The 60,948-nt window shown below is 33.3% G+C and overlaps 2 protein-coding genes across 2 annotated transcripts; both read right to left on the bottom strand.

Moving 5' to 3' along the window:
- Positions 1–25,767: 25,767 nt before the first annotated feature.
- Positions 25,768–32,203, bottom strand: LOC139492293 (uncharacterized; the record flags this gene model as incomplete). Its single annotated transcript, XM_071280512.1, has 3 exons — positions 31,845–32,203; positions 31,304–31,415; positions 25,768–30,891 (listed from the first exon to the last, which is right to left on the bottom strand). A coding segment is annotated over exon 3 (3,096 nt), but the record flags the coding sequence as incomplete, so codon positions are not given.
- Positions 32,204–51,816: 19,613 nt separating this feature from the next.
- On the bottom strand, positions 51,817–60,298 carry LOC139492328 (uncharacterized). Its single transcript, XM_071280541.1, has 4 exons — positions 59,898–60,298; positions 54,820–54,963; positions 53,491–53,578; positions 51,817–52,329 (listed from the first exon to the last, which is right to left on the bottom strand). Exons 1-4 carry the CDS (start codon positions 60,292–60,294, stop codon positions 51,873–51,875), a joined length of 1,086 nt encoding a protein of 361 aa, XP_071136642.1. The 5' UTR covers positions 60,295–60,298; the 3' UTR covers positions 51,817–51,872.
- Positions 60,299–60,948: the final 650 nt, after the last annotated feature.

Genomic DNA, 60,948 nt, shown 5'->3' on the forward strand with positions numbered 1-60,948 from the left:
ATCACACCTCAGTTTCAGTTTAGAAATGCTTTGACCAAATGATTCTATTATTGGTTTGTACAGCTTAATATTATGTTACAGGTCAATTTTTGGATTTATGCTGGTGGAATAACATCTCAGACGGGTGTGTGCCATAAGAAATTAAGAATGTTCTTACAATTATTTGGACCATATCTACCTTGCCTTGCCATAAGCCAGGTTGGCCCGGCTATTGCAATCCCATGAAGTTCATCATCTGTTAACTTTCAAAAATTTGATTATAAGATGATGAACTCGGAACAAAGTCCGACCAAACGCAGTTATCTTTACAAGTATCTACTTGTATGGAACATTTAAAAAAATCAACATACCTCCCTCCCCCTTTTTCCACGCCACCCCCTCATCCCCCAACCCAAATGTTACATTATATATTATATTTATTGAACAATCTGAAGAAAAAATCCAGACAAGACTGAGAGTGAAGCAAAGAATGAACTCATATTCCAATTTGAAAATAAACAGCCTCTATTTATGTTTTTTTACATAAATTTCTATTTATGCAGTTTTTGAGGGGATGTTGCTATGGATATAATGTGATTCCGTGGTAACAATTGAAGTCAAAAACACTTGACGATAGTAATTTTAAGTTTTCGTTAGCTTTTATGTATTTTCTTATCGGTTATAAAACAATTCAGGACATTTGAGCTCTTAAACTGCAATATTCTGCAAATAAAAACTCCGTTTCCAAGGAAAAAATTGGTTGCTATGGTGATAAAACTAAAAACAATCCCAAGTATTTCTTTATTAAATTTGGTAAAGAAGTATCCAAACTTCATAACTACAGTGCTAACTATTCTGTACACATTTGCACTTTTCTGAAAAACACCATAGAAAATTTGATAATTTCGCAAAAATCCCAATTTCAGAAAAGTTGAAAATATACATATTTTGGCAAAATTTTTCAAAAAATTTACAAATTTGGTTGACGTGCAATCTTCACTAAAATGAAGCTTAAACCAAGTTGTATCAATGTTACATATAAACATTTATTAAATGAAAAATGCATGATTCTATTCATAATCAGGCTCTGAATTGTGGTGATTTAGCTGATTTTTGAAAGATTTTACCACACTTATCAACCAAAAAATAGTGTGTCCGTTACCATGGCAACCATTCATATTTTCCCAGTTAAAATTATTTTTTGAACAGTTTTCATTTATTGCTTCTACTAGGCCAATTATAGATAAAATCTGGAACCCCCCATGTATCACATGTATATGGTACTCTGCCAGCTGGTTCTTATAAAGAGCTGTACTTAAATGATAAACACATCTTCCATATTCTCTAAAGCCTCGGTGGCACCTTTCTGGATAGCTCGAACGGAAGCCTAACGGATAACTTTTTTTCAATCCGTTCATGTCCGTTAAACGTCCGTAATTATCCGTTAGACGTCCGTCCATATCCGTTGCATGTCCGTTAAGCGTACGTTTTATCCGTCGACGTCCGTTCTGTCCGGTGGAGAATTTTGAGCATGTTCAAAACTTTGAACGGACGTCCAACGGATAAAATGTCCGTTGAACGTCCGTTAGGAGTCCGTTTTGAACGGGACTCATCCGTTTGGTGTCCGTTTTGTATCCGCTACGTGTCCGTTATACATCCGTTGGAGGTCTGAAAGATAATTTCACCAACGGACTTCTACCGGACGTTTAACAGATAAAACGGACAATGAACGGATCTGAAACGGATAAATGCCAATTGAAAATTTTGCTTCAAGAAATGACAATTATTGGTATGTCAGATTTCTTAAGGTTCATGAATTCTTATTATACATAATCGGTCTTAGAGTAAGGGCACGTCTTCACAATCAAGCAGCTCTTATTCAGGCCAGACATTGTCCTTTGGCGGCTTTTTGAAGAACAAACCAAAACCATTTACACAGAAACATTTTGAATATTAATGCGATTTACAGGTTTTATTATTGTCGCCTTTAATTTTTCCATATATCTTGTTCATCCGTTTTATCCGGTACGCTTCCGTAAGGTGTCCGTTTTATGCAGTACTCGTCCGTTGGATGTACGTTCGACATCCGTTCTGTCCGGTACGTTTCCGTTTCTCGTACGTTGCATATCCGGTGTTACACGTCCGTTTTATTCGGTCAGTACATCAACGGACTCCCAACGGATAACAATTTTGTCAACAGACAACATTTATTTTCACCCGTTAGCCGTCCGTTCGTGCTATCCGGTAAGGTGTGACCGAGGCTTAACAAATTAAAGGTATATGTGATACACAATGGCTGTTTGTATTCGTAAATAAAATAAGTACTTACACAATTGAAACATATCAAGTAAACCAACGATTTGCCCTTGGTTGACATTACACTACATAGTTAGAGGCCAATGTTCGAATTTTAACAATGCATTATAATTCCATTTGACATTATCTTACAGATAACAATGTGGTTGTTAATCTCACTAATAATCACGCAACGGTCACTATTGTTAAGGGTGGTAAACGGAAGTAAACAGATAAGATGTTTTATAAATCCTATTATACTCCATGTTAAAAAGCTTTTTTCAGTTTGCATTGGTAAATTTTTATTGATATATTCTATAATACAAGTTAAACATGAGATTATTTCGTATTTTGACTTAAATAAAATGTATTTAGATTTTTCAACTGCTCTTATTTTCTTGCTTTATCACGATCATCCACAATGAAGTATTGGGTTACAAATTTAAACCTACATATTCTATTTATACAGCATTAACCATTATGCTCTTTCAAAATTAAAATATACATGTTTCTAATTTACAAAAAGCAAAATACGTCAAGGATTTTCATTTCGTATTTTATCAACAATAGCATCATAAGCTTGTTTTGAATTTGCATCGTCCTGTATTTTTACAGATGTGTTATGAATCAGATTCCGTAGCCCCTTGTCAACGACAGCATACACAACACTGCATTCGTCAAGTGGACTGAGATTCTTTGTTTCGTTGCTGGATTTTGAAGTTTCATTGTCAGTAATGGCTTCATTGTCATGGAATGTTTGCAATGTTTGTAAAGACCTGGTTTCTGCATTGATCTCCACAGTATTGTAGTGATTATTGATTTCAGAACGCCTTGATGTCATTTGCTGCCCTTCTGAATCAACAGTGGAATAATGAATGTCAATGTCCTGATGTTGTGTTGCTGATACATATAATACATTGTCTTTCAATCCATCATATTGTGGATCCTCATTTGCTGCATTTGAATCTGGTACAATGTTCCTTTGCGGTGCATCACGTCTCTTATTTGATCTTCTTCTTTACCAAATTAAATGAAAAAAGATAAAATCATACTGAAATATCTTCTATTTCATTTACAAATAGTCTATCAAGAAACTATTGTGTAAGAAACTATCTGATGATAAGACAAATGATGACATATTTATATTTACAGTCTTTTGACTCGTTTAGTCCATCTTCATATCCAGTTATTCATACTCTTTACCGAACAAACTAAATGACGGGATTTTTTTTTCAGCAGAGCTTTAAGATTGTGTCTCTCCTAAGATTAAAAAAATAGACTTGGCAAAAAATGGAAATATAATTTCAAAATAGACAGGGTACACACTATAGATACCTTGAGCGGCAACAGATGTACAAGAAAGGTACGGGTATCCTGATTCGCATTTTTGAGATATTGCATTACAATTTGACTTTTTTTGTTTGAGCATTTATTTAAGCAACTATGTCTTACCTTCTGGTGATAATTATAACTATAATGGCAATGCCAATCACGACAAGGACCCCAGCACATATTCCAATAGCAACAAACAGTTTGTCGTCATCTTAAAAGAGACATTATATAAATAGAAATGTATGGTCTATGTTCGCTTTACACATTTCATATCATATTAGAACAAGGTCGCCTGTTTCATGTGCGGGATAGAGAATTGCTAAAAACATTAAAATAAAATATTTATGCAGGTATTACTAAGGAAGAATTGCACGCACATAAATCAAAAGCAGTTCTCTTAAATGTAATGTAACTTACACGGATTTGGCTATACTGTTTAGACCTTTTGGATTATAGCTCTTCATCTTTTATATAAGCTTTGGATTTCAAATATTTTGGCCACGAGCATCACTGAAGAGACATGTATTGTCGAAATGCGCATCTGGTGCAAGAAAATTGGTACCGTTAATTTTATTACTACCACTGGGTCGATGCCTCTGCTGGTGGACTATTAGTCCCCGAGGGTATCACAACCCCAGTAGCCAGTACTTCGGTACTGGCATGAATATACGGATTTTTTGTGTTATTAAAATTTACTGTTACAAAATGATAGAAATTATTATAAATTAAGGAATGTATCTCCCTCATGCAAAGCTCTGGTTCCTTTCACGGATTTGGCTATACTTTTTGGACCTTTTGGATTATAGCTCTTCATCTTTTATATAAGCTTTGGATTTCAAATATTTTGGCCACGAGCATCACTGAAGAGACATGTATTGTCGAAATGCGCATCTGGTGCAAGAAAATTGGTACCGTTAATTTTATTAAGCATTACTGATATGGATAATTTACCAATTAGACAAACGTATGAATATAGGAATCCGCGTAAAATAACGTCGTTGGACAGAAGTGGGGCCAATTATCTTTTTATTCGTTTCAAAGGAAAATGTGAGAAAACATTACGTATCAGCTCAAATAGAAATAATAAATCATTTTAAACTTAAAAGTTAAGTATACTTTACCTTTTGTTTCTGGCTTGTTTTCAATGGGGCTTATTGATGACGATTCATGTTGGAATACTACAGACTCGTTGCAGACAATTTTTAGTCTTTGAGGTATTTTATCAGTTAGATCATCTATTAGTGATAATTAAACGTAAGGCATTTATTACTAATTATCGCTATTTTGTGCATTTTTCTTTTGATCTTTTTTTGTGATAATTTTTATATCATGCTACTCGCTTATGATGGAAAATTATCGCTAGAAACTTAGAAGGCACTTGGCGTTGCTAATTAAATTGACATGAAATTGACAACGTACTCAAAGGTAAAATAGCGATAGACAGATAAGCATTGGTCATCTTAATTCGATTGCTTTTCTCGCTTTCGCCGTACCAGATGAAGTGACAAAATCATCTAGTTGAGATGATCACGATAATCTATAATTTTCTACATTAAAGATACCCGCTCCTGATATAATACCATAACAAATACCACAACTAATTCTAGCTTTGATTTGTGCTAGATTGTTTGAATTTGTCAAATTAAAACTTATAGTTTGAATAGTGTGTTTAAAACCAATTGTTATATTGTGTGTAACGTCATATACATAATATATTGTTATATCTGTTTGATACCTTTATCAAACAAAAGTAGAGAAAAAGTTCTGAAGTGTAATAAATTATATTTTAATTAATTTTTCTCACACATGCAGTTGTTGTTTTTATTTCAGTCAATTGACTTGATATCGTACAGTTGCAATATTAGAATGTGTCATAATGGTCTCATTTCAGATACCTGCTTTATTATTTACCTGCAAGATTGATATTCGTTGCTTTATCTTTGCACTGACTTTGTCATTTGATTTTGCCATGTGATTATGGACTTTCCGATTAGATTATCCTCTGAGTTCAGTATTTTTGTGATTTTACTTTTTAAACATTCCATGAACAAAAACTATACAAACCTCGAATAATATGCATACAATATCCTCGTGTAAAGTTTCCTTGTATTATCCTCGATGTTAATCTAAGTACATCGTTTTTCACGATGGAAAATGGGCGACGATCTACGCCACTAGTACATTCAATTGGGTTATACTCAGATTCATCGTTTAACATTTCAATATCTATTGCAAGTCCACATGAGTATTTTTCCGGTGCTGCTGTTGACATATTGCTATATTTTTCTATAAATATTCCAGTTTGTACTACATGATTTTCTATCACAATATCGCAAGTACAATCACCACGATCGACCATCGCGCGAAGTACTACACTGTCAAGATACTCTGGTCCGTTCCCAAATTCTTCTTTGGCAATAGAAGACATACACATATCGACTACTGAAATGTGAATTGGAAAACATAACAATATTTTGATCCTTTAAAGTGATTCTCAAGTTAAAGTTCAAAAGTGAAAAGTTTATGGACGTCGGACGCCAAATGTAAAACATTCGATATGGAATCTTTATATAAAATGATAAACAGCTGAATAACTATTTGTTTTACAAGGAACAGTAACAAATAGTATAGTTGTGCTCATTTCAATATTCTAAAACAGTTTTCTAGTATACTATTGTAAACGAATTTCAAATAAAATGAGAACCATGCTATACAGAGTCATAAGAGACCATTGGAATAAGTATAGATATAAGAATACATTGTATAAGGTCAATTAAATAACTCTCCATTCAAGTCAAAATTTGCACGGCCGTCAATATGGGGCCTCGGCTCAGAACGAAAAGTTATAATCTGATATTAAACATTTGATAGCTCTTTCACAGGGAAACAATCAATAATTGTAAAATATAAGGGCTTACACCACAAGCACGGGGACATACTCTGTCCGCATCAACACAGCACGAGCATAAAAGTGATAGATTTAGCTAGCTATAACACCTAACGGATGTACAAAAAAATACTTCAACAAAACGTTCCCACCAACCATGACAAATCCTATCACAGGTTATTGGTATTCGAATTATATCTCCATATTCAATAGAGGTGTAAAGTACATACCTGGACTGCCCAACTTTACAGGGCACGGGTTCGGTATTTTATAATTCAAACCTGAAATTAAACACATAAAATGTACAGAAAGGATATATTTCTTAAAGGAAACCGCGTTTGTTGTCTCATGGTGGCGTTCTTATCTAGACTGCCGGTGGTCATGGTTTAGATCAACCGCCAGGTTAAAACAAAAACTATTATTGGATTCTTGCGGCTACGCCACAATGTATTCGGCATGAGGGATTTTGAACAAATACACGTCTATCTTGTACAAAGCATTGTGTTTAACAACATCCATTTACATGTTATAATTCTAACTATGCATTGAACTAGTCACAGAACGTTAAATAGCTTCGAATAACAATCATCAATCATCATATGTGAGCTATATCCTTGTATTATGAAAATAAAAAAGATAAGGAGCGTACGATAATATTGTATCAGAACACGAAAGGTAAAAATACAGTCCCAATAAACAGTCCTGACCGATCTCAGCTGGTATAATATTTAAAATATGACAACGGTAGAGCAATTGCAACAGAAAATGCGTATTTAAACATCCGAAAAATATAGTAATTTAATGATAAGAAAAATTAGTAATAATTTTTTACTAAGGTTAAGTAATAGAACGTGGCTGCGTATTTACACATCCCTGCCAACTGTAATTAAAACTAGTATAATTCACGAATTCCTGAAAAGTGTAAGAGTACAGTACGGACGCCGGAGTAACTGGACACAAGTGATGGCAGGAAGTTAGTGATGGTAGGGAAAATGAGTGACTCTTCTATGTTTTTTCATTAATGCACTCTGGGGAAACTGTCCTGAGCTTTCTTATCCAAAAACTTTTCCGAGCAAGTCTGTCGGCCTTTGACCAGTCCTCGTTGTGATCTATCAAGTTGATGGTAAGTTTTTTAAGATCAGCTTGGGCGTGCCCATGTGATCTTAAATGACGACTTACGGGGAGGTCGGGCATGCAGGTGTAGTCACTACGATGACCATTCATGCGTTTGTTGAATGGCTGTTCTGTCTCGCCAACATTCTGCATGCCACATCGACACTGAAGAATGTATAACACATTCTGGGTTTTGCAAGTTACATTACAAAATATTGTGTACACAGACCCAGTGGAGTGGCAAGTAAATGTTTGAGCATTCAGTATTTGTTGGCAAGTCAGACATCGTTTGTTACCACATGACTTTCACCATCCTGTAGTTGAACAGCTTTTCTTAGAGGAGATGGCAGCTTTCACAAATAAGTCTTTAAAACTCGCTGGTCTCCGAAAAGCTAAGACAGGAGGATCGGGAAAGATTTTGGATAATTTTTGGTGATTGGCAATACTTTGCCAATTGGCACGGATCAAACGTGAAAGGTTAGTAAAGGCGGGATTTTATGTTAAAACAAATGGAACTATTTTGCTGCGCCTCTTCTTTTTGTACTGTAACAGGTCATTGCGGCTGTTATTGTTAGCACGCGCAAACCCCTTATCTATGTCCCATTTCTTATAACCTCGTTTGATTAAAAATCCGCGAAGTTCCTGTAACCGCTGAGTGACAGCCTCCTCAGAGGAGTAAATCCGCTTTACTCTGAGAGCCTGACTGTACTGGATACTTTTTGTACAGTGTTTGGGGTCACAGCTTTGGAAAGAAAGGTACTGATGTTTATCTGTAGGTTTACAGTATAGATGTAGTTGTGTCTAAGAAAGATATCTTAGAGTCGGATATTTCATATGTAAATTTAATTGACTGGTGGACGTTGTTTGCATGTCTGATAAAAGCATCCAATTTTTGTTTGGATTCAATCCATTTCATGTCAAAATCATCGATGAAACGGAACCAAAACAGGTTTGAATAAAGATGTTGAAATAATGTGTTTCTCTAATTTGCCCATGAAAATATTGGCGTAAAACGGTGCCATTTCGTCCCCATCACTGTCCCGTTTATTGGAAGGTAATTCTCACCATTAATGGTAAAATTGTTGCATTTCAGGACCAGAGTAAGCAGCTGGACTAAACATTCGGTAGGTGGTTCTAAAGTGTTGCGCGAGTCCCATATTTCCCTTCACGATTGTATTCCGTCATCATGAGGTATGTTGGTATACAATGAGGTGACATCTAAAGTGACAAGGAGGGTTTCCGGAGGAAGAGGGTTCATGAATTCCATTTTGCGAAGATAATCTGTAGTGTCTTGAATGTGAGAAAGAAGATTTTCTACATGAGATCTTAAATGACAGTCTACAAATTCCGAACTTTTCTCAGTCGGGTGGCCGTCAGCGGATACAATGGGTCTACCAGGGTTGTTTACCTTGTGTATTTTAGGGAGAAGATACAATCGACCAGGCTTGGTGTTCTCTGGTTTTAAATAATCAATTGTATCCTCATCTATGTGACCGTCTTTGTGCATGGTTTGTAACGCAGTAATAAGTAAGATCTCATGTAGAAAATCTTCCTTCTCACATTCAGGAAGGATATCTGTTATCCGAAATATCTAACATATTGTTCGTTTTATTGTGTTTTTGGTGATGTTGTACCCTTTTAGACTTGTTATATATTATATTTTGTAGTGTACTGAATCATGTTTATATGATCCATCGCCCTGTAAGATTTATTGTTGACTTTTTATTCAGTCATTTAATATATGTCCATATGTCCATATATATATACATATATATAACTCGTCTAAACATCAACCCAACAATGTTAGATCTGTAGATTTGCTTTCGCAAATTTTTGGTTCTTCCCTCGCCGGGATTCGAACCCATGCTACTGTGATATTGTGACACCAAATCGCCTGCACTGCAGCCGTCCCGCTAGACCACACGACCACCTGGGCTCTATATATATATATAAGTACGTCTGAGTCAGTGACAACCCTACAACAGATTTATCCATCGGATCGCCATCAATGATGGTGATACATGGCTGTGTACATAATGTATATACAACTCGTCTAAACATCAACCCAACAATGTTAGATCTGTAAATTTGCTTTCGCAAATTTTTGGTTCTTCCCTCGCCGGGATTCGAACCCATGCTACTGTGATATCGTGACACCAAATCGCCTGCACTGCAGCCGTCCCGCTAGACCACATGACAACCTGGGCTCTCAAAAAAAGAGCTTTCGCTGGCCGTGTGTTACCTTTCCACGTCAGTTTTAATCTAGCGGCGTACTGCAGCACATGATATATAAGGCATGAAGATGTTATTGTTACAGATCTGCGAAAGCAAATTTACAGATCTAACACTGTTGGGTTGATGTTTAGACGAGTTGTATATACATTATGTACACAGCCATGTATCACCATCATTGATGGCGATCCGATGGATACATCTGTTGTAGGGTTGTCACTGACTCAGACGTACTTATAAATATAATTATTTTCTGTGACTGTATCTTACATTCATTTGTAGGATCCTTTACTATAGATAATTTAGCTGATCTGTAACAATAACATCTTCATGCCTTATATATCATGTACTGCAGTACGCCGCTAGATTAAAACTGACGTGGAAAGGTAACACACGGCCAGCGAAAGCTCTTTTTTTGAGAGCCCAGGTGGTCGTGTGGTCTAGCGGGACGGCTGCAGTGCAGGCGATTTGGTGTCACGATATCACAGTAGCATGGGTTCGAATCCGGCCGGCGAGGGAAGAACCAAAAAATTGCGAAAGCAAATTTACAGATCTAACATTGTTGGGTTGATGTTTAGACGAGTTGTATATATATATATACAACTCGTCTAAACATCTACCCATCGGATCGCCATCAATGATGGTGATACATGGCTGTGTACATAATGTATATACAACTCGTCTAAACATCAACCCAACAATGTTAGATCTGTAAATTTGCTTTCGCAAATTTTTGGTTCTTCCCTCGCCGGGATTCGAACCCATGCTACTGTGATATCGTGACACCAAATCGCCTGCACTGCAGCCGTCCCGCTAGACCATACGACCACCTGGGCTCTCAAAAAAAGAGCTTTCGCTGGCCGTGTGTTACCTTTCCTCGTCAGTTTTAATCTAGCGGCGTACTACAGTACATGATATATAAGGCATGAAGATGTTATTATTACAGATCAGCTAAATTATTTATAGTAAAGGATCCTACAAATTAATGTAATATACAGTCACAGAAAATAATTATTTATATATATATATATATATATTTTGATAAATAAAAAGTCCTTGGTACAGAAAATATAATTTAAAAGTAAAAAACACAAAAAATCACATCATAAATCGAACATTGTTTCTGTTAGCGCTTTCACCGCATCTCCAGCGGTTCATCAGACAGAATTGTTATCGTTAATAGTAACGACTTGTGACGTTACGTTATAGTAACGACTTGTGACGTTACGTTATAGTAACGACTTGTGACGTTACGTTACTATAACGTAACGTCACAAGTCGTTACTATAACGTAACGTCACAAGTCGTTACTATTAACGATAACAATTCTGTCTGATGAACCGCTGGAGATGCGGTGAAAGCGCTAACAGAAACAATGTTCGATTTATGATGTGATTTTTTGTGTTTTTTACTTTTAAATTATATATATATATATATATATATATATAACTCGTCTAAACATCAACCCAACAATGTTAGATCTGTAAATTTGCTTTCGCAAATATATATATATATATATAGATTGCCTAAAAATGTAATTTTAACACACTATTTAGTATGTAAATATAAGAATGTTTAAAATATTTACAAAATGATGAAAATAAACGCAATATTTTGCTAGACCAACTAGCTTTATCAAGCGTGCATCTATCCAGGTGAAATGTAGATGATAAGAAACTTTTGCAGCTCAACGTCTGTGTTGCACTTAACTGCCTTTAAAATAAGAAACTTTTTGCAGCTCAATGTCTATGAGCAATTGAATTTAGCTGCTTTGAAAATAAGAAAATTTTGCAGCTCAATGTATATGTTGTATTGGATTTAGCTACCTTAAAAATACATAATTGGTAGTTGAAGTTAGCAACGTCCATTGGCCAATATTACGGGATAAAAAGGACGATGCTTTGTTTAAAATTATTCTTTATCTTTCCTGTATCTTTTTTCGTCTTTTTCGTTAAGACCATCAGGTTCTAAAGTGTGGAGTTGGTGGATCCAAAAGTTCTCTCTTCTCCTTCTCGCCGTGGTGTCCCACTCATATGAATCATCTATGGAGAAAATAAACTTCCTCGATACTACGAGTTAGAACGGAACCATTATAACGGACCTCCATACCAAACAAACGGACAAACATCAATTCCTTTCTCCTAAAAGTTGCCATCCTAAACACTGCTCCCGTGGTATCCCATTCAGCCAGGCATTGCGAATCAAGAGAATATGCTCTACTGAAAATACGAAAAACTTCTTGAGTACAAAGATAAGAATAAAGCAGCTAACAGAACACCCCTTGTACTCACTTACCATCCTGATTTTAAAAATGTGTCATCCATTGTTCAGAAGCATTGGAAAATTATAGAAAATGATGTAAATCTAAAACAAGTATTTTCATCACCACCAGTCATGGCCTTCAGAAGACCTAAAAACATCCATGACAAATTAGTGACATCTGTATTAGCAAAGCAGCCTAATCCATCGCCCGGTTGCTACAAACAATGTGGTCGAAGGAATTTTTTGTGTTGTAAAGCTGCCAATACAAGCAGTTCTTTCATCAGCTCCGTTACTAAACAAAATTATACCATCTACTCTAATTCCAACTGTAAAACGGAGAACTCAATTTATATATTAACATGTGACACTTGTGGCATTCAGTATGTTGGAGAAACAATGGACAAATTTAATATTCGGCTCAATAACCATCGTTCATCGTATAAAACCAACAAAAACTGTCCTCTCACAAGACATCTTCGTTCAACGAAACATCCTTTTGATAATGTTACTTTCCAAATTATAGAAGTCAACACCGAGTGGGACACCACGGCGAGAAGGAGAAGAGAGAACTTTTGGATCCACCAACTCCACACTTTAGAACCTGATGGTCTTAACGAAAAAGACGAAAAAAGATACAGGAAAGATAAAAAATAATTTTAAACAAAGCATCGTCCTTTTTATCCCGTAATATTGGCCAATGGACGTTGCTAACTTCAACTACCAATTATGTATTTTTAAGGTAGCTAAATCCAATACAACATATACATTGAGCTGCAAAATTTTCTTATTTTCAAAGCAGCTAAATTCAATTGCTCATAGACATTGAGCTGCAAAAATTTTCTTATTTTAAAGGCAGTTAAGTGCAACACAGACGTTTAGTTGCAAAAGTTTCTTATCATCTACATTTCACCTGGATAGATGCACGCTTGATAAAGCTAGTTGGTCTAGCGAAATATTGCGTTTATTTTCATCATTTTGTAAATATTTTAAACATTCTTATATTTACATACTAAATAGTGTGTTAAAATTACATTGTTAGGCAATCTATAATTTTATTTGTGTAATTGAATTAATCTCTGTACTGATTAATCCACACTCCCTTAGATTTGTATGTCATGTGCTGCTATTTATAGGCACTTATATATATATATATATATATATATGCAACTCGTCTAAACATCAACCCAACAATATATATGTATATATTGTGTCATTTAATAATATTAAATAACTTTGAAACACTTTTAACATTATTTTTTTAATAAACTTTAATTTAAACAGTATCATGATAATATTATTACATTTGCGTCAATTCCATATTATCCGAAACGGTGCATATCGGGCCGACAGGAAACATTTTTTAACTGCTTCTGGTTATTATCAAATGCCTTTCCTTAGCTGCTGTGCGCATTATCATGATATAGGTCTGATAAGGGGTCTGATTTGAAAAATATGTAATGAAATATTCAATGCTGATATCACAATAAAGATTTAAACGGAAAAGTAAAAGATATCAAAGGGACATTCAAACTCAATATCGAAATTACAATAAAATCGCCATGGCTGAAAAATCAAAAGCTAACATGCAATAATACACAAAGCACAACATAGAAAACTAAAGCCTGAGCAACACAAACCCCACAAAAAAGGTAATCGCATGTGCTCCAGAAAGTAGACAGGTTTTAGTAGACAGGTTTTGTACACATGTGGCACTTTTCGTTTTGCGCATGATACATGTAGTACAAATCCGATAACACGTCTAAACTTTTGTTCTTAAAAGAAACCCTCTTTTTGGGAAATACAAGCACGGGATTATTGTATCAACTGGGAGATTAATTCTCAGTATTGATGCCTTGCTTGGAATTGTGCTACATAGAAATAAAAAGTTCACGATTTAACTATGACTTTACAACGTTGCCTTTTTTTTTTACTACAGCCGCGAATGCAAAACTCCTGTTGGACTATTTGTTCTTAGAGTAACATTTGCCCAGCATAGTGACATGGTAGAAACAAAACTATACATTGATCTTTCCATTCCCGGTTCATATATTTACACTTTTACTCAAACTAATATTGCAACTGCTTTCGTATATGAAGTAATGAAGCATGACGAGCATCGTTATCTAACCATGTGTTGTTCGATTGGAATCGTAAATATAATTTTTAGATAGTAGTTATATGTCAATAACACTTATATCCTGTCAAATGGTTTAAAATGCGCTACGTTTATATATGCATAGTGAAGGATTATTCTATCCCGATGTGGTGCAGGGAACTCTGCATAGACTTTTAGTGAATAATCACCTATCCCTACACAGTATGTAAAGACACTTTTGCATTAAATAAGCATTTGCATTCAACTTGAAAAAAAGGAAAATCCAACTAAACACTAAAAGACACTAGAAACAAAACATGCTGCTCTTTTTAATTCAACCACTGCAATACAATCAATGTAAAAACTGTAACGTCGATCTTTTCAGAATTGACATTATGTTTTCTTATTTTACCAGTTTTTGTCCTGTCTTTTGTTAGTACATGTAACACTTTTACCATTATAACCTGGATTGATGCGAAAGATAAGGATAAATGTTAAACAAGTTGCTTTCTTTAAAAAAAGAAATGCAATCGTAAACCCAAATGCTTGTTTGGCATTATATATATATTAGATAATTGTTTAATAAAGATGTATTGTCTTATATTACTTTTGTTGTGCATAAGAATTAGAAACTGACATTGCCTGTTTAGTGGTTTAAATAATGTAATACCGGCTTCACACATCAACGTATAGATCCGACGTACGTCGGCCGAGGTAAAAAAAATCATGCACGCTACCAAAACGCTAGTAATTTTGATGCATTCAACCTGTCAATCATATCTGTATCGTGTGCACAACGAGCTTAAAGCGTGTATTGGGTGTGCGTAAAGCGTACCTACGCGTTTCTCCTGGTCTTCCTACATTCCCAACTGCAGGTCTGTCTATATGTGAATGTTTGTCAATAAGTCTGTCACATTCACCCGTCAGTTTACATGTTTACCAGTCCGTCTATGTCCACTGGTTCGTCTACATGTTCACTAGCTTTGAAATAGCTTTCGGTAAGTGCGATTATTTCAGTGATTTGTGTCTATTGTTTTTATGTAAGTGATTATTGTGCACCGTACCCATAATTTTAGGGACGCGAATTGCAACTGATATTTTACAGTTTTTTCTTGCGATGTGTTGTCCTTAAGGTTTGGTTCATTTGGGAGGGTTGGGTTTATGGCCACCACATTGTTTATGTGCCAATGTCCATTCTAAAGCCAGAAACATGTAGTACAGTGGTTGTTGTTCATAATTCATGTCGGTCAAGTTGTTTTCGTAAATTATTTTGTTATCAATAAGGCTATTTAGTTTTGTTTGATTTTTGTTTTTAAATCTTAATGGTCGGGGCATTTAATAGCCGACTAAATATTAGGTTTTTTTTCATTTTTGGAGGCCGCTCGGTGGCCTTTAAAGACTTACTACCACGTCATTGTAACTCTGGTTGGTATTTGTATCATTAGTGCTGGACCATGGTCGATCCTATATGCACCTTTGAGGCAGGCGGGATATTTTTGTAGATCTTGTACAGCTCAAACTAATGTGAGTAGTTCCTGTACTTCTATGTCTAGTCCCATGTTGCATGGTTAGAGATGGTGTAATATCTTCTGTAGGTTTGATGAAGTTTCACCCGTATCGGACTTCTTTTCCTAAATGAAAGCTTTAAGGCGACGAGTATTTTTGTATGCAATGTCCCCTTAACGTGTCTAAAACTTATCTGTAGCGTTTTCAACGCTCGTGTAGCGTGTATATTATGTGCGTGCAGTTTACAGGTACATGTATATACGTTTGACAAACGCTTGAGCTGAATGATTTTTTTTATGTTCCATTAAAATTTTCCTGAAGTAAAAGCGTTCACCAAGCGTATACCTTTGCATTTCGACGTACTTCAAACTTATGGAACGCGTGTTTAAACGATTGCGTAAAGTTCCTCTGGTGAGCAACTAAGTTACGCATACGATGATACGGACTTTGTTAATTTTCTTTTTTGACTGATTATTTTACATTGTCATTTCGGGGCCTTTTATAGACGACTATGCGGTACGTGCTTTGCCTGTTGTTGAAGGCCGTACGGTGACCCATAGTTTGTATTTCTGTGTTATTTTGGTTTCTTGCAGATGGTTGTCTCATTGACACCAAACCCGATATCTTCTTTTTTTATATTTGATATCTTATCGCCGACCTGGTTAAGTCTGCTAAAAATGCATGCATGATTCATTTTTAGGTTATCAGTCGTAATTAAAGTGGCACATTTAATTCGTTGTTTCATTGCTTGAAGTATCATTTCTTACATCTGCATGGTCAAATGTGTATTTTTTTAAAATAAATTTTAGATTTAGATTTCAGTCACGGTTATTTTCCCCCCTTCATATTGAATATCTATACTTATCAGTCGCATTTTAATGACGAAAAGGATTCAGAGGTTATTAAAAAAAGTAAATAATGTTGCAATGTTTAAACAAAGAAAATAACTTTAAATTTGCAATATTAATGAAAATAAATACGGACATAACTTTCATAATTAATTTTAACGTTATTTTCAATAAACGATTTTTTTTTAAATCCTCGTTTTTACACCTATTTGAGGCACGTATTTATGATTATATTTCCATGTCCTTGGTCTATCCTAGACGTAAAATTTCAAAAAGTGCTAATACTTTTTTCAAAGATATTATTTTTAATTGTTCTCGTTCAAAATATTTTATTTTTTCATATTCAATATCTATTTAATTTTATTTTTAATAACCATTTTTTTTTTTTATTAAAGTTGCAATATTTAACCAAAAAAAATAACTGTAATTTAATCATATGCAAGAAAGACTTCCCTTTAATTTCAGTATAAAAAAATAAATAGCTTGCTTTTTACAACATGTACATCTTCACTAAACGTAAAATCTAAAATAAAATGCTACTAAAACTCTTTCTAAAGATTTTATTTTTAATTATTCTCGTTCAGAATATAAAGCGCATTGTTTACATGAAATCTTATCTCATATCTAAACACAGCTGGTTACATCGTTTGACTAATTAAAATACTACGCATGTAGGTTAATATTAGCAGCTTGTAATCGTGTGCAAGAAAATATTATATCATAATAAATTTCAGATCATACGTAAAATATCTCTATAGCAACTTAAGATGCTAATGCATATTCAACAGATTTGTAAGCTATTGCGCATGCATTTGAAAGGTGGTCATAGCTATTGCGCATGTATTTGAAAGGTGGTCATAGAAAGACCAGAAATGTTCCGACTAACATCCGGTGTTCCGAAAGACTACATCACTCGTCCAATATATACTGCGTAAACCCTCAGGGGTTTACGCAACAATGCAGAAAAATCATACCTTGTATTGATTCAAAATGCATCCATGCAATTAGAATTATTATTTGAATTACTTTCATTTTGTCTGAATAAGGAAATAATATATCGAACATATACTTGTTTGTACTGGAGGTAATATTTGTGCCACACATATTTATTATTGCGTGTTAGATAAATGTATTGATTTGGATTTCCAAAAGTTGGACCTTTAAATGTGTTTATATAAATTTCATACACGTATTTTATATTTGTTACGTTTCATTTCCGTGTATAATAAGACTAATAAAACTATTGCTAAAAACCTTAGTTGTATAAATAAGTAGGTTTTGATATATTTACCATGGAAAATAATGTTTTGAACACTCGTTCAATAGGGTTTGGACGTCATAGAGCCTAATGTGTTGTATGTTCCTTTTTTTGTGTTCGAAAGTTGAGTCAGTGTATAGCAAGGATTACGTATAAACTGCTGTGATCTCGAAATAGATTTTTCTTAAAACAATTTACGAATTCAAAAACAAATATGACCGACACGCACCATCGAAGAACTGAACTCAAGACTCATAGCAAGTTCATAACGAATTTGGCTGGGTTAAACATGACTGCACTGCTGGTGCCCTATATATAGTTTATTTCCGTTGGTAATTATCATACTGATCATGATAAAAAGCTGACAACAAATGATGTTTAGGTGAATGGCTACCAGAGTTAATTGAATTACACAATATATATATTTATATGTCTCAAATTGGATTTTCCCGTTTGCATTTTGTAGTAATTATTTATAGATGGGAACTAGCACAACTCGTTCTGATACGTGTTCTGCAACAGCATGTTCTATTCATAAAGTTTGATGTTAGGTGAACAAGTAATAGCTTTTCTAAAAACCTTGCCGTATTTTAGCTGATTATATTTAGATCAGTGGTTTGTGAGTAGTTTATTTCTATTGGAATATTGCACTTCAAGCAATATGAAAACATAGCGCTTTTTTCTACTAATTTGTCATTTTTGTTGTATTATTGGTGGACCCGTGTTATAATGGAAGGAGACTTAATAAAATTGAGAATGGAAATGGGGAATGATATTATAATAAAATGTATTCTGTGTCTATAATCAACTTGATAAAAATAGCATATAACCTACACATACTTTTGAGGATTACGACTTGACAAAATGGACAACAACAGAAGGCAGTGGCGGATCCAGAGGGGGATGTAAAGTGTGTATGCCCCATCCCCACCCCCCACCCCTTTTGCTCGTTTTTTTTTTTTAATGATTAATCATACATGACTATGTGAACTTTGCCATTTTCTGTGTACTCTATTATTTAATTTTTATCCGACAATTCTTTACTTATAGAGATATTTTTCGCTGGAATTTACTGATTGTCAAAGTCATGTGATTCGCTATGGTGGAGTTGACCAGTGCTTCGAAAAACGTCGCTCAGTCATTTTGAAATTCAAATTACAGTAACATATTGCTTAAGCTGAGGATACAATCATGACACCTTCAAAGCGACATAGGATTGAGCAAGAACGTATTGACTTTTATTTCACTATTCCACCAAACAGGAAGTAATACTCTATAGGCTATAACACTCTCATGAAAAAAGTTCCATGGCAATATTATTTACCTATGAAAACATGTTTAACCCCAAACACCATTGTCATGATTGATATGGACTATATAAAATTGCTGTTTGGTGTGAACCAAGCTTTGCGTTGAAGACCAAACTACAACCTTTAATAGTTTACTTTTATAAATTGTGACTTGGATAGACAGTTGTCTTTGGTACTTACATGCATGTATATGAGATCCAGTAATATCTATCTACAAGATTGAGAACACATTTTTTTGTAATAAATTTAAAACATATTTAATTCTGTAATATCTGATAATATGTACCGGTATCAGTTATTTGTGATTTTTCATTTGATATGTACTCTCTGGTAATGTCAGTATCAGCATGATCAGTTGATTGGTTGTGATAAGAAAAATGGGGTAGTTTGCAATTGTCATGTGCAGGTACACCACATGTGGATCTTCTTTCCCCTCTCATTTATAAAATTGTGCATGATATTTATCACAGAAACGCACCAGTATTTTGGTGAATGAAACTCTTGTCATATTAAATTAAAGTCAGAGGTGGAGTTAGAGGGTTTTTCGGGAGGCCTGGGCCACCCCTTTTTTAAGGAAAATTTTTGTTGTTTTTATAGGGAATCACTGAAGCATGACTGGAGTTGGCCCCTTCTTAGGCAGTCAGTGGGCTCCCGCTTATGAAAATTTCTGGATCCACCACTGAAAGTTTGAGTAAAGTTATAACAAGATGGAATTTGTTATTGTTTATTAGCCTGCCTGAGCCGGTGTCATTCATACAATAAAATACACAAGTATATATACAGAAAATAAGGTGTCAAGGTTTCTATTAATTTGACCATTATAGTCTTAAATCAAAAGATACAGGGATGAATATCTATTAAGTTGTCTCTAATTGACATGTTTTGACATGCTTTGACCAACCTGGAGATTGATGGTCAAAGAATGCACGTATGTCCATTGTTTAAACTAATTGCTACATGTCACCACTTGGTCTGAATGTAAACATGTTATATATATATATAACCTAGAGGTCAATTGAATAACCTTTTACAAGGTCATGTTTTTCTTAATAGATATTCCCCTGAATTTTATTCAATTTAATAAACATTTTTGAGAATATATAATCCTAAATATAAATATAAATATATATAATATATATTTATATATACATTTTAAGCCATCATATTGTCACATTCCTCCCTTTCTTAAGAAATATAATTTTATATTTTAGTTAAAATCGGTGACAATATGAATGCTCGCAATTTCCCTAAAAACAACAAAAAGTATTCATAAACAAAATCATTTCAAAAGTTCAACAACATCTAAATGTTCAGCAATGTATAGTTCATACAATTCTTGTGTGAATAACTAAGTTCGTAACATCAAATATCGGAACTTCTTATTTCCAGAAAAAGGCGCAACCATTAACTGCGGACCGTCTTCATAACCCCGACTCTAGTGAACTGCTCCTCTGATCGTCGTTGTCAACTCCAACAATCCATTTGTTTATCTGCAACGCCAAATCCCATCATTTAGAAGTACTGCAATTACTCCGACCTGCATGTGATCCACCATCCATCGTCGAAAATCCAACTTGCATGTGATCCACCATTCATCGTCGAAGACTCCAACCTGCATGTGATCCACCATTCATCGTCGAAGATCCAACTTGCATGTGATCCACCATCCATCGTCGAAAATCCAACCTGCATGTGATCCACCATTCATCGTCGAAGACTCCAACCTGCATGTGATCCACCATCCATCGGCGAAAATCCAACCTGCATGTGATTCACCATCCATCGTCGAAGACTCCAACCTGCATGTGATCCACCATCTGTCGTTGATTTACTCCTAACTGACCTAGCTTACCTACTCTGTTAATTCAGAGTCCCTGACTAGGTTGCTCAGTTATCACCGGCTGAAACATTACAGGCAAATCTACCTGTGATGCTGTAGAACGATTCCCTTTACCAATATAAGTTATGTGATCGTATAGTTTCATGTACATCTAATCGTCTGCGTTGTGTCCAATGATCAAAGCCAATATCCAATACTGGATAATGGTTCTTAGTGGCTGGTTCTTGTAATGGTGCAGAAGCTGTTTTAACATCTCTGGAGTCAGTACCATCGCCCTCAACATTAGTTGACACCATTTGATCGCCACCAAGGTATCGTGTGACTATTTGAACCTCTCTATTACTAAATTCTCTTGGCTAAACACCTATTATTAAACTTAAGAATATTTTAATAACAAAATACCTATAAATATAGCAACAAAATGAATTAATACATTTACTAAATTTGATAGTTCAAAGTCGTCCTCAAGTTCTAACTGCTTTAATTTGAAAAAATTAAATTATCGATATGTTATCTATTTTAAATAAGAACAACAAATAAAAATAAACTCAAATACAAAAACAATAAACTAATAAGATAAACTTTTCTCTAGTTAGGACTGAAAAATTATTTAAATAAGGTTTGACATCCAACCAACACTTTCCTTCCTTTTTCATAAACAAAGCTGTGATTCAGAGATTACTGATATTTATAGGATTTCTAAACAATCAATTTTTCAGCGATCAATCTGAAGCGAGAATTAGAATGATTAATCAAAACAAAATTATTTTATATACACATATATTCATTTAAAAACAATCATCACGAAGCCTACTTTTACGACATGTTAGTCGTTCATTTTATTAAGATAACAAGAAACGGTTGAGAGAAAACTTAAAATTAATTCGTCTTTCTTTTCAGACTTTTTAACTGTTTGCTTATTTTTCTTTGGTATTCTAACTTCATCAACAGACATTTGTTGACTGCGGTCTGAATTATACCCATCAGAACTATTATTATCCGACATTTCGTTTGAACCGGAAGTGACGGAAGATTTGTCTTCTTCGTTTTCGCGTCGGTTTCTATTTGCTATTTTTTGTTTAAGTTCAGCGAGTGGAATATCATCCTCGTCGGAAGATGTTTCTCGTTCTTGTCGGTAACGATTTATGAGTCTTTCTCGAGGATTAGCGACTGGAAGTTCACTATCACTTTCGTCACTATCTTCGGGAGGTACAACATAATTTGTTTTCCTTAATTGCCTACCTTCTAGATTGGTTGGAATAACCCATTCATCAATCTTAGCTTTTTTAAGGTGTTCTAAATGGACTTTCTTAGCGACAGACCCATCTAATTGGTTTTTAAGGACAAAGGTTACCGGAGAAGTTTTTTCAATTATTCGGTAATAATGTAAAAGGTGATTTCTGGACGGTCAAATAATAACAAGTCCATTTCATCTTAGTCTACGGTTCTTTATTCAACAATGATGTAATCATATAATTATTATAAACCCTACAAAATATAACAAGATACATATTAAACACATTAATCTAAAAATACTATATCATACTGTGTTACAGTTATTATAACATTACTGCAGATCAACATAATATCAGAACATTGAATGTTTATAGTTCTTATACAATATCTATACACAAGGTGACATGACATGCCTGATGATAATTAACACTTGCAAATATTCACTCATCGTTCATATAAAATCATCAGCTTTGACAATTAAACATACAACTATAATGTCAAGATCATATAACACTATTTCAATTAACCAAATAGATATATGTATATTCTACAAATAACCATAGCATATATATCAACGGTAGATAACTCTGTATTATATCAAATGTTCTTCACTGTCTTACATGAACACTATATATTATGCTATTTCAAGTGTACATAAACTCACCAGTCTGTGGAACTGAGTTTAATAACTAACATCGACAGTCTAACTACTACTAACAGTAACGATCTTCATACTTCTACAGTAATGGTAACAGAGGTTCACATCAAATATGGTTCTGTAAACAATGTATGACAATAATAAGTAATCTGACTTTAATATCTTAAAGGCATTATACAATTCATTATAAACTATACTAATCTTTATCTTTTATCTCAAATTCACAATTATAGATAAGTAATCTTATTTCAATACTAAAAACATTAAGTACAAGTACAATTGTACTGTTAATTACATCACATTGGATATACCAATGTCATTTCATGACTACATGACAAAAGGTCAAGGTCATTCATAAAAATAGATTAAATCTCTCTTTCTAACATTTATACTAAAATCTCTCAAATAAATCAGATTCAAACAACACTCAAAACACACTCTTTCATAAGGCTGGGAATCTTACAAAAATGAATGTAATAAACATTCATTTCAAAGTTAAGGATCCAGTTCATCCAAGACACCTCAAAGAGTACAAAATGTAACTTACCATATAAGTCATGATGTCCTGTTCCAGAATGAATTCCATCACTATACTAATCCATAGAACTTATGGAACTACTAATCAAACACAATATAAAGTCTATGAGCACAAAGTGCATCAAAACATACAAATATATCAGGATCACAACAAAGACATCAATCCTCCATTACTGTTTTCAAAACTACCACCAAAACTGGGGGCAAGGCTTAATAAACCAATCAGAATACAAGAAAACCTATACACTCTAGTGAACAGTGAGTACTGATAGTAAAATCAATAATAGGTAAATGCTACAAGGTAAACAGTTAGATTTTATGGATCAATGAATAATCAATAGGCAATCAATAGAATAAAGGTAAACTTAAGTAAACTACTCTGCAAATGAAAGAATATAATTAATGGTGTCTCGGACTAACCTATAAAACATATAAAATATATAAATGATTAATATGATAAAAATCCACACTACCACATCCTCCCCTCTGTTGGAGAATGTCTTCCATGACATCACGAATATCTCTCCTCCTCCTGAGAAAAAAATATGACGTCCTCGTAATCAATCACTTCTCAGTGGCAATCTTCAAAAGGCCTGCTAGAATCTGGTCCTCCATGCCTTTGAAAGTACCGCTAGAAGCAATATCCTTTAGATAATCGGCTCTACTCTTCCAGTCAGGTTGTGGCTGACTCTTCTTGGATACTATAAAATCCTTATACTTCGTGGTAGCTGTCGATGTTCTGGCACGTACAGATCTTCTCGGTTCTATCCATGGTGCTTCAATGTCCGGTTGAGGGACATTTTCTGCTGTTTCATCAACAGTGTCGTCTTGCCCAGGTTCCTCTGTATCATCAGATAATGTAGTGTCAGCTACTTGTTGATCGGTCTCTGACACTTCATCAGGTTCAAGTACTGGATCAACTGTATCACTCTCTTCAGATGGAAGGTCGTCACCCTCAATTCCAGTATCTTGCTGTTCAGCAACGTGTTCCTGATCGTCATCATCCTCGTCCTGAACGGTATCATCATCATCCTGAGTTTCTAACTCATCAATAGCACTGTGTGGAGCACTTAAGTCTTCAACGTCAGGTTCTGTAACCACATTAACCAAATAATCGTCATCACTTTCTTCATCAGAACTTGTCAGAGTGCTATCATGAAGACTTGGCGTTGGTTGTGGATCTGTTTCTCTATTCTTCCTGGGTCTTAATCGTGGTGCAGGAGTAGGTCTAGGCTTCTCCTTTTCTTCATCTTCATCAATGGAAACTGAACCAATAGGCAACAGAAGGTTCCTATGTAAGGTTCTCTTTCTTCCATGTCCACTTTCCCTCCTCACTGTAAAGACTGGGATAGTGGAGTTAGGTTGTTCTAATATGACGTAGCTGTCATTCTCCCATTTATCAGATAGCTTGTGCTTTCCATCGAAACTCAGAATCTTTACGAGTACTCGGTCGCCTGGATGTAATATGGCTCCACGCACTTTGTTGTCATAATGTTTCTTCTGACGTCCTTGAGCTATCTTTGCTGAATTCGTAGCTAACTCATACGATTTCTTCAGTCTTTCTTTCAAATTCTCAACATACTTCGTATTTGTCTTCTGTTCTTTCGTTGTTTCTATTCCTAGTGCAAGATCTATAGGCAGGCGTGGTTCTCTGCCAAACATCAGAGCAAATGGTGAAAATCCTGTCGTTTCCTGTTTTGTGCTGTTGTATGCGTGAACAATTGGACCAAGGTATGATTTCCAATCGGCTTTCTGGTGATTCTGTAATGTGCCAAGCATACCCAATAATGTGCGATTGAAGCGTTCGCATTGGCCATTACCCATGGGATGGTATGGTGTTGTTCTTGACTTCTTGACACCAGTTATACTACAAAGTTCTTTCATCAAACGACTTTCAAAGTTTCCTCCTTGGTCCGAGTGTATGCGTTCTGGAAGACCATAGTGAACCACGTAGTTATTAAAGAACGCTTCTGCTGTTGTTCTTGCACTCATGTTCTTAGTCGGTATCGCTTTGGCATATCTTGTAAAATGGTCGGTTATTACCAAGATGTGCTGGAAACCACCTTTCGAAAGTTCTAATGTAAGGAAATCCATACAAACAATTTCCATTGGTTGAGTTGTTCGGATGTTCGTCAATGGAGCTCTTTGGTTGGGTAGCTGTTTTCTTTTTAAACATCTTGGGCATTTCTGAATCCATTCTTCAATATCCTTTGTCATTCCATGCCAAAAAAATCTATCCTTCACTAAAGATGTTGTCCTATCACGACCTTGATGACCCATGTCGTTGTGAAGTGAACGGAGTATAGATGGTATCTGTGAGTTTGGTAAGACAAGCTGATCTTTTGTGTCTCCATTAACAGTTGTTCTACGGTAAAGGATTCCATTCTGTATAACACTTTCCGTTGAGATGTTTGTTGAATCTTTAATACGCTCTTGGACATCTTGTATGCAATCTTGTTGACTGATAATAGCCGGTAATCTTGATAATCCATCAGCGTCGGCGTTGTTACGGCCTGGTCTGTATATGATGTTAAAATCAAAGGCAGCTAAAGCAGCAATCCATCTGTGACCTGTCGCATCAAGCTTCGCAGACGTCAATACGTATGTCAATGGATTATTATCTGTGTAGACGGTGAACTTGTTTCCCTGCAGATAATCTCCAAACTTCTCTGTAACTGCCCACTTGAGTGCTAGGAACTCCTGTTTATGGACTGGGTAATTCCGTTCTGTCTTTGAGAGACCTCGGCTGGCATAAGCTATAACTCTCTTGTGTTCTCCTTGTTGCTGGTATAAAACGGCTCCAAGGCCTGTCTGACAAGCATCTGTATGCACTTCGAAAGGCTGCTTGTAGTCAGGAAAACCAAGAATCGGCGGTGATGATAAGTGTGACTTCAATGTCTCAAAAGCTTCATTCTGTTCTTTGTTCCAGTGCCAAGATGTTGGTTCTGTTGGTTTCTTTTTTCCTCGGGTCTTCTTCTTACAAGTTGTTGGCATCAAGTCTGTTAATGGTCGTGCTATCTTCGAAAAATCCCTGATAAATTTCCTGTAATAGCCAACAAATCCCAGGAACTGGCGTACTTCTTCTGGAGTCTTTGGTCTTGGCCAGTTGGCTACTTTTTCCACTTTCTCAGGATCTGGCTCTACACCATCAGCAGAAACAATGTGTCCGATGTACTTTACTCTTCTCTGTAAGAATGAACATTTCTTAGGTGATAGCTTAAGTCCTACATCACGGAGTCGCTGGAAAATTCTTTCTAGGCGTACAAGGTGTTCATCTATGGACTTCGAGAAGATAATAAGATCATCTAGGTAGATGTAACATATACGTGTGTGTAAATCACCATAGCATTCTTCCATGAGTCTTTGGTACGTAGCTGGTGCGTTGGAGAGTCCAAATGGAAGTCTGTTAAATTCGAAAAATCCTAACGGTCCAACGGTGAAGGCGGTGCGTTGTTTATGTTCCTCCTCGATCTCCACTTGATGGTACCCGCTCTTCATATCTAGCACTGTAAAATATGTGTTGCCTCCTAAGGAATCCAGAATCTCTTCAATGCGGGGAAGCGCATATGAGTCTTTTATGGTCTTTAGGTTAAGCTGACGGTAGTCTACACACATTCTAAGCTTTCCGTCCTTCTTACGTACTAATACTACATTCGATGACCAGGGTGAATGGGATCTTCTTATCACTCCTGCTGATAATAGTTGTTGCAAATGGTTACGGACTTCTTCTAGCATAGATGGTGGTATTCGTCTGTGACGCTGCTTGAAGGGAACATTGTCTATCAAGTCGATACGGTGACGTACTGCTGAAGTGTGTCCAATATCGTCGTCTCCTTTAGAAAATATATCTTGATATCTGTGTATGAGCTCTTTTCCTCTTTCAAAGTCATCATCAGTTAAATCATCCATCGGTAATTTAATGTCCTTCATAATATCTTTAAATTCTTTCTCCTCCGGTGTAACAATATCTTCAATGTCAACTGGTTGAATTTCGCAAATGAGAGCTCGTGGTTGTAGTGTAACGGTTCTTGTTGTGACGTTTGATATGTGTATGGGTATACTTCCTCGTTGTTGACAATCGTAAGTAATTACTGTTGGCATGATATCTAAATCTTCTGGTAAAGCTGAATTAAAAGTTGGTTGTAGTATAGCACACATTTGTTGTTGTTGAAGCTGTTTGTCCAAATATCCATTGATTACAACTTGAGAGTTAGCTGGTATTGTAATCGAGTGTGTTTCGGCGGATTTCACAACTGCTAATCGGTTATGACATCTTTCCAATTCCTTGTTTCTCAGATTCATGCATCGGAATGCCAAATACCATGGAGTGTGTAGATTAGCTTCTTGTAAATACCTTGGTCCAGTGTTCTGTTCTACCTCCTGCATTAGCACTGACATGATGTTTGTTCCTATCAATAATGGTACGGTTGTGTTGTATTCGCTGTCCGGTATTACTAGAAATATGCCTGGATATGATGATCGCATAGAAGATATTCCATGTAGTTGAAGGTCTGCTTCGATGTAACCAAGATAAGGCATTGATAGTCCGTCTGCACATTCTATCTTCAATATACGGGTAAGTGATTCAATCGGTGTAGATCTCATGTGTCTGTTGTAAAATGACTCACTGATGGTTGAAACCGATGATCCTGTATCTAGCAATGCTTTTGTATCTATTCCATTTATTCTGATGGAAACTTCATTTGCCGGTCCGCATAATCTGTCTTCTTTGTTGTAAGAGGTTGGTGTTGGCTGATACTCATTTGTGACTAATTGATAATTCATGGCTCGATCAAATTTCCTAGAGTTATCCAGTCTTACTTTACATCCAATGGCAATATGGCCAAGTTGTCCGCATCTCCAACATGTTTTCTGATGTTTCTCTTTTCTCTTATTCATATCCAATGGTCTATATGCTATAGTTTCATCAGGTGTTTGGTGTATCAGATCTGTCCTGTTATGCTTACTGTTGTTGATCAATTGCTCTTGTCGTTTTTCTAAAAGTTCAATCTGTGACATCAATTGCTTGACTACGGTCTCCAGTTCGTTCTTATCCTTTTTCCTTGGTACATTTGCTCTCTTAGCTGGTGTTGGTTTCTTTTCAACTGGAGGTGTGTTCTCTTTAGTATATTCCTTCTGTTGATGTTCCAATTCTCGGATCGCCAATAAAAGATGGTTGTAATCCTTGATCGTATCAAACTTGTATCCTGATATTCTTTTGAGTTCCGGTTTTAATCCTTTCCAAAACATTGATCGTAACATATCTTCTACATCTTCCTCATAAATCTTTCCTTGTCGGCGTGCTTTGTTGTAAATGTCTTCTAGGCGACATCCCCAAGTGGAAACATCTTCATCTTGTTCCTGTCTGGCTGTGTAAAACTGTGCCAATAACGCTTCCTTTGGATCTACAATTCCATAAATGCTATCCATCTTGTCAATGATGTCGTCGACAGTAGCTTTAGGGCCTAATCGCATGACTATCTTGCTAGGTTCTCCTCTTAGTGAACGTCTAATGGCCTGAGCAATAACTTCATGTGCGTAGTTCTCTATGATGAGACATAACACTTAATACCTCCATACTTCATAGGTGTTATCTCCTTTATTGTCCCCGGAGAAGGTAGGAATCCTTGGTATATATCCAGTATATAATGATTTCTGTGTTGAGAACTCCTTCATCCAATCTTTAAATGCACCTGGAGATTCTGCATTTGGCTTCATATGCATGTCTTTGAAGGCAGCAATGATGTTCCGAACTTCCTCTTCTGTTAAATCAACTGATGTATCCATGATAATAGACAACTGATAAAAAATCAGTGTAAGAAAAAATAATCTGAAAGTAATGTTCTCAAAAGTCATGAGAACTAATCCTAAAATAAATACCAAATATGTTATTAAGTACCTACAATTAACGAAAAATAAGAATTAGAATGGTGAAAACAATGACAGTAACCTGAAATAAGAATTGTCTGATTAACTATGTATGCATATGCCAAATAACACTAATCTAATATGATAATGTAATAAAAACTCAATACTCACCCCTGCTTTGTAATTCATCTGTGTCTTCAATCACACATTCACTGTCTTACCTATGTGTGATCACAATAAGTCAATATGTGGACACCCAAAAGATATACCTAGTAGCAAGAACAAGAACTACAAAGATGTACAACTATGAACAAACTCAGTCTCAAACACCAGTCACAATGACAACACTAAACAAACCAAACCAATAAGTACCTGGTTCTTACAACTTCTGGTTGCTAATCAAAGTAATCCTGGTCTTCGTGATCTTAAGTTTATACTTACTTAATGTGGATTCCTATTTCCACTATAAGCTTAAATACTTCTGACAGATGAACACTAAACCGAAAGGACAACTACAACTGGGTATGTCTTACTTATTTACTAACCTGTTGTATTAGGATATCTCAGTTTATGTAGTGCTACATGTATAATATGGCTTATTATACTTCTAGTGTTCTGCTATAATGTGCCTTTTACCTGATGGTTTCCTCAAAAAGTCTTATGTAATGCTAAATGGGACTCATTTTCGCTCACTTTTACATATACATATTTAATTTTTTATTACACAATTATAGAAATATCAATTTATATCTATATTGACACAATTTCAGATATAACAATATGACACAATGTAATTACAATATAGTTTCACATAGTAACTAATACAGTGTTACTCCAAATAACAATTATAGAAATTCCAAAGAAAATGAATAGGCTCAAATTTTGAATGAAAAATGAACGGAAAAGCAATTTAAAAGCCAAAAATTAAAGATAACTTTTGAATAAAAAAAAAAAAAAAAAAAAAAAAAATTCAAAAATATACACTAATCTGTTTCCACACTTTTGAAAAAAAAATTATACACCAATCTGTGTCCACACTTTTGAAAAAAATAATCAAAGTTTAAATTCACAAAAAAATGAAACAATCAAATGATTTTTTTTTTTAATATAATATACACATATAAATTAAAACATAAATATGTAGTCTATAGTTTCACTAAACAGTCTTTATCTGTATCTATCAATACACACTAAGGTAGTAATTCTTTTCACAACTAATTCTATAACTGCTTTCCAAATAAATACACTAAGTATTTCAAGTACACTACTATACACTGACAATAATTGAAACAGTGTAGGTTATATATCTATTCAATATCAATCTAGTTTATTCATGTATTAATAATAATCACTTATATACAGTTTGTCTTTATAATCGTATGTGATTAATCAATACAGGTAAAATCTTTATATATTTTTCCACATTTCGAACCAAGTACAAATAGTCAATATCTAGTACGGCTCATCATCTGTTTTATCACTGCATTCGTATCTGCTGTACATGCCAGGTTCTTCAAAACGTTGGGCGCCAATGTAAAAGGTGATTTCTGGACGGTCAAATAATAACAAGTCCATTTCATCTTAGTCTAGGGTTCTTTATTCAACAATGATGTAATCATATAATTATTATAAACCCTACAAAATATAACAAGATACATATTAAACACATTAATCTAAAAATACTATATCATACTGTGTTACAGTTATTATAACATTACTGCAGATCAACATAATATCAGAACATTGAATGTTTATAGTTCTTATACAATATCTATACACAAGGTGACATGACATGCCTGATGATAATTAACACTTGCAAATATTCACTCATCGTTCATATAAAATCATCAGCTTTGACAATTAAACATACAACTATAATGTCAAGATCATATAACACTATTTCAATTAACCAAATAGATATATGTATATTCTACAAATAACCATAGCATATATATCAACGGTAGATAACTCTGTATTATATCAAATGTTCTTCACTGTCTTACATGAACACTATATATTATGCTATTTCAAGTGTACATAAACTCACCAGTCTGTGGAACTGAGTTTAATAACTAACATCGACAGTCTAACTACTACTAACAGTAACGATCTTCATACTTCTACAGTAATGGTAACAGAGGTTCACATCAAATATGGTTCTGTAAACAATGTATGACAATAATAAGTGATCTGACTTTAATATCTTAAAGGCATTATACAATTCATTATAAACTATACTAATCTTTATCGTTTATCTCAAATTCACAATTATAGATAAGTAATCTTATTTCAATACTAAAAACATTAAGTACAAGTACAATTGTACTGTTAATTACATCACATTGGATATACCAATGTCATTTCATGACTACATGACAAAAGGTCAAGGTCATTCATAAAAATAGATTAAATCTCTCTTTCTAACATTTATACTAAAATCTCTCAAATAAATCAGATTCAAACAACACTCAAAACACACTCTTTCATAAGGCTGGGAATCTTACCAAAATGAATGTAATAAACATTCATTTCAAAGTTAAGGATCCAGTTCATCCAAGACACCTCAAAGAGTACAAAATGTAACTTACCATATAAGTCATGATGTCCTGTTCCAGAATGAATTCCATCACTATACTAATCCATAGAACTTATGGAACTACTAATCAAACACAATATAAAGTCTATGAGCACAAAGTGCATCAAAACATACAAATATATCAGGATCACAACAAAGACATCAATCCTCCATTACTGTTTTCAAAACTACCACCAAAACTGGGGGCAAGGCTTAATAAACCAATCAGAATACAAGAAAACCTATACACTCTAGTGAACAGTGAGTACTGATAGTAAAATCAATAATAGGTAAATGCTACAAGGTAAACAGTTAGATTTTATGGATCAATGAATAATCAATAGGCAATCAATAGAATAAAGGTAAACTTAAGTAAACTACTCTGCAAATGACAGTTTATAATTAATGGTGTCTCGGACTAACCTATAAAACATATAAAATATATAAATGATTAATATGATAAAAATCCACACTACCACAATAAGGTTTCCACTTAGTGTCTAATTTACTTTTTCTTAAATGATTTTTGAAATAAACTGGATCCCCAATTTCTAAATTAATTTCTTGTCTATTTTTATCTGCGTTTTGTTTTTGTTTTTCTTTAGACTTTTTCAAATTTCTGTGAACTAAAATGAACGATTTGTGCTGTTGTTATAACAAAATCTTGTGCGGATCTTCACCTACATATTTCCTTCTAGGTTTCAATAAGTTATCAATTGGAAGAACAGGGTCTCTATTGTACAAAAGAACAAATGGAGAAAATTTTGTTGATTCATTTTTCTGAAACCTAATAGCTGCTATTGTTTGATTTAGGCACACGTCTTAAGTAGACGCGTCACTTTGCAATTTCTTTGCCATGACGTCATGAAGCGTCCTGTGAAATCTTTCTACTTTCGCGTTTCCCTGTGGATGATAAAAAGAAGTTGTTATGTGACTTATATTTAATTCTTTTAAAGTTTCTTCAAATGTTTTAGAGGTGAATTCACCGCCATTGTCTGACACTATAACTAACGGCACAGAAAAGTTTGGGATTATTTCTTCAATTAATAAATGAACCACATTTTCCGAAGTTTTATTTGGAACAGGAAAAGCCAAAGGCCACCCACTGTAATGACAAACAAAGCTTACAATATACTTATTTCCTGACAATGATGTAGGATAAGGTCCAGATAAATCTACCCCTATCTTAGCAAATGGAAATGGTGGTATATCAGATATTTGTAATAAAGGTTTTGTTTTACCTGCACTTTGAGATTGACAGATAACACAGGAATTAATATAGGAATTAAGTTCCTTATATAACTTTGGCCAAAAATATTTTTGCCTAATTGAATCATGACATTTGTCGATTCCTAAATGACTTAGATTATCATGATAACTTTTGATTACCTCATTTCGTAATTGTAATGGAACATAAAGCCTTAACTTTAAATCATCATCAGGGTGAGAAATGTAATAAAGTATATCATTGATAATAATATGTTTATTATCAACACTTCTTGAAGCTTTACCTGTGTTTATTTGATTAATAATTTCCGAAAGTTCTATGTCTAAAGATTGTTCAATTTTCATGTCATAACCAGGAATCGTACATTTCTTGACGCTAAGTTGGTCATCTTCTTTATAGTCACAACTTGCAAACTCTTTTGGATTGAACTCATTTGAATTCAAAGTATTGATTTGAAAAGCCTTGTCACTTATATCTACTTCAATTGTTTCACTTTGATTTTGATTGCCTTCTTGACCCGGAGGCCTTCTTGAAAGATAGTCAGCAATAGTATTATCAGTTCCCGCTAGCCATTCAATCTTGCAATTGTAACTTGCAATACCTAAAGCCCAAAGTTGTAATTTTTTGTTACATTGTGGCGAAAGCAATAAGTACTTTAAAGGTTTGTGGTCAGTTCTGATAATAAATTCAGCTCCATGAAGATAATGATCTAATTTTTGTAATGCATAATGAATGCTAAATGCTTCTTTTTCAATAGTAGACCACCTAGACTGTGTGTCTGACAGTTTATGAGATAAAAAGTAAATGGGTTTTTCTTTTCTTAAACATGATAAATGAGTTTCTTCTTCTTCGCAAGGTTGCGTAAGACATGCACCTATGGTATCATTTGACGCGTCAGTATATAAAACATAAGGTTTCTTCAAGTCTGGGTATGCTAATAAAGGAGTCACAGTTAAACTATATTTCAAAAAATAAAAAGCTCTCTGACATTCCTCATCCCATTGAAATTTAGCATATTTTTTAGTTAAAGCAACTAAAGGTATAGAAATCTTTGAAAAATTAGGGATAAAGCGTCTATAGTATGAACACGCCCCTATAAAACTTCTTACTTCCTTAACAGTAACAGGGTTTGGTAATGTTTTTATTGCTTCAACTTTGGCATCGTCCGGTTTTACACCGTCGATATTGATTTTAAAACCTAAATAATTAGTTTCTTCCTGCAAAAATTGACATTTCTTTAATTTCAATTTCAAATTATGTTGTCTTAATCTGTCAAATACTTGTTGAATATGATTGAAATGTTCTTCCAAAGTTTCAGAAAATATCAAAATATCGTCTATATAGGAGATAGCAAAATTTAGATCTTGTAAAACTATTTCCATTAGTTGACTAAATACAGCAGGACTATTTTGCAATCCAAATGGCATAACATTAAATTCGAAAAGTCCCTTATGACAAACAAATGCTGTTTTTGATTTATCTTCTTCCGCCATCTTAATCTGCCAGAATCCTGCCCTAAGGTCGATTAATGAATAAAACTTTGCAGCCCCTAAAAGTGTCAATATATCATCGATAACCGGAAGTGGATATCGGATTGCTAACGTAGAAGAGTTCAGGGACCTGAAATCTATGCAAAAGCGTGTAGTTTTATCTTTTTTATCAACTAATACAACTGGTGAGGAATAATTACTATTAGATCTTCTTATAATGTTTGCTTCTAACATGTCAGTTATTGCTTTATTGACTATTTCTCTTTTGTGTAATGGAGTTCGATAAGGTTTCAATTTAACCGGGGGATTATCCCCTGTATCGATTCTCATTTTCACAGTGTCAGTTTGACCTAATTCAGTATCCTTAAAAGCAAAAACATCTCTATTGTTATTCAACAGTTGTAACACCCTACCCCTATGAACATCAGGAACATTAAGATCAGTTTCAAAAACATTCTCAATTTCAGAGTGCTCTTGAGTAGATTCAAGTGAGACAACATTTTCTTCTAAAACTGGTGAAGCCCTTCCTATTGCTATGCCCCTTCTAAACTTATAAGTTCTATTCGTAGTATTAACTATAAGTACTGGCATTTGACGCTTTTCATTAATGTTTGCAACTGAATTAGCAACCATTAAACCTGGTTGATAACTCAAATGCCCCTTGGTAATTGGTGAAATTTCAAAAGATTTAGAACTTGAGAATGTATAATTTTTATTACCTTTTACATAACAAATATTACTAGTCTGAGGTTTGAAGACAGTGGTTTGAGCAAGTCTAACAATTGAAGCTATATGAATATCTTCTACTAATGGTACATAAGTTTTATTTATCCTTAAACATCCCAAATCAAAATAAACTCTAACACCAAATTTGACTAACCAGTCACGACCCAAAATTGCATTTCTGTTCATGTCAGATACTACATAAAAAGTATGATTCATTTTGTTTCCTTTCATGTTAAAGTCTAAATTTATACTTCCTAAAACATTTAAAGAAGCCCCGTTAACTCCTTGTAAATTGACTTTCTTTTTTTCTAATTTTGGTAATCCCTTAATTGAATTGTAAATCTTATTATGCATTAAAGATACTGAAGCTCCACTGTCGATTAAACTTCTAACTTTCATATGTGCAATTTTAATCAAACAAGAATTTGGATTTCCCGCTAAATTAATTTCAAATGTTTCTACTTGTTCAGATTCATTTTCAATTTTGTTTTCTGATGCATTTTCAAATGATTTTTGTTCTTGATAAGTTTCAAAATTTCTATTTTGTATATTTGAATTTCGCGCTCTAACCTTTTTATTTCCGTTGAATTTTGAATTTAGCGCCATATTTCCTTTGTTTGCTTCTGGTTTTGATTTGAAATTTCGCGCCATTTTTTCTTTATTTGTTTCCGGTTTTGATTTGAAATTTCGCGCCATTTTTTCTTTATTTGTTTCCGGTTTTGATTTGAAATTTCGCGCCATTTTTTCTTTGTTTACTTCCGGTTTTGAATAACGATTGTTGAATCTTTTATAATAATTTTTATTCCCGTGATAGGTAGAATTGTTAAAACATGCATTGTTAAAGTCTGTTGATTTGTTATTTATTTTTTTTTAACCATGATTCATATATATTATATACAGGTTTTGTATATCTATAATTAATTTTTCTCTCAAACCTCTTATTTCCCTTAATTCCCTTAAAAGTCTCCCTATTGGCTTCAGCATAAAGAGACCGTCTTAGTTTAAATTTTCCCTTGGTTTCCTAAATTGTTCATTTGATCTTGCCCTACAATTTCTTTCATAATGACCTGGTTTACCACAGTTCCAACAGAAGAATGTTCTTCTTTGTTGTCCTGTCGAGTCAGACTTGTTTTGTACAGAATTAAACCTTCTAGGATATGTATTTGCATTATTACCTATCGTGTTGTCATTAAAATTGTTTTGTACAGAATTAAATCTTCTAGGATATGTATTTGCATTATTACCTATCGTATTGTCATTAAAATTGCCTCGGGGTACATGTATTTCGGCACGCAAACTTACTGAGTTGACATGATATTTTTTATCTCTGCAATATTTTACCTTATGGCCAAATCTGTTACAATTGCTACATTTCACACCTATTTCTCGGTAATGCGATATGTCCATTGGTGTTATATTACGCTCATTACCGTTATTTTTTTTTTAAGTCAAATTTTCGTCTTAATTGTGTTTCAGCCATTGCCGAGTTTACTGCTTGAGCCAAAGTTTGTGGATTTTCACGCATTATTTTCATTCTCAAATAATCCTGATACAACCCATTTATGAAAAAGTTACCTAATTGAAGTTGAACTATTGGTTGATTGATATCTTGCCCTCTAAAAGCATCTGTTGCTAACGTTAAAATTCGTTCTCCAAATATGGGAACATTTTCGCCAATTTTTTGATTAACCTTGTTCAAAAGTTTTAAATGCATATGATGCATCAGGAATATGCCCATAACGAAAATTCAATTGAGTTTTTAGATTATTCCAATTATTATTCACCTGATCAGTTTCTCTTAACCACCTAGCAATGAAATCGCTTACTGGACCTACAGATGTTTGATAACATATCATTTTACAATCATTCGGACCTAAATTTGTTATCATTGCATATTTTTCTATAGATCGAATCCATTGAGAATATTTTTCTGAATTTGAACCGTCAAAGCCTTCAACTATCGAATTGACACCGTTTGTAGTTAATTTTTGAGTAAGACCTTGAACTTGTGTTGCTAAATTTTCAAAAACTAACCCTTCATTAAATTCTTGTTCAGCCATTTTTTTGAGAATATAATAATTAAGATTATCAAATAAAATATCACACGTACCTTAGTATTTTTCAGAATTCATCCTGTCACGGTTAACCAAAAAGAGTGAGATTATAACAAGATGGAATTTGTTATTGTTTATTAGCCTGCCTGAGCCGGTGTCATTCATACAATAAAATACACAAGTATATATACAGAAAATAAGGTGTCAAGGTTTCTATTAATTTGACCATTATAGTCTTAAATCAAAAGTTACAGGGATGAATATCTATTAAGTTGTCTCTAATTGACATGTTTTGACATGCTTTGACCAACCTGGAGATTGATGGTCAAAGAATGCACGTATGTCCATTGTTTTAACTAATTGCTACATGTCACCACTTGGTCTGAATGTAAATATGTTATATATATATATAACCTAGAGGTCAATTGAACAACCTTTTACAAGGTCATGTTTTTCTTAATAGATATTCCCCTGAATTTTATTCAATTTAATAAACATTTTTGAGAATATATAATCCTAAATATAAATATAAATATATATAATATATATTTATATATACATTTTAAGCCATCATATTGTCACAAAGTTAGATAAGGATTTATGACAAATTATGTTGAAATTTGCACAGATAATGAATGAAAAATCTAGTAAATTAAAAAATAGGCACTATTATTAAAAGCTTTCCTTGTTTATTCACAAGGACATATCATATCCTCCATGCTACATGTATTCCGATATGAGTTTTTATTCATACATGTACATACATGTAGTCTGGTGCTGTTCCAAGTAGTCTTCTTTTTTCTGTTTCTTGAGAAGTATTTGTTTTACCTGTTCAGTCACTGTAAAGTGTTACAATTCATATTTAAACGCAACACATAAATAGTGACCAAAAAGGTATGGCTATCACATGAGAGAAGCTAGACAAAAGTCAAATGTTTACATTTTAAACATTTTTGTGGGACCATGAAAATGTGGTATATAGATAGATATGCATAGATAGACCACAGAACAAATAAGCAAACAAATTCAAAGGAGATGTACATGTAAGATGAATTATGAAAAAAAAGAGCCATGGCCAGGGGCCCCAAACTTGACAGCATTTGGTGTTGAACAGGTAAAATGTTTGCAGTGACAATAAATATAGCCTTTGTTAGAGGTGACCCAGGTCGCCTTCCTCTAAATCAGCTATATTAAACATATTTCTGGGCCGGGTTGAAAAATAAATGAAAATGACTTTAAAAAAAGCTAATAGAAATACACCAAATTTGGGAGACATCTATTTAAATATTTGAAATAATAAGAAAGTTGACAAGAACTAAGATTTTTCAGATAATATACAGACTATTGCAGTCAGCTTATAATGGACAATTTGCCTCCTGAAATGTTTGCTTATACACTGTGCTTTCCTATAATGATTTAAAACCAGTGTGATAGTTTTCATGAAGAACACTGAGCGTACAGGTATTATGACAAGATAAATGTTGTGTTACATGTACATGTATCTACCCAAATAAGTACCGGTAAAATATAAACATTCTTGACTTCTAAAACCAGTGATTGATCTCCTGATTTATATCTCATCACTCTATGCAGATGCTGTGTGAAAAAAAAAATTGACTTACCAGTATGCTTCTATCCATTGAGTTGATTTATTATTAATTATTTTGCTTTGGATACACCTTATTGCTACAATATGTATACATGTATGTCTGCCATTACAAACTGTACATGCATGTACATCACATATATTCCATGTAAAATTTTGATGTTTTAATACAAAATATATGATGCCACAATGAAAAAGTAATTGTTGTATGACGTTAATGGTTAAAATGGGACAGATTCTCAGGTCACCTGGGACAATAAGGGGGGGGGGGGCTGGGGGAGGGGGCGACTTCTCCAGTCATGCTTCAGTGATTTCCTACATAATCAAACAAATAGTAATGTTCATCACGAAAAAATATACTAAGTGTAAGACCTGATGATGTGAATAAATTGAAATCAGACATATCAAATGGAAGTTTTCAGTGCTTTTGATATATCAATGGGCAATCTGATGAGTTAAGCCTTTTTTGACTGATTTTTATAGTTTGTTCTTATGTTGTACTGTTATACATGTACCACTGTCCAAGGTTAGGGGGAGGATCGGAATCCCGCTAACATATTTTACCCCGCCACATTATTTATGTATGTTTCTGACTGTGTTGTATAGGCTTTGATCATTGTTGAAGGCTGTACGGTGACCTATAGTTGTTAATGTCTGAGTCATTTTTGGTCTCTTGTAGACAGTTGTCTCATTGGCAATCATACCACATCTTCTTTTTTATAATGACTGCTGATCACCACTGTGTCCATACTGGGACTATTATGGTCCAACAACTAGTGTCGGATCCAGAAATTTTCATAAGTGCAAGCCCACAAAATTTCCCAGAAAAGGATGGCAAGCCCCCTGGCCCCCTTCTAAATCAGCCTCCTGACAACTCCAAAGAATAAATCAGCATGTACGAGTATATCAAAGATCATCAAACTGTCTACCCCACATGCAAACATCTTTTTGGGAGTTCACTGTGTTGCCAGTTTTTTTGGTTTCGAAGGATCGTATAAAATGATTGTCTTGTGGGTCATTGTCAAATATAGAGCTGTGCATTGTAAAAAGCTAAATTATATAATTTGCAACAGCTGACACTATAGTATCCTATAGTGCACTGAAACCCTTGCCAATAAAAATACCGTTATGCTTGGTGTAGGCTTCTTTGCACATAAGAAACCATATTGCTCACCTTGTAATTTTTGTATTCTTCTAAATCAGTATCGTCGGGTTTGTTTATTTACACCAGAAATCAATGAAGCGATGAAAGTGCTGGAAACGAAATTACATTTTCGGTAAATTCCGTGATTTTAATATTTTCTAATCAATATGTCCAAGCAATGAAAAATAAATGGTTATTATTTTTATACATAGAGCATACGTGTTGTGTATTAACTATTTAAAATCTAAGCTTTATACAAAGAAATCTAACACAAAAGTATCTCAATCATTTAACCGTTTTAATACGCAGTTTAAAGTGTAAATTATACATATTACTGTTCTATTTTTAGAGACTAGCAATAATACATAAATGTACAGTTTCTTTCCAAAATAGCAACATAATTTCAAGATTAAATCATCACATTGTCACATGATTATATAATCTGTACCAAATTGACAGTTTGTGGTGAGTTATCATCATAACTAATCACTATGGCAAATGAACACTTTATCATAATATGTACCTATAACCTAGTATCATGATTTCAATCCGACCCCACTTACGGACGCGTTGAACATATAATGCATGCCACTCATTAATAGCCAATCAGACGTTAAAATGACCTTCATTTCCCCCATAATCATTCCGGAAACAGCCACGAAGCAGCCATTAGATAGTATTTATAACCAATGAAATAACAGAAATACCGTTAACAGATTTACCCGAACCTGACGTTTAGCCTCTGACTAATCAGACCGTATCACCATGGTGATACGGTAATAAGGCACGAAGAAAGTTTTGGCGATATCTACGGGTCAGGTTTAATGGTACATTCTAATATGACGTGCTTCTTTCGCTTTGTAAACAACACCGTGATAAAATTCTCGATATATCTATACTTAGCGCAGACTCCAAGTTGTACACAAATGGCTGTTTAAATATGCCTCCCACGTAAATCCACATGTATCGTAACCTATGTGTAAACGGTTGTGGATTTCGCTGTGTTAACAATTACAATTGAATAAAACCCTACAGAACATTTATTCTGATTCTGATGCATAACAAAAAGAATTTACACATTAGAGAACGGAAAAATGGACAAAAACAAAACAAATCAAATTAAAATTCCGCGAAATTCCAGTAATGATTTTTGCGCATGAACGTCATCTCAAAACATGACGTCATACGAATGAAAACGTCAAAGCTGAAGGTTTTTCTATTGCGTGTACCTTCTAAACTCGGATACAATTGCATTAAAATAAAGTATTGAGGTAGGTGTTGTTAGTTTTCTGTTCTATTGCAATATTCGCACATTTACTGATTTCAGCAAGTCAACATGGCGGCTCCTTGGTTACAACATGTCAACAGTGAATTTGACGGTAACTTACGATAAAAAATGCAAATCTAAAATTGCAAATGTTGGGTTTACTGAGAAGTAAAAAAACTAATCACATTTTTTCTAGCGGTTAGTTAAGAAATCATTCATGCAGGTTTATTAGATTTGTTTTACATTTATCGAACAGTGGGTAAAATAGAACAGCCACACACACGGTATACCCATCATCGCTTCAGTTTTTTAATGATCGTATTTGTCCTATTAGAATCGAAATAATTCATGGAAGCCATAGATTTGTTGTAAATTTACACATGGCCTGGGCCGTGATATTCGTTAATTTTATCCCTCGCTAACGCTCAGGATAAAATTCGAATATCACGGCCCAGGCCATGTGTAAATTTCCAACAAATCTATGGCTTCTATGAATTATTTCTTAAATATAAAGTTGGCATTTGATTGTATTAGTATCGAAAGTGCTTGCAGTTACATCGAATTGAATTTGGTAACATTGGTATAAATACAGTTGCTGCTGTTTAGTGTACGTACAGGTGTTGAAGGTATTATCCGAGGAAAAACGATGCGAAAGAGGAACATTGTTATATGTCATGAATATATGTTGTTTGAATCGAAGAAACAATAAAGTAAAATAAAAAATTGTATCGCAAGACGAAAAAAAAATAAGTTACTGCGAGTAATTAATCCTATATCTGTGTTTGTCTTGTTTATAGCCTATTGCATTTAGAGATTAAAATTAAAATTCGGACGAGCAGAGCGAGGTAGAATTTCAAGTGAAAGAACATTTCCCAATTGTTTTAATTATTGATATATATTTGGTTGTGGCAAATCAACAAAAAACGTATTAAACAGATAATTCCGTTGTTGCTGAAATTATTAAAAAAAACATATTTCTGTAAACGAATATTACGAATTGATTGAAGGATAAGTGCTTGTTGTGATTTGAGAGCTCAACATAATCCTAGCAAAACAAACGTTATTTGTGACTCTTTTACCATTTAGGCAGCTCATCAGATTGCGCCTCTACTTTGTGAACTCCAACTCATGTGGCCATTCTACCTCAATGTTTGCATCTATGACTAATAAGCTTGTTATTTCATTATTATCTGACGCTACTGCGTCATCATATAACAGAATGTAAAGTGAGAATTCCAATTTTTGTCAGAAATGTTTTGCATGAGTTATACTATTTCCATCTTCTCATGTCATGGCTGTTAATTTTATTTCACATTTATTTATTCAAAATGTTATACCAACTATAATTGAATCATACATATCAGTCATCAGTTTCTGTACATGAAATTAAGTCTCTTCAGGACCTTCAGACAATTTTGTTGTTGAAAGGTACAAAACAGTTGAGACATTATGTTGATACACATTTGCCAATGCATAATGATATTCTTGTAAAATAAGTTAAGACATTACCAAAAGCAAAAGTTGGCATTTATAATTAAGTTTTGTTCAAATCTATGATGTCTTTAACTTATTTTTGTTCCTTACGTTTTGGGGAACCAGCAGTCGAATATATGAGTCTGAATTTCAAAAGGAAGATATAAATTTTAAAGAGTAAATGGTCATGTGAGCAACATAATACTTACTATGAATGTTTGCATACATAATAATCAGGAATGTATGACATTATATATAGCTGAACGTCATGAGAATTATCTCTTTCCAGTTCAATCTAGGGGGAATATATAAGATTACATTATTTTCCACACGGTCCTTGTCTTGATTTAAATGTGGAAAACCTTTTTCAGTTCTTCATAAAAAAGTTTGTTAGAATTTGTAGGTTTAGACAAAAAATTTTATAACGGATTCAGAATTGGAGCTGCAACATCTGCAGCTGCCAGCTGAAGGGTTCCATTAGCCAATGCTTTTAAAATTATATATGATTTGATAATTTTCACAATTGATTTAAATATAATAAGTAAAGAAACATACTCATTGCATTGGTAGAGATCAACATGGCTTGCTTTACCTTATAATGATTCATTTTTGTAATTATCGGCGAGCATGTTTTATACATGTTAGAATACGTTTACTATTGTACAGGTCAATATGGTTTGCTCTGCAAATATAAATGTGTTTTCTTTGGTTGGTAGAGATTTATTACACATTTGTTTTGGTTTGTTATACTTGTTTTTATTTTTGAAGAGGTCACAAAGATTTGCTCTACACTTTTAATTAAAATGCAAAAGGTGTATATGTTATTCCATTGTGTTTTATTAATAGCAAACATTCTCATTTGGTCTAGGTAATCTATACTGGGTTTTGTAGTTGTTAAAAGTGTAGTAACATTAGCTGACTTATGCGTTGTGTATGTTTGAATATAGATAAAACGCGTAATAAAAGCACGTTAAACAATTGTTATGTTCATATCACAATGAAAAATTTGAAACAATTCAAACAAGCAAACTTATGTTTCAAGTCATCAAAACGTAACAAACATGTTGTCAATCAAGAAATCAAGCATGTTGATAATGTCAGTTTCATATAATTTTTTGTTTGAATCAGAGTAATTCTTTACAAAGTAGGATTTATCCCTCCCCAAGACAAGATACTTGTATCTACGTTCGCCATTCTTTTTAAAGAAACAAAGTAATACCAATTCTTTCAATTTGTCTTTTAGTTTGGAATGGAAATTACTTGTGTAAAGTGTAGAAAAGTCAAATGTTTTAATACCATTGCAAGATGAGAGAGTCTTAGATTGTATGTATAATCTAAAAGATCTTTGGAATTTTTTAGTTTCCACATCTGATTCACGCAACCTCTAGAATAGGCAGTTTCACAATAACTTTGGAGCCCGGCTTTGTCATAGATCACATTTATACAGTCAGTGTATGTTTACTTCTATTTGTTAATATGTTTTTTGATTGAGTTAATCCATTACAATTGCTATTTTATATTGTGTATTTCTTTATTGAGATGTTACACAATTGTTACAGGTTAGGGTTAAAGTTGGAGCTTGTTAAAACGTTTAAACCCTCTGCATTTGTTTCCAACTATCCTAAGTCTGGATCCTTTCGTTCAGTGGCTATTGTTTGTTGTTGTGGTTTATAAGTGTTTATTGCTTTTATATTGATTAGACCGTAGGGTTTCCTGTTTGAATAGTTTTACCGAAGTAAATATTTTAGGCCATTTATAACTTGCAATTCAGTGTGAGCCAATGCTTAGTGTTGAAGGCCGTACATGGTCCTATAATGGTTTACTTTTACAATTGTGACTAGGATGGAGAATTGTCTTATTGGTATTAATACCACATTATCTTATATCTTAATGCAAATATGTTGGGCCCACAAACATAGTTAGACTCATCACATTTTTTATGTGTCTGTCTGAAGTCATAATAAAAAAAGAGTTTGTACCAATGAGACAACTCTGCACAAGTGCTTTCACGACACATACATGTACATTAACAGATTTAGGTCAGTGTACGGCCTTCAACATTGAGCAAAGTCCATACCGCATAGACAGCATTAAAATACCTAGACATCAGAAATGTGAAACAATTCAAACCAAAAAACTAACGGCCTAATTACATTACAAAAAATAAATAAACGAACATTCAGAACGAGCCGGGGTTGAACATGTTAGCGAGATCCCAACCTCCCCCTCACCTGGACAGTGGTGTAACAGTAAAAGACTGTAATCCTGTGATTGTCGTTGGTTCATGTTTTTTATTCTTGTTTTCTTTCTTATGTCTGTTAGTTTTTTTGAATTGAATTGTTTGATATTTTCACGGCGGGGCCTTTTTCAGACGACCATGCGGTATGGGTTTTTGTCATTACTAAATATTCTTCTGTTGTTTCAATCCACTTCATTTGAACTTTGGAAGATAGTTGTCATATTAACACTCATACCCCATCTCCTTAGTTTTTATAGACTTTTTTGTACTTTTATCATAAGATTGACTTTTCTAGTTGACACAATGCTCATTTTAATGTTCTCACCTATTTCATTTTTTTTTAGTAGACCGATTTTTTTCTGCCATCTACTGAGCAATCAACAATAAATTACAAAATATACACATCTATGGATATGTTTTACAAAAAAGTATTGAAAAGCAGGTTGATATTAGAACTGCAGTGCAGATTTAAAAGTAAGGGATCATCAAAAGCACGCTATTGAAGTAAAATATAAAAATAATTTTTAAAAGTCCCCAAAAAATTAACTCCATAATTTTAGTTGACAATAAGTTCATTAAGTGTATGTAGTAAGGTAATTCGTAAACAGATAAAAAATATAATTAGAAGAACACTTACCAGTAACATGAGTAACAGTGATGATACAACAATGAAGGTTTGCTTTGTTGTTAAGGTGGCATATATTAGAAACCTTGAAATGATCAGTAGATGCCTTTGTGTAATAAAACATATTATTTAATTCGTTATGTATGGGGATTGCATCCAATTTATTTCATCATTTTTTTTGTTGAATCCTCTATAGTTCATTATTATTCTTTCATATGTTTTACCAGCCATAGTTAAATAGTAAAATATAGGTTCAGTTTGAGAACAACTTGTGGAATAATGTTTGAAAGCGAGACGGGATGAACTATTCTGATATTTGATGGTCTACGAATTTCATGATTTCCCGGTTGACATAGGAAAAAGAGTTATAGTGTCATACTGTTCATATTTTCATTCTTAAGAACCGACGTTAAGTATTCATTTCATACCACCACGACCTAAATTGTCAAATCTCCATGGAATATAAACTTGTAGTAATCTTTCTAAACTCAAAATCAAATAACATGAAAATTCAAACTATGTACTGGTTTCCAAGGCTGCACAAGAGTACTTACAAATTACATGTATTTTGTCCTCTAAACTGCATATTTTTACTAACAAATGGTGCAATCAAAAATCTGGTAATAAACTGTTCAAATACAGTCTTTTAAAATAGTGGAAATAATTACTTTTCGAGTCTCCAAACTTCGTTGAAAGAAAGAACTTGATAATTTGCATGCTCATATCGATGGTCTTGAATCAGTTTAAAGTCTTGTTTTTTTTCTATCTTATATACCAGTTTGTCTCATTACCTAAAAACAAATATCATACACCTAATAAAATGGGCATTTGCATTTGATGTTTTACCTGTCCTAATTCAGTTGTTGTCACTTGTTGACGAGGATCGTAAGTTTTAAGCATTTCTCGCTTTTGCCTATAAATTATACCATTAGTTTTTCTGTTTGAATTGTTTGACATTAGTATTTTTTAAGCCATTTATGGCTTGCTGTTCGGAGTGAACCATGGCAACAATCTATAACGATTAACTTTTTACTAATTGTAATTTGGATAGAGTGTTGTCTCATACAACATCTCATTGTATCTTTTGGAAAATTCAGAATGCAAATAAAAATGTTCAAACTCTTTGAGGTCATTTTTCAGAAACATCTAAAATAAACTACGGCTATGTCGATTGAACATGCTTTTTACTTGAACTTTTATTAGATGGAAAGTAAAATAACAAAAATAATGAACTCCGAGAAAAACGTTTTTGTTCGATATGAAAATTCCATATATCATCACGTTATCAGAATTTTAGAGCTGTTTCTGTATTATTACGAGTTACAATTTATAACTATAACTAGTATGAAATTCAAAACAGTGTAGCTGTGGCCATTGATTGACACATTAAAATCATTCATTGACTGGGACAATTTAGGTGAACGTTTGTATGTAACGACCAATGCTCACTATGTACTTTTTAAAGACACTTAAACTATGGGGTCACCAAAGGTTCTCAACACCTAAATAAAGTAATTCGAAAAATTAATCAGAAATAACACGATATTTTGATTTATATCAATTATATAAATCAAAACACAAAGGTTATTCCTGATTAATTTTTCGAATTATTTTATAATTAAAGGCGTTAAGAAACCTTTGTTGACCCCACAGTTTAAATGTCTATCGTAGGTACGTCATGAACAGTGGTTGTTACAGACAAACGTTCACGTAAATTGTCCCAGTCAATGGATGATTTTGATGGGTTAATCAATGGCCACAGCTACACTGTTTTGAATTTCATACTATTAAATGGTCTTTCTCCATAAAAAGTTCCTTTATGGAATCAGCCTGGTCTGGTAAAGGAATCTTCTAAGACAAGAGAGGCACAGTTGGTTAACATGGGAATGCCGATAATTATCCTAGTCAAACATTCAGTTCATTAAATTGCTTTAATAGTTTGTCAATTTTATATCCTTAAAAGTTTCTTATTTCAATAAAAGTTCTGATCTCTTGTCTTAATATTGTAACGTGATCGAGGGAAGGTCAACACCGACACAGACGGACCGACATAGCCATCTATGGCACGACAATATATCCTGTGGTAAATTCCCAGTAACTAAATAATACGATATTTATATATACAAGTTTATCATGTTTATTAACAAATGTACATTACTTCCGACACATTGACAAAGTTAGCTACCAAGTTTAAACATATAAACTTTGAATACAAGTCCTCCAGAATCTAATGATTCAAGACTTCAAGGTATACACATCCTTACAGTATCAGTCTCTTGACCAACTGCCCTTATCATAGAGTTTAATCACTTCATCTCTAGACAAACAAATAGGCATAGCTAATTTGATAATCCTACACACCAGGACATCGTTTCTGGTCTTAATCACATCTGACAGTTCAACTTTAACTGTAGATAATAAACTAGCAACTTGTCAAATTAGCCTTGCGTCATTAATTTTCTCTGTACACAAAATAAACAGTTATAAAGCCAAACTAACTAGAGGTCAATATTTACAAAACATTAAAATATTACAATATTTTAAGTGGTTGTATGACTTTTATTTTTTTGTCAGACATATACTGTATTTTATATATTATGTAACTGATAATAGTTAAAAGTAAATTTAGTTCATAGTAATCTTTATGGTGTATTTTATATCCCAAAGCTATACTTTTCAGATTAATAACATGTCTTCCAATATTTAATTTCTGAAGAATTTGTTGTACTTTTTCCCCAGAATGATTAAAAATATGAACATTTGAGGAAGAAGTGTTCCTAATTCTCTATTTGTTTACAGTGTAAGCATATATCTGTTTCTACTATATGCCATTGTTTAAATAATTGATTACAGGGAAGTATATGATGAAGTAGTTTCCATCTAAATATTTTATGTCAATTATCATCTAAAAATGTAAAAATAAATTTTTAATGTTTCATATGCTAGATCAGTGTTTTCTAGTGTAAAATATGATTTCCATTTTAAAAAACGAATAGGTGTTTGCATTTCGTTTGTTTCAAGTAAGAAGTTATAAATGTCATGGTTAATCAGGGTTTTAATAGTTTTTTGTTCAGATTTTCTTTTATATTTATATTGACCTGAGTATGTTTAGAAGGTGAGTTTTTGATGATATTGGTGCACTGTTTTGGAATAGCTTTCTTCAGTTTTGTAAGCTCAGCTATCCAGTTTTCCTTATTTTTTAGTTTACTTATATGATTTCTGAGGATATATTTCTATCTTTATCTAAACAATCATTTATAACCAGAATGTTGCTTTGTATCCAGTTGTTAAACAGTAAACATTTATTGTTGATGTTAATATATTTATTGCCCCATATTATTTGTTTCCTTATTTACCAAAACATTGTAGGCTTTCGTATAGTTTTTTCTTTTGCTTTTATCCAGGTCTTTAGTAACTGCAGATAAAACTCCGGGATTTGTTTTATAATATTTTTTTTCAGTAATATTTATATTAGCTATATTCATCTTGAATATTAAAAAATTATCTCCAAACTTATTCAAAAAATATTTTGGAATTGTCTTCCAATTTCTTCAAACAATAATTGTTTTATCCATTTTAGTTGAATGGTTGAAATATAAGTATCTATACAAATCATTTTTAATCCCCCTTCCGTATAATTTTGCGACAAAGGATCTCTTTTAATCATATCTCTTTTCTCATTCCATATATAGTTATATATCATAGTTTTAATGTTTTGTATAAAATCTTTTGGTAATTTCATATTGCTTGCTATATATGTTATATTTAGCAGTATAAGAGACTTGACTACAGTTATTCTACCTAGCATGCTTAGTTTTCTTTTTGACCACATCTTTTTAATTTTTTTAATTTTATGAGCTTGTTTTTGACAATTTAGTTTTTTTTTACAGTTTTCTTTATTATAGCCAAAATAAATGCCTAAACATTTTAAAGGTTCTTTCGTCCAATTGATTCTTTCGAAATTATCTGTAGTATGTTTAAGTCTCCCTAGCCAAATTCCTTCAGTTTTAGTTCTATTTAATTTTAATCCTGAGAATGAGCCAAATGTTTCTATTAAGTTCATGACTAAAGATATTTCCTTTTTGGATTTTGAAAATAAGGTTGTGTCGTCAGCCAATTGACATATTTTTATACTACAGTCTACTCCATTTAATTTAATTTTGAACCCTTTGATATTTTTCTCAGATCTAATTCTGCATGCTAGTACCTCCACCGCTAGTACAAAAATCTAAGGGTACAACAGACATCCTTGTCGAATTCCACGACAGATCTGAAAGGGGTTTTATATCCACCCATTATTTACAATGCACCTTGATATACCATTTTATAAAGTCTCAACCCAGTGTATAAAATACTTTTTTAAATCCAAATTTTGTTAATGTTTGTATCATTTAAACCATTCAATTGAATTAAAAACTTTTGAAAAATCTAGAAATAAAATTGCTCCTTCTACGTTGACGTTTTCAGCATAATCAATGACATCTTGTATTTGTCTTATATTAAAACTAATGTATCTATTTTTTAGATAGCCCTTTTGGTCGGCATTAACAATATTGTGTAGAAGTTTTTTTTTAGTCTTTGTGCGAGTGTATAAGCAGAATTTAAACATCTACATTTAATGAAGTTATTGGCCGATAGTTATTCAGAGATTTTGGATCATTCTTTTTAAAGAACAATGAAATTGTACTTTTTTTTTTGAGAATTTGTCAAACGTTTCTTGTTATATGACTCATTATATACTTTGGTTAATATCTTTTGAATTTGGGGCCCAAATTTATAGAATTCTACATTAAGTCCATCTAAACCTGGTGCTTTATTAAGTTTTATTTTAAACACTGCTTCTGTTATTTCCTCTGATGTCACTAGCCCTTCTAAACTATAACTATCTTTATCTGAGAGTTTTTTTCTATTTTAGTATTTTGAATATACTCTTTAGTAGTAATTTGTCTGGATTTGGTGGTTTGTATAGTTTTCATAAAATTTTACTTCCTCTTTTAAGATTTCTGTTTGATCTGTTATAATATTGCCGTTATTGTCATACAATTTTATTATAGTTTTATTTATTTGTCTTGATTTTTATAAATTCAAAAAAAAGCAGTATTTTTTCACCTTCTTCTATCCATTTTGCTCTTGACCTTATTTGAGCTCCTTTAGTTTTTGTCAAGGTAAAATTGATCTAAATGGTCGGATATATTATTTATCTGTGAAAGTAGCTCAGAATTATTAGTATTTTCACTTTTTTAAAGAAGGCACTTCTTTGTTTTTACTATATTTGATGCATATATATTTATAAGAAAATAGACATTATCTCCTAGTTCAACATTAATTAATAGATACATGTAAAGTCCCTCCTGATCTTTGAATTCATTTATAATATTATATTTTGTTTGTTTCGATGCAAGACTAACCATATGTTTTTATCACATATCGAAGTAAAATAGAGACTGAAGATACACAAAAAAACATTTTTATATGTTTACCTATACGACGAAGAAAGATTGACAACTTAATTGGAAAAAAACGTAAAATCCAATCAGCCAAACATCAGTCTACAACACTAAACAGAACAAATATTCTGAGCAACAAGAACCCACAAAATACAACTGTATTGAAGGTGCTCCCGAAAACTATGCAGTCATTTTCTAGATGTGTTGTATGTAGTGTTGACAAAATGGGAACTAGCGCTCACATTTTCATGTTGTTTTTTTTTTAAATTATGACCTTGTACCGTCATATTTTTTTCCATTGTCAAGTTGATTGCTAACTTGTTTATTTTTAATATTATGTGTTATTTTTCGAAAAACGTCATATTAGACAAAAAGGGAGACTTGTACGAACGACACATTTATTTCTAACAACCACGTTGTGTAATCTCATTGACCTATCCCAAACATTTGTTTTATTAATTTACTTAATTACTATTTACCATTTCTCTGACATTATTTTCAGTTTACTTATATAACAAAGGACCGAATGGAATTGCGGACTTTTGAAGTCGTTACATGTATATGAGATCAACAATCATATATGATATATCATTCTATTGGCTATCGGGTACAATCGAAAAACACAATTGCTCTTTTGATGTCTATGCAGGTAATCAAAAAAAAAGTTTACTAACTGTATGTTTTATTAGTAATAAAAAATTATGTTCAATTATGATTGCTTGTTTTCCTTCTTTTTTAGTTTTCAAGTTTTGTCTACAACAGCATATACTGGAGACAATGCAGCCTTTTTGTTATAATTATGTCCTGTGATCCGTCTTTTGTCTACAACTGCATATGTATTACCGTTCCCTTCTTGTGAAATATTCTGCTCTCTTTTTGCTAACTCTTTACCTTCCAAATGTTCATATCCTAGTCCTTTGTGAATGTTTTCTTCGCGTGTAGGGATCGTATTAAACGAGGTGCTGGCTAAATCATCAACAGTACTATAGTTTATATCGTGTTCCGAAACATTCTTATGCAAAGATTCTTGATTGTTGTCCACAGTGTGATAGTCTCCCTCCAATGATTCTTGATGGTCAGCTGATACATATAACATGTTGTATTTTAATCCGTTGTAATCAGGATCATCATGTTCATTTGTAGAAGTTGTATCTGGTTTACTTGTTTCTGGATTCTTTATGTTTTCGGCAGAAAACTTCCTAGAATGACATGAAAATTGTATACATAAATGAAGGCAACAGTAGTATACCGCTGTTCAATATTCATTAATCGATTGAGAAAAAAACAAATCCGGGTAACAAACTAAAACTGAGGGGAACACATCAAATATAAGAGAACTATTACACAACGGAAACACAACATTAAAATGTAACACACATAGAAACGAACTATAATATAAAAAAGGCAACAGTAGTATACCGCTGTTCAAACTCATAAATCCATGGACAAAAAACAAAATCGGGGTAACAAACCAAAACCGAGGGAAACGCATCAAACACAAGAGGAGAACAACGTACACTAATGTCCATTTTCCTGAATTGTTACAGGACATTTTAAGAAAATAAATGGTGGTTTGAACCTGGTTTTGTGGCATGCCAAACCTCCCGCATAAACGTTATACATATTGAAAATTTGATAGCTATTAAGAAAACGAAGTTTATTTTTTGTCCATTTTTATCACTTTACTCGTTCTCTTTTTTTTTTATATATATAAATCCTTGACTTTCAAATATTTGGCTTTATTGTTTCCTGATTAAATTAAATACCTTCCGAAGGTTACAGTTTGGACTTAAAATAAATGGTTTTCGGAAAAGAAACTCTTTCCTATAATTAAAATGCGCAACTTGTTAAACAAGTATTTAATTTTATAAAGAGATCAAAACGATTCGTCGTAGTATAGTAACAACGTAGGTAAAACGCACATCATTATCATTATCATCATCATACTAATCTCTTAGATTTTTGCATTCCCTTTCCTTTTTTCAGTATAGTTTACTTATATTTATGTTGTTTATATTATATAATGCATACGCACGCTCAATTTGTATTGTTATATATTTGTATAGTGGAGTAAACTTTATACGTATGTTTTACTTGAATCTGAACCCTTTTTGCTTTGGGTGAATGTGATATGTTTGATTAAATTAAATTAAATCCGGAAAAGCGCCTCAGCAATTTTAAACTTTTGTTTGGTTTTTTCTCTCCATTTTTTACGATAAAATAATTCATAAACGTTTACACAAAAGAAAACTCTGTGAAGATATCAAAATAATTATTTATACTTCCTTATATTTTACTCCTTTCACGTACGAAATATATTCAAACAGAATTTAATGAATTATAATAGATTCAGCATTTACCTTCTGTAGAATATAATCAATAAAATCACTACTATTATCAATAGCCCACCAGCACTTCCTCCAACTGCTATGTATAGTGTTGATTCATCTGAAAGGAAACAGTACAAATTAGAAATTGGTCATCGCCTGTCCCAAGTCAGGAGCCTCTGGCCTTTGTTAGTCTTGTATTATTTTTAATTTTAGTTTCTTGTGTACAATTTGGAGTTTAGTATGGCGTTCATTATCACTGAACTAGTATATATGTTTGTTTAGGGGCCAGCTGAAGGACGCCTCCGGGTGCGGGAATTTCTCGCTGCATTGAAGACCTGTTGTTGACCTTCTGTCGTTGTCTTCTCTATGGTCGGGTTGTTGTCTCTTTGACACATTCCCCATTTACATTCTAACTTTTATTATTGTGACATACTATTGTATTAGTATCTCAGAAAAGTTTCGATGTGATATATATCATTGTAAATGCACTTAAAATGTACAAACAGTTTTAGAATAATTTCTGGATATAGGTAGATAAAAAGACATACTACAATGACGTTCATGGGTGGATGTTTCGTCCCTGAGGGTATCACCAGCACAGTAGTCAGCACTTCGGTGTTGACATTAATATCAATATATGGTCATTGTTATAAATTTTCGGTTACGAAACTTTGAATTTTTCGAAAAAAATAGGATTTGCTTATCCCAGGAATAGATTACCTTAGCCGAATTCGGCACAACTTTTTTGAATTTTGGGTCCTCAATGCTCTTCAACTTTGTACTTGTTTGGCTTTTTACCTATTTTGATCTGAGCGTCACTGATGAGTCTTATGTAGACGAACGTCTGGCGTATTAAATTATAATCCTGGTATATTCTCCACAAGGACAAATGTAAATGAGTAGTAGATGCACAAAGTTGTACATGTAGTTGTCTCCCAATAATTAATTTTCTATCCAAACATTAATCGTGTTTTCGTTGATCAGATATAATCTTATCTTATCTTAGGTGTTCAATAAAAGACATATATATGATTCCTAATGAAACTATATCCAACATAATGTTTAGTCAGTTAAGCTGAAACCAAATACTCGTAGAAGTAAACTATTTACATAAGTAACATTTAAACAATAAATGAATTGTCTCTTCAGGCAAAACAGGTAAATGAATGGTAGTTATCATCTTTGTTATACTGTTCTTTATTGTACAAATATTATCACAATTTGATTAAATGTCGCATCCTGCCATGTAATGATTACCAATTTTTGCTTACAATTACATCTATTGCCATTTGACGAATCAAATATAGACGATTTGTATGTTCATAATACAAGGGAAAACATTCTATGTATGAGATTTACCTTTTATCTTATTGGAAGATGAACCAGATGATGGCTGACCAGTGGGATAATCTGGATACTGTGTTGTTGGTAAGTTCAGCAATGGAATTCTACCAGGTTCATCACAGACAATTTTAAGGGTGCCATTTTGACCATTTACATGTACTGAAATGATATAATGATTTTTTGAATAATTTTCCTTCTCAAATGGTTTTATTTGTTTTGATTCTAGCATTTTTATATATTATCTATTCTCAACCAAATGTGCAAATTAATAACCTTGTAATATATTTTGCATCTTTTTATATAGAAACTCCTTTTTTTATCCAAATAGAATACACTGTAATTTGTTGTGGAAGTGATAGGATTCAAATCGCATCAACATTTATATTCAAACAAAATATTAATAGATATAGGAAGATATGATATGAGTCCCAATGAGACAACTCTCCTTCCAAGTCACAATTTTTAAAGTAAACCATTATAGGTCAAAGCACGATCTTTAACACGAAGCCTTGGCTCACACCGAACAGCCAGCTATAGCGGGAGCCTAAAATGAATTGTGTAAACCATTCAAATGTGAAAACCAACGGTCTAATCTAAAAAAAAAAATAAGAGAAACGATAAACTCTGATGAACCACATCACCAAAAGACAACAACGGGACATCAGATTCCTGACTTAGGACAAGTGCAAACAAAATGCTTCGGGTTTAAATTTTTCAATAAAAACCAACCTTTACCTTTATCTGAAACAATAGTGTAACATCACATCATATATAGAACGACATACAATATCAATTGAAATGGCTTCACTTAGTCAAAAGACTTATTAACACAAGTGAACATACACTGAACGAATACATTTGATCTATGATACAAATTCAATAAAATAAAGACAATACCATTAATAGTTAGATATTAAACAATTTTAATTACTATAACCTTGAACAAAAAGCTGCCAAACACAACAATATACACAGGTAAACGAAAAAAAAATTGTCGAAAGGAGAAAAGAAATATCTTTACAGGAAAAGTAATTTTGTTGTTCATAGTACGAGGAAGTAAAAATTTAAAGTCATACCAAACACTTATCAAAGCTGGTATATTGACGAGATATAACCCTGAATAAGCAAACATTTTTAAAAAAATAACAAAAACACATAACAAATAGTATCAATAGGTCAAATACACAAGAAAGTACGATTTAAGCGTACTCGCAGTTAATGACAGCTAGTCAAAAGCCAAAAACAATCAATAATTAAAAAAAATGCATCAGAGATTATAATCGACTTTAACACATCCCATAGATTTATTATGTTAACTTCAATGACATTCAAAGAAGACAGACTTGTGCAATTTCAAATATAAATGTAGGCAGTAGATTAGTTGGGAGTTGACCTCTTTATAGAACAAAAAAATAAACGTGGATTTGTCGTTATACATCCCGTTTGAAAAGAATACAAATTTAGTTATATTAAGGTTACACATAAGTTTTTTATAACTTTTTAAAGCTGAAATCTTCATATTTCTTATTTACAAAATATATATTAAGCAGCATATAAACTCATTATAGATATAAGGATTGAATTTCAATATTTGCGGTGCACCCGTGTTTCTTCTACAAAAGAATCATTAGTGAATAATCAAAATTTTAAAACGCCAAGCGAAGTAAGGAGTTTAAGACAAAGTAGACAATTACACACTGAAGGAAAGTACAAATTGTTGGTTAAATATTTATAAAAATGAGAATATAAACATGGATTGTTTCATAGAGACAGCCATAACACAGCTGAAACCGACCAACATATCTTCCACACAGGGAGAAAAGGCCTCATCCGGAAGTGGGGTTAAGGTAGCCCCTGAATAAAAACGTGTACTTGATTAGTGAACATAGACGACATACTTAACTTTTAAACATATAGATGAACTGAAATTGAAACACACTCTGGACTTACAAAGACCATATACTCATGTCATGGTACAGACGAGAAAATGTAACGGGAGATCTCAACCCTCCCACTATATCTCTAGCTAATGTAAAAAAAATACACCCACAGTTATAAACACAGTTAAACTCATATTAAAAGAAGTCCGAGTCCTATGTCAGAATAGTGAACAAAAGAAACAATGCAAATTTGCATAGATACATAAATTAACAAAATGCAACTAGCAGTTGTTACTGACATGCCAGCTCCAACCTCAATCACAAGTTAGATCATAAAAATACTGAACTTTGAGGAAAATTCAAAATGGAAAGTTCCTAATCAAATGGAAAAATTAAACGTTCAAACTCATTAAGCGAATGGATAACAACTGTCATATTGCTGACTTGTGCAGTCATTATCATATGAAGATAATGATAGATTGAACCTGGTTTTAAAACGCTAAACCCCTCACTTGTATGACAGTCGCATTTAATTCCATTATACTGACAACGATTGGTGAACAATACAAACAGACACAATAGGCATAGATGTCATAAATAGGGGTACAACAGCAACGCGAACCCAATAAAAATCGGGTGGGATCTCCCGAAGGCAAGCAGATCCCGCTCAGCATGTGGCACCCGTCGTGTTGCTCATGTTATAACAATGCAGGTAATCGTTTATTTGGGTAGGTCACATTTGTGAAAAGGGAACGGGAATGTAGTTACGACATAAGAAACATATCCGATATTATCTGGGAAACAGATCTTCCACAACGGTCAATCATTTGTGAAGGCGTCCGTAAAAATTACGAAGTTATGATTTTAACTTTACCGTTTGGAACTCTTGGTTTAAAAAAGGTCACAACTGGGAAGCTGAAATCATCTCTTTTGTCGTAAAGTTTTGTTCTCAACCGACACTCATTGTCAACTTACAAAAATAGCAAAAACTGAAATTCAAGGTAATTTAAAAATGTGTAGTCCATAAAACCTTAATTCTATTAAGATAATAAACAATATTAACCAATTGAACACAAGGGGAATAACTGTCATATTCCTGAATAAGTTCTGGCATCTTGCAGAAAAAAAGTGGCTGATTGAGCCTGATTTTAATGCTAGGTAAAAAAGTAAAACCACAAAAATTCTAAACTAAAAAATCAAAAGCTAAAACCAACCGAAAGAATGGACAACAACTGTTATATTACTGACTTGGTACAGGCATGTTTCTTATTTAAAAAATGGTGGATTGACCCTGGCTTTAGCTACCTTAACCTCTCAATTGTATAACAGTCGTATAAAATTCCAGTATGTATGGACCACGATGTGTGAACACACGCCTCCACTTACATGACAGCTGTTAATTAATCTCTAATATGCACAAAACTGGGTGAGCAACTTAAACATGTTAAACAAATATAATTTGTTATCGTGACAATAGTTTGAATCAAGCAGCAACATTGTGTTAATATCCCAACAAACAACACAACTGGCTAAAGAACTCAGAACAAACATACAAATAAATCAGATAAAATGTTGTTGCATTTCAGAATACAGATCTTAATAAAACTTTCATTCATAATTCAGGTTCTGGTAAAATTGGATTGTAAATGAACGAATATCACTGAATTCAGCCACCATAAACTAAAATATATCTACGTAAAATATTTTTAAATGTACACGGATCTTAGCTTTCTCAAAAAAATAGGTTCGGTCTTTTACCACGACTATTTTGATCTTAAAAGAGGGGCTCAAGATACCAAAGAGACATTAATATTCGTTCTCGCTACATTGAAGACCCATTATTGGCCTTCGGCTATTGTCTGCTCTATGGTCGGGTTGTTGTCGCTTTGATACATTCCCCATTGTCTTTCTCAATTTTATTCAAATTCATAGATCGAAAATAAATTGACAACGCCATGGCTAAAAAAGAAAAAGAAAAACAGACAAAGGATAGTACAGAAGACACAACAAAGAAAACTAAAGACTAAGCATCACTAACCCCACCAAAATCTTGGGGTGATCTTCTAACCGTCACTGATGAGTCTTAAGTATACGGAACGCGCGTCTGGCGTATTTTTGTATTCGTATAAAGCATAATTCATTCAGAACCTTTTTAAAGACAAAAAGAAATAGCACCATGCAAATTTCTTTAATTTTAATTTCAAATATATTGATGATGGCCTATCAGTGAATAACCTATAGTTCAGCCAATAGTTGCATCTCCTATATCCCAGTGAACATGAAGTTAAGGATACTACAGCTACTAGGAGGACTGCTTCGTACCTTGATCTTTTCCTCAATATTGACACATATTGACGACTTCACACTAAAATCTATGACAAACAGGACGATTTCAACTTCCCAATTATCAATTTCCATTTCTCAGCAGTAACATACAGTCTGCCCCATCGTATGGTGATTATATATCTCAGTTGATACATTATGCGTGAGCATGTACATACTATAAGGCCTTCATATAAAGGAGTGTACTCCTTACGCAAAAACTGCTCCAACAAAGTTATGAGGAAGGCAGATTAAAAACGAAACTTAACTTTTATGGACCCCATCATAAATAGGTTGATCTGTACGATGTGTCTGTGTCTAAACTAACTAAGGACATTTTTATCACGTCTTAGATTATTGTTTACCATTTACGTTGTCAGGTTTTCTAAGTATCCAGATATGACTGTTTTGCTGAGTGTAAATTTGCATTGCTATAAGACGTGTCACGGTGTTTTAATCCAACATTAATGTATTTGGTCATGATGTTTTACAATGTATTTGTTATTCTGGTCGGTTAATTATATCATTCGTAAGATTTAAGTTTAAAGCAACTAAACGTACACGATGTGTTTGTTTTACAGTTTGATTCAGAAGAAATACCAACATAGCTAGATAGTACAGCTGATTGTCTAATTACTAACACGATTCTGTATTAAGTCTTGTTATTATAATGAAAAACATCTTATACGATAATTTCAAACCTACCCTTGAACTACATTGTGTATTACGTTATGATGCGTGATAAAATTATCGTATTGGAATTAATAAACAAGGTCATATTTCTTGATGCAAACTACACAGACTGGTCAGTCACAAAACTCTGTACTATAAAAAATGTGATGCTTCGTTAACTAACGCAGTTATGAAATACGTATATCAAAATAAAGTTACCTCTTTGTATATCGATACAGTATCCTGTGGTTAAAATTCCAGTACTAACTGTCGATGTAAATCTCAGCACACTGTTTTTATTAAACACTAAAGAACGAGTTGTTTGTCCGGATGTACATCCTATTGGAAACATATTTTGATTTGGCTGTAATGTTTCCATCTTATAAAAGTCGAGATATAGCTCCATTCCACATCCTGCTTCTTTTGGTGCTGAACTGTTTAACTCTCGATATGGTTGAATATACATTTGAGAGGTTTCTAAACTTTGGTTTTCGATAAATACCAGGCATGTACAATTATTTTCCTGTGAACTTGCACGAAGGGTAACATGATCAAAATTTTCATTTCCATATTTTGATTCACCTATCTGTTCAATTGCAAAACTAGCTCGACACATATCAGTTACTACGAATAGAAAAAAACATTATTAAAAATGTGTGTCTAAACATTCAAAATTTGTAAGTTTTAGATTCTTAATTTGATTTCGAAAAAAAACCTTCTGTTTGTCAATCATTTCTTGATAATTCAAATAACTCAAAACAAATCAAAATGAAGTACAGTAAATGGCCTAAAAGAATTCACAGTGAGAAAAATCCAGATAGGTCAACTATGCAATAAGATAGCTATCTGTTTATACTGATGTGTCCACTAGTAAACAGTGTCTCCACAACACGATTTATGTGTTTCAAATTATTGTAAATACAATTCATTTTAATTTTGATCATAAGAAATTAAAATTGATCTAAGGCAAAACAACTGCATACAACTATCTAATATTCTTGTCTTGTATATTTATAATTAGAGATTGTACTTTATAAATACAGCTGTTTCTCAAATCACGCATGTTTTTGGGAGATATATAAATACTTTGTTTACGAACTTATTTCCGGATATGATCTATATAGAAACATAACTTTGAAATGTTACTAGTAAAGAAAAATACTGTTGCAGTGAAAATTCAAATTTGAAGTATGCCCCAATTGAATGCTTGGGTCGTACAGAATTTAAGTATAAGTTTAAACTCTAACAAGTTCGGGACATATAGATGTTG

Source organism: Mytilus edulis, chromosome 10, assembly GCF_963676685.1.
Source record: "Mytilus edulis chromosome 10, xbMytEdul2.2, whole genome shotgun sequence".
Classification (NCBI taxonomy): domain Eukaryota; kingdom Metazoa; phylum Mollusca; class Bivalvia; order Mytilida; family Mytilidae; genus Mytilus; species Mytilus edulis.

What these genes read in the sequence shown, in the direction of transcription:
- LOC139492328 (XM_071280541.1), bottom strand. Translation starts at nt 60,294, where the DNA reads ATGTGTCGAGCTAGTTTTGCAATTGAACAGATAGGTGAATCAAAATAT. An exon ending in ATCTTCCAATAAGATAAAAG is followed by an intron (nt 53,579 to 54,819) that starts GTAAATCTCATA and finishes GTTTCCTTTCAG; the next exon opens with ATGAATCAACACTATACATA. An exon ending in TTGATTATATTCTACAGAAG is followed by an intron (nt 52,330 to 53,490) that starts GTAAATGCTGAA and finishes ATGTCATTCTAG; the next exon opens with GAAGTTTTCTGCCGAAAACA.